The sequence below is a fragment of the Micromesistius poutassou genome (assembly GCF_964030765.1).
Source record: "Micromesistius poutassou genome assembly, chromosome: 23".
Lineage (NCBI taxonomy): Eukaryota > Metazoa > Chordata > Actinopteri > Gadiformes > Gadidae > Micromesistius > Micromesistius poutassou.
The window spans coordinates 11,126,356-11,198,444 of NC_140293.1; the positions used below are offsets into that span (position 1 = coordinate 11,126,356).

At 40.2% G+C, this 72,089-nt stretch overlaps 2 protein-coding genes and 1 pseudogene across 3 annotated transcripts; all 3 read right to left on the bottom strand.

The window, feature by feature from the left end:
• Positions 1 to 11,977: 11,977 nt before the first annotated feature.
• On the bottom strand, positions 11,978 to 41,097 carry LOC311368291 (up-regulator of cell proliferation-like; annotated as a pseudogene). The gene is made up of 5 exons: positions 40,954 to 41,097; positions 40,676 to 40,748; positions 40,493 to 40,552; positions 15,093 to 15,353; positions 11,978 to 14,746 (listed from the first exon to the last, which is right to left on the bottom strand). The product of its transcript is annotated as an up-regulator of cell proliferation-like (transcript).
• Positions 41,098 to 44,542: 3,445 nt separating this feature from the next.
• LOC311368292 (up-regulator of cell proliferation-like) lies at positions 44,543 to 47,306 on the bottom strand (the record flags this gene model as incomplete). Its single annotated transcript, XM_084487083.1, is given in 2 exon segments — positions 44,543 to 44,572; positions 44,574 to 47,306. Coding segments are annotated over 2 exon segments (2,763 nt in total).
• A 332-nt stretch (positions 47,307 to 47,638) lies between these two features.
• On the bottom strand, positions 47,639 to 51,692 carry LOC311368293 (fibronectin-like; the record flags this gene model as incomplete). The annotated part of the gene is made up of 3 exons (XM_084487084.1): positions 47,639 to 47,898; positions 50,178 to 50,429; positions 51,398 to 51,692. 3 exons carry the CDS (start codon positions 51,690 to 51,692, stop codon positions 47,639 to 47,641), a joined length of 807 nt encoding a protein of 268 aa, XP_084343210.1.
• Positions 51,693 to 72,089: the final 20,397 nt, after the last annotated feature.

Genomic DNA, 72,089 nt, shown 5'->3' on the forward strand with positions numbered 1-72,089 from the left:
ACGTCATCGCCACATCTGCTCGCTGATTGGTCCGTCCGCTCTGGCGGACAGAGCAAACCGAAACGCATTGCTAGTTCCCTGACTATATGGTTGAGGCAAATTAAATTTGCCGGAACCAGTAGGCGGCGCTAGCCTGGCTAACGGAATTCTGCGACCCACCGAAAATTGTGACCCCAGGGGGCGGGTCTTTCTTTTCTTGATATAAACGTTAATTCTAAACAGCATTTTACACAGTAGCCTATAACAGGAAATGCGCAAAGGTAAATCAACGTCATTAAACACTGACTGTAGATTTTTATGGGGAAAGAAGCAACGGTGATGGACCGTACTAAACGCCCTATCCATTGTATGGGTCTGTAAAATGCTAATCAAATAAAATCTATTCATTAAGCAAATTTAATAACAAGGTGAGGGGGTGGGGGGAGATCTTATGTTTTATTTATTTATTTGTTCTAATGCACACCGTTTTCTCGACTTCATGCCTGTCTACTTTAAACTCGTGCTGCGTGCATGTTGCATAAAATGTGAAACAGCGCCCCCTGGCAGTGGCGCCCACAGGTAGACCCAAGCTGGTGCTATAGCACTGGCCCTCTGCCCCCTGGCCCAATCACGTGCCCTTTTGAAAAAGAAAAAAATATCTGAAAGTTCGTTGTTCTTTAAACAGAGTATGTGGCCCATGCCGACATTATCATCTATAAATACTCGACGATTAAAAACGTGTGATAATAATGCCCCAATAAATATGCCCCCCTCCTCCTCCTCCGCACACACCTCTCTTCCTTTGTCAACGTGAACGCGCAGAGCGGACACAAACGGAGGCGCGTTGCAGCAGCAGTTCACAGCTGCTGCCCACACACACACCTACTCCCCTGCCCAACCAGCGAGGTAACACATAAATGAATTGAGTCTAGAGTGTATTGTTTGCCCCCTAAGCCTCAGTTGCCATTGCCAAGCTATTGCATTTATTTGTCTCTGTTGTGAAGTAGCCTCTCTCATGCAGCGCCACACAGCGGAGCATACATTAGCCGACTGACCTGCAAGCTAGCCCACATCAATAATAGATATGACGTGATGACCACCACACAACTAATGTCGGCAGAGTTTGTCATTGGTACAGCATGTGAATCTATCAGTATGCTGAATATTTAGTGTTGTGTAGGTTTACATTAGGCTACATAATTAACACTTGCAGTCATTTATTTGCTAAATGACAAACAGAAAAGCAGTCGTATTCATATGGTTGGTCTCTTTTTATTCACCAATTGCAGTATAATGAAAGGAGAGGTTAAAAAAGGAAAAAGAAAGGGAGCTACAGCAGGCAGCCCAGGGGAGAAGCTCCCTGCTCTCCTGGATGAAAGCATCCACCAGCAGCAAGGAGGAAGACGAAAGGTCAGAGTCAAGACCACTCATGTTAACTGTTCAGGGCCTTTTAAAGCTCCGATTTTAATGGTGAACTGTTCCTCAAATTTTATTGAAATATCTTAAAAGCTGTCCAAACATTTTATTTTAACTACGCAAAGTGGGTTGGTGGTACTGAATCAGTCATGAAGCTATATAAGCTAATTATATTATTTTGTTATTATTAAGTTATTTCTATGTTACAAGACTTGCAGTAATCTTGCATTTACCTTAATAGGATATTATTAAAACAATTAAAACAACAAGGGAGAATTAGAACTTGTACTTTTCTTTAATTTAGAAAGTTGTCTTTTGTTTCTAGTCAGGGATAGGCTACGTTTAGTTAGTTATTTTTGCCCGTGGATCTCCCTGAAGACGCTTGAGTTTGGCGATAAACACCCCTAACGTGGACTACATGACTCCTACTATGTTACTGTGACATACTGTGACATGGTACTATGTTACTCCCCTTACCCCTAGCCCACTTAGGGGACGTAACACCGCACAAAGTGCCCTTATTTTTCACTGAGCACCTGCCCCCCAAAATGTCTATGCACGCCACAACCAGAGCTGTTAAAAAGGGGGCGGTCACTGTTGTGCTCTATACATTGACAGCCAAACTGAAGGCAGGGGATACGACTTACAGACAAACTGTCAACAGTTCATAACTTGCCTCAGTGAAATCGCAGTTTGCCTCACTATTTCCTTACACAACACTGAATAACGTCATGAACGTTGTAGATCGCTAACGCACTAAATCCGAGATTGGCATCAGTAGCCTAGTTAATTCTAACTATTTGTAAAGATAGAATACATATGAAACCATTGGATTTTGTTACGTTACCCAGTTTGTATCCCACCCACTGGGTGTGTCTGGATACATATCATTGTAATCATATGAATGATCATGAAAAGCGCAAAACGCGTGGGAGGTTTTCATGATCTTGTTGGGGAAATGTCTGGAAATATTAAAAGTTAAAAAATTCTGTGGAAACTAATCCTCAAGGTCAATGCTGAAATTGTCTAGGACTAGGTCATTGTTAAGCAGTGAGAATTGCTTAACAATAATTCTTTTTTTTTGGTTGATTCGTTGTAAACGTCCACACTGTATCTCAACACATCTCTCCATTATTGTTTAATGTCTTTGAGCGTCTGTCTGTTTGTTCCACTTTTCCTTTATGATCTGCTGCCCCCTAGTGGTAGGTCTACAGTGGTATCATTGCCATCCGGGAATTGCTTCAATGAGGAATTTCAGAAGACGATAAGGTTTATACAATGTTTTGATTGATTGATTTAATTACTGAATTTTAGAAATAACGGGCATTGGTAACAGAAAAGAGAACACTTTAAAGGCCGTAGTACAATTTAAAACAATACGAGATAAAACGTTTAGCCTATTATATTGAGTCCTTGAAGAAATACAGAAAATGACCACCAGACGCGCGTTTTGACAGATATCCTCCCACTAGTCATATCTTATGCCGCTTTTCCACCGACAGTACCAGCTCGACTGGCCCCGCCTTTTTTGCGTTTCCATTTTAGTACTACCTCCGTCGAGGTTCCAAGCGAGCGGAGTAGGTACTTTTGTGTGACGTAAACAGGCTGCTGGCAACTGATTGGCCAGCGGCTGTAAATGGGAATATTCACTCAAAGTTAAGTTGTGTCCGCCGTGGTTGGAGTCCACGAACCCGCTCCCGAGGGGGACACTGATCAGCGTTTCGCCGTGTGTGTCGCTCCTTTCCCGGGGCTAGAGTTAGGCTGCGCGTGGTTGTGTGTGTCGGGCGTGGTTGTGTGTGTCCGGCGTGGCTGGAGTCCACGGACCGGCTCCGGAGGATCAGCGTTTCGCTGTTTCGTTTTAGTGTCGTTCCTTTCCCAGGGCTCGAGTTTCGCCTCCATCAACGTTACCGTATGACAACAATAGACGCGCAGTCATTGCGCTTTTTATTTTATTTTATTTCCCATCATAACCTTTCCCGGGAATCAGGAAATACTCTTGATCAGATTCAGATTTCCCGGGAATCGCGTCTCCCGTGATTAAAACCTAATGACGACCCGCCCATGGTGGAGAGGTTCTTTTCTACGACCCGCCCACATTGAAGAGGTACTTTTTCAGATGGAAACGCGACGTGCCTGGAACCAAACCAAGTCGAGTCGAGGCGAGTTGAGTCGAGTCGAGCTGATACTGTCGGTGGAAAAGCGACATAAGAGTATAATAGGACTATAAAGCATATTCTTTAATTATTTATTTTTTACACCTTTTCTAATCTATATAAGAAATACTGTGGACAGAAATATTTATATTTGTGGACAACTGTTTTGTGCATGGCATCCCTGAGATTAAGTCTTGATGTGATTCTAAATCAGCTATTTAAAATCCCCACCAAATTATGGTTAGAGCTTTGGGGACGGTGCTTGTAGCGCTGAACATCTCTGATTAGTTGCGTACTGAAGCATTTTATTTCTACATCTTTCAACATCTGCAGCCGCAAACACTCTTTTTTTGTTCACTTCGATATGCAGTAAATCACGCAAAGTCCTCTTATTGCATCCATAGCGGTTAACACCATTCTTAACTACATATAATTATCACTTTCTGATGTTTTGATCATTCATCTTGATAGCAGTCAGTGCTACAAAACCGATGTTGACTTGCACTGCGGTACGTGAATATAAGTTGTTCTGATAACATGACGGTGCAGTTGTATCAAAACAATTTAATTTTGGATACCAACTTCCTCCGAAAGAGGGAAAGCCTACTTTTAGTTATCGAACAGGGAAACAGCCTTAAATATGAATGTCTCAAAAATGTGTATTATCATATATGGGTGGGCTGGACCTAGTCCAGCTAACCTCTAGGTCCAGCCCTACCCCGGCTCAGGTCCAGCCCCTCCCCAACACACTCATACAACTTGGTAGCACAAGGTCAAGTAGCATCTAGCTACGGCCCCGGAGAGAGACCTCTGTCAGACAGCGGTTGTCTACGGCGTCTGAGAGAGGATAAGCTTCTCAGACCAATCACAACCATTCATCTAATACGAGATAAATACAATGACGGTGCAGAGGATCGACGTAGAGGCATTTTCAACCACAACAAAGATAGCTGCCGGTGATGTAGACCCGTCTGTTTATTCTGCTATCGAGACAGTGTTAAACAAACTGGACAGTATATTTTCACTAAAAGAAGAACAAACTACTGCTCTTAAAGCTTTGTTGAGAAGAAGGATGTATTTTATTTTTCTCTCAGTGCTGCATCACCCGTTTCGTTGCTATGATTGGTTGTTGATGTCCAGAGACATTTTGCTCTGCGCCCGTTGGTGACGCCCAATGGAAATCAAAAACAAATGGAGAGGCTCCAGACTTCTTAGCTGAGTGCTGCAAGCAGCGCTCAACTATTTCTTTCTTTTTTTCCTTCTTTCTTTCTTTCTACAAATTTTGGGACCCTACTCCTTCGACAATTTTTCACCTATAGGCTCCACTCTACTATTAAAATGTTCATATTAGCTTGGAATCGCCCACTACCATTCAAACTTTTTAAATGTTTCAAACTTTTTAAAGTATTCAACCCTTAACATATATTTTTTTACAATGGAAGTCAATGAGAGGGCGGCAAAGCTGTCGACCCATTCTCTGACACTTCAACTAGTTCCGACTTCGCAACTTGGTCAATTTCTAACCTTTAACCTTTGTTCAAATCAACACACTTTTATCTTTAAATATATCCCAACAGATTTTCGATATAATTTATACTTTTTTCCGAATTAACAGTTTAATGTTAAACCCGCTTTATGTATTTTCAGTTGGTCTCACTGACTTTCATTGAGGCTAGAGCGTGAGAATTCAAACAACTCTAGCCGAAGATGGCTATCACAACAGCTAACCATTTTGGATGTCGCGGAGCCTAATAACTTCAATATTTAACCTAAAAACACAATGTTGAGCTTAAACAGTTTTGGTATTTCTTGTTTCACTGGACTTAAATGATTAATCGATTGTAGATATGATTGTTATATATGGCGATCCCTGTTTACATGGCTAGAGGCTAGGTGCTTCCTACATATCCGGTAGATGCTAAATACTAACATGCTTAAAACAATCTTTTTACATCATGCTATCTACACAATCCTACACGATATATCATATGAAAGCTGAGACTTAAAAGAGTCCAACGGTACGAGCCTTATCATTTTGAGAGCTTAACTCGATGAACTAGATGTGAAAGAAGGTCAATAACACACTTTTCCTGGTTACTACAAAATGTTTGTAGCTGATGGTGGATCAACCAGGCAGCTGTTTCTTAATTTGTCCACTACTGACTATCATGCAGTTGTCTCTAGTGTGAGAAGACTTAGTTTAATATCTAGTTAGATTAGTTTATTTAGGACAAGGGACAGTGCCATTTAATAAATACATATGTATGTGGGTGAAAATCTTGAGATGGGCCAGATCTTCGACAGGCACAGTTCTTACAAATGATAACTTGTTTTAAAATAAGGAATAAACTCAAAATACTAAATAATCACAAACAAAGAGATTTCACAGAAGTTAGGTTTACTGAAGATTCAACAAATAACAATAAACCGAGATGGTCCCTGGAGCACCTAAAGCAGAGCAAGAAAACAGCGTCTTTTATCCTATCTTAAACTCCTCCTACAGGATGAATCATTTGGGCGTAGCGTCAACGTATGGCAGCGTCTGCCGGCCATCAGAAGGTTGCTGCCTTTGTGAGCTCCACTCTCCACAGGTTGCTTGAAGCTGGAAAGCCCCCAGCAGCAGGTGCATTCCCCAACAATCTCATTGTTTGTTACTACTTTATACCAAATACACACATTTGAACAATTTAGGGCACTTTTAGACTGAAACTAATCATTTGAATAAAAAGAGATTACAATGTCTTTGGAAAATGTATTACATATTCATATCTAATATATATCTAATATATATATCATTCATATTCAAGAGTAATACATTTGTATTACATATACGTACTTCCGATGCCTTTGGTATTCTCATTGGTGGTGACTGCACACCAGCTCCTCCAAACATGCCTATAGACAAATATTTGCAGACAAATCTGCATATACAACAACATTGCAAACGGAGGAGATGCAAAGTCATGGGTGGATTTGTATACCAAGCACAAGTTAGCATTTTTATATTAGGTCACACCATTTTAAATGTCATATTATTTTTAGAATTTGGCAGCAATGAAAGTGCTTTTATATATCTGGTATTCTGAATGCTTGTCTGCATAGTGATTTGAGTTGTTTCAGCTTTGGTGGGCGTGTGACCAGCTTGTTAAACAGTAGTTAAGATCGGTGAAAATCGTAGGATTTAGAAACATCTTGGCAGCCTCGGTAGACTGTATAAAGTATAATCAGTCTAATCATCATAAGGTTGGATATGATATCACAAATGATTAATCATAACAGTATTAAAAGGTAAATTACACTGATTAACATATCATATCATATTAACATATATAACGTATCCTCAATTGGTGTCGTTATTCTTCTCATTATAAGCAAACTAATAGGACACATTCATAGCCGTTATATCTTTGTCTTCAAATGGGCCAGATTATGTCTCTCGGACACAAAATGTGACCACTACAGAAAGTACTAGTACTTCATATTCAAAATATGATATTATATGTTGTTATGCCTCGCCGACCCAGAAGACACTGTTCCTCCCTTGTTCGATTTTCTTTAAATAATTTGGCAAACTCTCTGGCTACACAATCAACTGGGGTAAGAGTGAGTTCATGCCTCTATCGGACAGTTTAGATTCAGCTTTCCTTAATGCTCTACCATTTAAAGTCGCATATGATCACTTTATATACCAAGGATTCAAAATACCCCAAAATGCAAAACTCTTATTTAAACTCAACTATGCTGAATTGGTCAGAAAGCTCAAACTGAACATAGAGAAATGGAGGATTTTGCCCTTATCTATGGTGGGGTGTATCAACGCAATGAAGATAGTGTCTCTTCCTAGATTTTTGTATCTATTCCAGAATCTGCCAATCTTCCTCAATGCATCATTTTTTAAGAAACTGGACTGCATTATCTTTACATTTGTTTGGGGATACAAAGCCCATCGCATATCAAAAGCACAAGCCAAAAAATGAAGGAGGCTTAGGCCTTCCTGTATTTAGGAACTATTATTGGGCAGTAAATGCTAGGGCTTTGACCTATTGTCAAAGGGGGTTTCCAGGAGAGACACCACTTAACAATCCTCCCTTGTGGCTAAAGATTAAAACCACAGCTGTAAAAAGTTCATCCCTTTGTACTTTGCTTTTTTCCAAGACAGAATCCCTGAATAAGTTGATTGGTAATCATTTTATTTTAAGAAACTCTCTTAGGATTCTGAATCAGATTCATCAGAAATTTTAGGAAACTGGCAAATGTTTCTATGTACACTCCTATATGTCATCATTCTTTATTTGGTATAGGTTTTGGTCTATTATCTATGAATCAAATGGAGAGGAATTGTATATTTCACGAGCGGAGCGACTCTTAGCTGGATATCTTATCGATACGCTGCCTGTAGAGTTTCTGATCTGATCTAGCGTATGCTCTCGCCCTAGTTTTTGGCAGGCGTGGCCTCTATGACATATAATGTGCTCTGATTGGCTATTGTGTTGAGTGCCCGCCTCCTAGTTCATTATGTGTGCTGGTGCTGACATCTTGTGGCTATGTGCGGTTATTATATGAGGATATTACTTCCTAGCTATTATATGTGTTGAAATGTGTCACATTGCCATCTCAGACAGATGGGGTGTTGACTTGCTACTATTGGAGATCTATATATAGACAAACAGTTTGCGTCATTTAATCAGCTGAAAACAAAATGTAATATCTCTAACTCCCACTTCTTTCGCTATCTCCAAATTAGGCACTATGTCAAAGACAGTATTCCACATTTTGAAACCATGCCAGAGAGTTGCTAATTTTACAAGCTCCTAAAGCTCTCTCCAGACTCCAAACACCTGATATCTCGCTTTGTGTGTCTATTTACTACCTCCGTGTCCACTAACCATCTAAAAGAAGCCTGGTCCACTGATCTAAATGTTGAGGTGTCTGACGACATTTGGAATGAAGGTTTGACTAGAATCTTCAAACTTGCTCAATTAATGTCAGGTACAAACTGATTCAATCAAAGTCATCCATAGACTCCACTATTCGAAGACCAAACTACACCAAATTTATCCATCTGTTTCTCCACTGTGTGACAGATGCAATAATGCACATCTTTGGCACATCTATTTTGGATCTGTCCTCATTTACAAACATTTTGGGGTAAAATATTCCACTGGTGGTCCGGGGTCTGTAGAAAGGTCATCCAGCCTGATCCAGAACTGGCACTCTTTAGATGCTCGGACACTGCCTTCACCTATCCATTTGAGGAACAATCGGCATTGATGCTTGGTATGGTAGCTGCCAAGAGAATTATCCAGCTTGGACATTTCCTAGACCCCCCTGCTTTCAAAAATGGCTGAACGAAATCATCATAATCATACAAATGGAGAGAATACACTTTTACAAATCAAATGCGCCCAACAGATTTTTTAACATATCGGGTCCATTCATTGATTATCTCAAAGATAAATAGTTGTTGAATACATTTTGTAATGATGGAACCATGTACTCTTTGTCCTTTACCTGTGTTCTTACATTACCTGACTAATTATGTAACATCTTGAAAATGTCTTTGAACTAAGTTGTACTATTTATTTGTCTGGCAGCTGCAATGTGTAACATAACTGAACTATAAGGTTTCTCAAGAATAAAACACGCCCATCCACAAGTCAATCCCTCCAGGGAAATTATTTTTGTTAAAGTAAATTTATGACGATATTTCGGTTAACTTTAGAAGTAAGTGCACAGGGTATACTCTGATTCTGATTAGAAAATACAATAAAAACATTCATAGACTCTTTTCTGTCCTTTTATTTTGTCAAACTTAACATAAATCACAAACACCAGCTTAACTTGACAGATATTTCTCAACTGGCTCACTCAAACAAGCAATTAAAAATTATATTTAAAATATTTCTGGATGCAGTAACAATATAATAATGAAAAAAACACCTTAGCAATGCAAGAGATATCATCTCCTAATGCCTGAGAGATTGTCCAACAAAGCCACTTTAACAAATTGAATAAAGAAATCCAAAAAAGAGTGAACATGAATGAAAAAGGAATAAAACAAAATAAAATACACAATCTAAACCTAGGCAAAGATATTGACACTAATAATATATTTCAAGTATTGCACAATACCATCCAATATTTTTCCAGACAAAAGTAAGGCAAAAATAATTAAATAAAATAGCTTTTATGCTTAGTTTATAACGTTAATGTTAAAGGTCAAATCATCAAACAAAAATGTGAAGCATCAGGATCAAACTTTTAAAAGTTCCAATGGAACACTACGAACCGCAAAATTAAAGAGCCAAGTTAAGTTCAGAGCTGGGTTTGTAATCAACTGGTTTGAACTAAAAGTAAAGACACACATCCTTATAAAACTAATACATCAATTAAGCCTTTCTTGGCTCACATATGTTGGATAACTTGTGCACCATAACATAACTAGTGATTTTCATAATGCTCCCATTAGATGAAATATATATTATTCTAAGAGGCTGCTCTTCCGCATGGTCAGAGAAGAAACTCTCACTATCATCTTCTCCACAAATCCTATTGGCCAAAGGCCTCATTAAGGCTTTTATCAGCATCTTCCTTGCTAATTGCTGTCCATTCAATGGGAATATCTGCAGGCTTTACATGATAACATTTAGCAAAGTCATTGTTGAACTTGACCAGCACATATTTCCAGTAATCAGATGCTGTATAGCTGTTATCTGCAGGAATTTCCCAATCCGGATAAAATGTTTTGTATTCTTTGTATGGATACAACTCCTGCTTAGTATCAACATTATGGAATTGGCCTTCACCAAAGACAGAGGATGTGCAAATAGGAGTACAAAGTTTCTTTGAGTCGTCATATCTGTATGTTCCAAATGCCTGTGGCCTATGTATTTCAACATGATGAGCCTTGTGAGACCCTGCCCCTGCCTCACATGGTGCTTTGCAGAATGGGCACTGTTTACCACATCCACCTAACTTAGCTGTAAGGTTATCTAGTGGCTTTGACTCGAGTCCGTCTAGTTTCGCTTTGACTTCAGTTTCTTTTAGTTTTTTCTGCAGAGTTTGTTCCATTTCCTTCACAGATTTTTTAAGAAAGTCTGCAAACCTTTCTGCTTTGGCTTCTTTCAAAAGCGCCATGCAAGCACTGAGAGCATCCTGGGATATTACCAATTTATCACCAAGTTCCTTGCAAATATCTTGAACAAACTCTTTTTGGGTCGCTTGTTTGTTCACTTTGGCCTTTTGAATAGCATTGTCAATACATCTGATACATTGTTTTAGATATGTATCCTCCAACTTCAAAAGTTTAGTCCCATCTGAAAAGCGTTTCTCAATTTGCTCCTGAATCCATTCCCTTATGAATTTCTCATATGAACTGGTGTACTCTTTGAAGTGGCAAAACTCGTCCTTTGAAAGCAGGTCTTTTAAGACAGAATATTGGAAAGACATGCGCGTGCTGAAATTCACTGAATCTCTGCCTGACACCATTTCATCAACAACTTCTGGAACCAAGGAAACTCTAATGTAGGTCTCCACTGCAGGCTGGAGGCAACGATAAGCAAATTCCTCAGCTTTCTTCTGATCCTGTTCCCTTGTGTGATGCAGGTCTTTAAAATCCTCCAAAAATGTATCTTTGTGTCGATTGACACACTTTAAGGGGTCGTTTTCTGTAATGAAATCCTGGTGCAATTTTTCTAAGTGTCTGGTTGCATAACTACAAATGTATAATTTTAATGCCACTTCAAAATAGTTGTTGTTTATTTTTGCATTTGCAAGTTTATCCTCAATGTGCTTCAAAATCTCCTCAATGTGATTGTCATGGTAATTTGTTTTCTTTTTCGCTATAAGTATTTGGCAACTTGCAATTATTTCATTAGCCTTTCCTTGTAAATAGTTTGTATTATATAAATAAATACGATTTTTCACATAATTATTTAGGATAGATTTCACTTTGAATTCCCCTTGTCCATGATGTTTTAATGATGTGCTGTTAACTATCTCATTGAAACAACTAGCCTTTGAGTCTAAATTCTTTCTCAGTAGAGAATGAACCCTACCAGGGATATCAATTTTGTGCATTACTTTGTTATGGAGAGGTTCTATAGCTTTCTCCCATATCTGGTCAAAATCATTTCTCAGCTCTTTATCCGATTGCTTGCTTTTACTTTTACGGCTTTCCTCTAGCAATCTAAGCACTTCTTTCTCCAAACGTTTTGTGATGTTCTTCTTGACTTCCTCATCTTTTGCCATTCCCTCTTTATTTTCAGCCACTATATTTACTTCTGCTTGAAACAACCTCTCCAATTTGTTTCTTAGGACTTTTGCAGTTTGTATAAAGTCTTCTCTGTATTTCTCCACTAGGTGAACATGACTGTCTGTTCTTTTGAAATATTGTTCTACGTTGACAATAATTTTTTTTTCCCATTCATCTAGTCGTAAGTTGGCTTCAGTATTGAATTTACATTCAAGTTCTCTGATGTTGGATGCCTCAGATATGCCAGCAGCTGTTCCAAAATTTGAAATCTGTGCTTTTGCACGTTTTTCCAATGAGTACATGCTCTTTTTGAATTCCCATTCCCATTTGTTGAATTCTGTGCATATTTTCATGTAAGCATCAGCCACCAGGCTATTTCTAAAGCTGAATATGAAATTTTCATGTTTTATGGATTTCCATAGGCTTGCTGTCCACTTCAGAAATTCATCCATGTTGTAAGCAGATGACTTGCAATCTTTCAACATATGGATAATGTTTGTTTTCAGTTCATAAACTGCTTCACTGTAACCTGAATTGACTGGTGCCATTGGTGGGGTTCCACGCCATAGTCCAGGAATGTACATGTTGCCACTGTCTGGATCATATTCCATTACATCACTGAAGCTTTTGTTTTCCTCTTTTTTCTCAACTTTGGCAGCTACCTGTGTCATCTCGTTCAACTGTTGTAACAGCCGGGTTCTGTCCCTTAAGTTATTGTCATGGGCTGACACATCCGATACGTTCTGATGAACAAACTGACATTTTGGTTTTTTGCCGACTTCTTTCATCCTGAGAAAGGCATGTACTACAATTTGTAGGATGTCTTTCATGTCTGTCATGTTCTCCATTGCAATGTTTACTATTGTGATGTCACTTAACCCCACAACAAGAGTTGCAAGCTCATTGTCATGCTCATAGCTATCTACTAATTGTGCTAGCTCTAGCGATTTCAGGCCTTCAGTGTCAACGATGATCAAAAAATCACAATTCATTTCTTTTGAGAACTCTTTGTTCACTCTGATGAGCAACATGAAAGCCCCTCTTGTGCATCGGCCATTGCTGACTGCAAAATGCAGTCCAAACATGGTGTTGAGAAGAGTGGACTTTCCTGTGCCCTGAATCCCAAGAACTGTGACAATTCTTATCTTGCTCTCTGGATCTACCATTTTTCTCAGCTCAGAAAAGATGTCCTTCACCCATGCCAAAGGAATGCTTGATGCTTCTCCTTCCACAAGCTCCAGTGGAAATCCATCAAAGAGTAATTGGGCACACAACTTGGGCAAATGCATGAATTGTTGACGAATCATATTAGATTCAGGAAGGGAGACTGTAGATTCATAGATTTGACACATCTCTCGAAAGTAGTTCTCAATGCCTAAAGAGCTGCTAGAAATTTGTTGATCAATGACTTCAAGTTCTTCTTTGCTCGAATTGTTACTTTTGAGTTTATACTGCTTCCCGAGTTGTGATAGATGTTCTCTAGTCAAGTTGTCAAGTTGAATTTGCATCCACTTTAAAAAATAAGCCTGTTCAACAGCTGGACATGAGATTGCTTCCATGAAGCGGATCATATCTTTTGAAATGGCCAAATCCCTCTGCTGTTCCCGGAGTTGTATTTTCTGTTGGTTTAGGCCACATTTGTATTTTTCTATGTCTTCATCCCCAGCTTTTTTAAGCCTACATTCCTCCTTCTCTAAACGGGTCAGTTCTTTCCATATTGAGCCCTGCCGAGGAAGTTCTCTCTCTTTGTACTGTGCAGTGTTTGTTATATTTGAGGTGATAGCTTTTGCTTTTTTCTCAGCATTCTGACAGTCTGGGGCGTGCTCATCAACCATTATTCCAAGCTCAATAGCAATGTCAGCCATTTGCTCTATGCTATTTCTTTTCTCTGTGTTTTTAGCAACATTTGTTACAATTTCTTGTAGGGTTTTGGAAAAGTCGTCATTGTTTACGTTGTTTTTCTTTACAATTATGTTGTCTCTCTTAAATTTCAATTCTTCCAATACTTCTTTGAACCTTTTTGGCTTGAAGTTCTTGCTATCCACATTGACTATCAAGAAAATCTCTGTTTCGTGTTGGTTTTTGAGTAGTTTGTATCGGTTGTCAAAATCGTTAAGAAACACAAAAACTGCAGCAGACGTTTTGCATAAAAATGAATATTGCAATTCACAGAGAGAAATATCTCCTCTGAGATTAGCTACAGCTACTGGTTCATTGAAATTATCAATGTTTTTTTTACCACAGGGAAGATACCAACTAGCTTCCACCAGTCCATCTGCAACTTCTCTTGGAACATTACCACATTCCATGTCATAGTAAACAAAAGTTTTCTGGTATTGTTGGGGATCACTCAGGAGTCTATTCAGAATCTCTGACTTTGATGATAAACTTTCACCAAGTCTCACAAAGGACACCATCGGAAGTTTTTCGACAACAATTGATTTTTCAATATAGCTTTTGGTGTCCGAGAGTTCCTCAGGTCTGTACTTTTTAACAATGCCTCTCAAAGCCCAAAGCATGAGCGTGTGCTTCTGTGTGCCACAATCAGGAAGCAGTAGAGGCAACCCAAACTGACACATGGACATTTTGATTGCCATTTCCTGCTGAAGGAGGCCATTTGAGCACAGAAAGAGAGCAGTGATTAGGTCTAATGGGTTCAGCGCATCACCTGACTCTTTATGGTCCAACATGGTGTCAAAATCAAAATCAGCATTGCCATCATCATCCTCCACTGACTCACTGCCTGCAGAACATTTCACTTTCCTAGCAGTCGCATTGACCATCATTAACTTCTTGAGAAAGCACCAAGGGAGATCTGAAAGACATTTAGCCGCCTCCTCTGTGACGGCCTTCTTGTCAATCTGTAGGACACTGCTCAGTGAGAGCTTCTCCTTGTAGTACTTTGTTAAGCCAAGCTTTTCTAGAAAACCCTCCAGTTCAGTTTCTGTGGATATCAAAGTTCTTACCATTATTGTAGATTCATTTTTATTATTAATAATAATAATAATAATAACAATAATCTTTAAACATTTGCACAGTGTTATTTTTGGTGGAATTTGTGGCATGTCATTAATATCTTTTATGTGGTTTATCTTTGATTATTTACTATTATGAATGTTTTTTATTAAGGCCCCCAGTAATAGTACTAGTGTGTGTAGCTATCTTATATTGCCAGTAAATAGGAATATAATAGCAGCTTAAAGTAGAGGGGAGAGTCTGATAACAATAAGCAAAAAGAGTAGTATGAAACTTGTATGAAAAGGTTTTAGTAGGTTATAAGAATAACTCACCTGTGTGGACAGATGTCAAGGAAGGCTGGCTGAGTCCTCCGCTTTTCAGCTGTGTTTTAATTTGGAAGTCGTACTTGAGCCCTGGCTTCAGATCGGAGAATGTCACACTGTCTGAATCTGTTGTCTGCTCTCCATGTGTCTCTGAATCACAGAAACAGGTCACAACATAGCCCCCCACCTCACCAGCAGGTGTGTCCCATGTAAGAGACACCGTACTACTGCTGACATGGGAAACTTGGACATTTCCTGGAGGAATGGCCTCTGTAAAAGATGAAAAACAAACAAGACTATTCATGTAGCATGCTACCTTCTGGTTGTATCAGTGTTTGACTTTACGAGGGGGATTGATCTCATGTTATGAAGCATGTTTACTCGTGCTGCGGAATGACAGGCCTATAGATGCTGCTTTGCTATGTTTTATATCATCAATCATAATGAGAATACAAGTTTACTGTCGATGGAAGGAACATGTGTTATCAGTAAAACAAAACTTAAAAGTAAGGCTTGTGTCTATACACTGTGGCAACCCGAGGCCGCAGGAAACGAGGCTGCGGGAGACGAGGCCGCGGAGATGAGGCAGGCCGGCAGCCGAAACAGCTACGCTAGGCGATGCGCAGGACCGCCGCACCTCCGAGAGGCCACCCGAGGCTTCGGCAAAGGGTGGAGGAATGTGGCAACCCGGCCCGGTCCCAATCAACGTGATGCAGAGCACCTGAGGAAGCCTGCTCTAAAGGCTTCCACACCCATTGGGGGCTCTCTGGTGGCTGGGTGGACAGAGAGTCCAGCCGTTGTGGCTGCGCCACGCGATCATCTTTTAGTTCTTTTATAAGAAAGACTTATTGTTTAATTAAACGTGCCGTTGTGGCTAACACCCAACCGAACTGCGTGCTGATTCGAGCGAGGCGGGTTCACTCCCCGAGGCGGGTTGCCACAATACATAGCATATTATGTGCTTTTAACCTTACCATTAAGAGGATCATTGGGTTGATGTTTTCTACTGGAATGGCCTGATCCCTCAGAGCGTGAATCAGAAGCATCGGGGAGGTCCTTCAGTTTAAACAAGAGCGAACAAAATTAATACATTCAGTACAATTACTTTGTGCGGCATATGAACATAAAAAAAGAACTGACCGTGACCCTACCTTTTAGGGCCAGGCACATATTGTCCAAATATCTATCATATAAAAAAAAATGCTTCCAGAGTCTTATCAGTTCAGTCTTACTTTTTTTTTTATGTCCAGTCTTATGTATGTATGAAATGAACAACTGAGAATATCTGATAAGCATATTTGATCATATGAGTAGCAAAGCCATGTTAAATTGACTGCGCGTGGATGTCACATTAGAACATGTGTGCCTGTGTGCACTAGGATGCTATAGTGAGCATGCTCAGAATAAACGGTCAGTGAGTTCCCAGACCAAAGAGACGATGGAGGTCATTTTTCTCCCGTGAATATTAGCCGCTAGAAGGTGCTAGCAAACCACTTTGGTGACAGTGATAATGATAGACTGCTGCAGAAATATCTAACACTACAATATCAGTGATCATTCAGACAAATTGATGAAAACGGCCTTCTGAATAAACTGGTCTGTAAATGTTGCTTTAACATGAACAAATGTTGTGTTAAGACATAGATTTTGTATGGAAGGCCATTAGTGCAAATAAAGTTGAACAAATGTTGGGTTAACACGACCAAATTTTGCGATAACGGCAAACACAAAAAGAATTCCATTCTTATCTTACAGGGGTGTTAGAAACATTACAGCTTAAAGCTAGCTAGCTTTCCTTGCCAAATCTGCTTGGAATGTTTCCTCATTGTCCAATGTTGCTCATATAATGCATTCCCTAAATGTACGGTTTCATAAGACTGAAAGTTCTAGAGCTCTTCAACAAGTTTCTGTAACCTTCACCGTACTCCGCTATAAGTTTAAATTGTCTTTGAAATGTAAACCACCACTCTGGTTTCCATTTCATACACATAATTCCCTTTACGGTAGACCTAGGTGCTTGAAACGAGTGCGTAGTACGTGTGTAGACGCCCACATCAGTAATTAATGCACAAGTGCTACCTTGCGTTGTTGTTTGACATCATTGACAGAACCTCATCAAGAATATGTAAGACATATCATTGGCAACAACCAGAAAATGCACGTTAACGTGTCAATTTTCCCAATATTACATCTAAATGTGGTCGTGTTAACGTGACATTTCTAAGACATTATTTGCCCTAATGGCCTTCCATACCATTATGCCTTGTTAAGGTGTATTTTCCCAGACCTTTTTGTCCCCAATGGCTTTCCATACGAGACATTTCAATACACGATTCCAGTTTGGACGTGTTAACCAGTATAACTTGGTTATGTTATGTGTTATGTATGTATTTCAGTTGTAAAGTAAAATAAACACACCAAACATTTTAGTCAGGTCAAGAAACAGGCGTTAAATGGACGTCACATTAGGACACAACCTATGTTCTACCCGCAATCGGCTAAACGTTAAATACAACACAATTATCAATATTTGGACTTTGTAGTTGGCGAAATAGTTTAGTTTAATAAATATTTGACTTCTGACAATTGCCCTTTGTTGAATAATTTACCAATGTAATACTTTTTAGGCCAATTTTATATTTACTTGGACTATTTTATCTTTACAAACAGTCAAATGGCGTAGGCCTACTGTATGGGTTAACATTGCATTACAGTCAGTCAGGGGTGTAATGGGCGTTGGATACATGGTAACGTCGTTCCCCTACTTCTTCGAGCATGACTTTATTTTAATTTTAAAAGGTTTCAATTAAATGTTGTTGTTTTTTTTACAATTTTAACATTAAGACGTTATTGCCAATGGTAAAAAAAAAAAAAAAAGTAGGCCTACACACATCAAGCAAACCTCTCCAATAGTGTCTTCTTTGTCATAAAAAGGCCAATAGAGCGTAACAGTGACTGACTGTTTTAAGACTGGAACCAAGCCAATTATCCGTCAAGTTAGTTGTGACTAGGGGTGTAAATATTAATCGATTTGTATCGATTATACAGCCGACCATTCAATGCATCGATTCGTCCACAAGAGTATAGATTATAAAAAAATAAAATAATAATTATATATTTATTTTTTACTGTGAATAGGCTAATTGCCGTACTAGACCTGCACATTAAGCACTTAAATGTGTATAGAATACTGTTTCTGTATTCTCAATAAAAGGCAAATTATTATAATTATTTTTGATTTATTTGATTAATATTATATTAATATAATGTAAAAAATATTGAGCATTGAATTATATCGAATCGAATCGTATCGTGGGGAATTCTTAAGTATCGAAAATAATCGAATCATTGGCTTAAGTAATCAATATCGAATCGTCATGAAGGCTCCAATTTACACCCCTAGTTGTGAACATGAAAATATTGATTCGGGGCAAAAAGAAATCTGGAAAATAGAAAGAAAGGCAAAGATACAAGACTGGACATTATCATGTGAACGAGTGAAGGGACTAACCATAAACCATTGCAAAGTTTTTTCCGACAGCTTCTAACCCAATAGTTCAGCCGTTTCTTGCATCTTACAACCGTTGTCATTATTGTAGTGTTTATATTGTTAATACAAGTTTTGTCATATAGTGAGCGTTTCATAAAGTGTATATATTGTTGACATGGTCAATCCTTCGTTCCTGACTGCAATCACCGCCCGCACGTCCATCGTAGAGTGTAGTTGCTAATGGCACGTTCACATCACTGGGAATTATGGGGGAAACATTTTCGCGACCTCGGAAAGTTCTCGTGAACGACACCTTATGACGCTCTGATGATTCTACTTCCTTCGGCAACTAGGGCCAGATTATAGGCACGTTCATGGTCCTGGTGATAACGAGACGGCTCGCCAGTGATGACGCTCACACTTACGCGTGTTCCCGACCGTTCATGTGCACTGCGTTGGGAATCTTCACAGCAGGGTTTTTTTATCGGATAAAAAACTGTCAGAACTAAAGAGAACTTAGTAGGATCAGTTTCAAGTTTGCACGCCTTTATTTCCTTGTAGCTGTATCACCTACTATCCTTTTGCTTTTATTCATGAGAAGCAGATTGTATTGCCACTGTATGGAAGGCTACACTTGCCCTTATCTAGAGCTGGTTTACCAGTACACAACGTTAAAAACTGATATGATGGTTGATTATTTTATATTGAGTAAAACTTTCATGTTCCGCCATGTTCATGTGTCACTAGTAAACCATACTGGGCAACTCTGTTCACAAAATCTGGCCCCAGTTGCCGAACGGAAGTAGAATCATCAGAGAGTCATGAGGTGTCGTTCACGAGAACTTTCCGACATCGCGAAAATGTTTTCCCCATAATTCCCAGTGATGTGAAAGCACCATATGATAACAGAGTTGCCCAGTTGGTGACGTATTGTTTACTAGTGACGCACATGAACATGGCGGACCACAAGGCAAAGGTTTTGACCCGTCAGAATCAACCATCATATCACATATTTTTTGCCATGTATACACTTTACTATTGATTGACGTAACCGTCTGTTGGCATCGACTTTGCTCAGTTCATGATCACCAACAAACACAGAACCTATGTTCCACGCCCAACAGATGGTGGCGGTAATCCTGTTTGTGTGATATATACTGCTGATAAATTAGAACTTTTAGATTCCGAACGCAGTGCACATGAACAGTCGCTGTCGGGAAGTGTGAGCGTCATCACTGACGAGGCGTCTCGTTATTACCAGACCCATGAACGCGGACGTGTCCTGACATGATGTCCATCTGAACTGGATATTGTTTGGTGGGATATAATTCTATGCGACAAAAAGGCTGGATAAAATGCAGTCCATTTAACATTGAAATTATATATCAAGGTTACTCTACCTCCTTGTTCATGCTGTCAATTCCAGCTGACTCTTCAGCCATTTTCCGACCGAAAAGGAAACTAAAGTGATCAAAATACAAAATACAAAATCACTAATATACTCACACACAGAATCAGTCCAACATAAGTATTGCCTATTTGCCTAGTTTTCTGGTGGTCAAATATTAGTATTCACCAAAGAAGGTGAGGAACTTTTTTTTCAAAATACAGAAGGTCATTTTATTGTCAAACTAAAAGGGGAAATCCAGTGTAAAATGGATCTGGGATATGTTTAGTACGATAACGAGTTAGAATGTTCGTTTGGGAGCAAAAAAGCGCCTATAGACGGCGCATTCTTTAGTTGGCTGTTTTTAGCCGATTCTACCAAAACGCTATATAGTTAGACTGATAAGGGCATGTCTCATGGTAAAAAATAAATCACTATTTTAAACCACTTACAAGGCTAGAAGTAGCCCGACACTTCTTTAGTAGTATAATAAGGGTCTTAACATATAAAACGAGGCATTTATAACTTTGTGTACAGATAGTTTATTAAAAAGGACATTTTATACACCCCATACCATCAGTAGTTAACCCATCGACACCATCTTGTCTTTAAGACTAAGTAGATTGGCAAACACAGAGCTACACAGACCGTCAACAACACGCAAGCTCTGTGTTCGCCAATCTACTTATCGAGTCTTAAAGACAAGATGGCGTCGACGGGTGAACTACTGATGGTATTGTGTGTATAAGATGTCCTTTTTAATAAACTTTATGTTAAGACCCTTATTATACTACTAAAAAAGTGTCGGGCTACTTCTAGCCTTGTAAGTGGTTTAAAATAGTGATTTATTTTTTTACCATGTGACATGCCCTTATCAGTCTATATGGCGTTTTGGTAGAATCGGCTAAAAACAGCCAACTAAAGAATGCGTCTTTTTCGCTCCCAAACGAACATTCAAAACTCGTTATCGTACTAAACATATCCCAGATCCATTTTACACCGGATTTCCCCTTTAAGCGTAACCAGTTGTCCTCATACTTTAATCCTTCACACTAAGGCTGTGCTATATGACTTACATATTGCTTGATTCTATAAAAATATATATATATTCAATTTACATATCAAGTTTGAACGAATGCATAGCTGGTGCAAAGCATTGGCCAGCTTTCAATATATTCTATATTTCGTTCTTCCTTCATCGTACACACGGCTGTCTTTTCAAACATTTTTAAACTTCCGACCAAACTCACGTGATTGAAGGATGAGATGCTGTTTGGAGATGAAAATGTTCGTAGACTTCTACTGTGCAGCACCAAGAGAGCGTCAAGAGATTCTGAGAAGTGAATTATGTTTGAGGTTATTTATACAAGTCATCGCTGTGTGATTATGGATCCCGCCCACCATTATTAACAGATCCGCCCACGCTACCAAGAATCACCCTGTGATTGACTGGCGATGCGTCCAACCAAGCACACAACCTAACATAAACGTAAATTAGTTATTAAGCAATAACGCATTAGGGCTAGTGTTGTAATCTGCAACCAAATTAAGTGCCACTAGGTAATCACCTTGTTTCCGCGAGTAAACTCTTCCAGATCGCTCAGTCAAACTCGCACGAGTAACCAAGGGGAAGATTAAATTATAACCACCGCTTTTGAAAGTAAGTAAAAGAACAATAGCAAACCAGATATGGAGAAGTGTATTCCGGGGCATCCGTGGCCTACTGGTTAAGGCGTTGGACCGGTATCCGGAGGGTGGACGGTTCGAATCCTGACCGCTAGGCAAAAATGTGGATAGGGGGAATAGTTGTGCAGCACTCCTACGTCCTCATCCACAGATGAGGTGCCTTTGAGCAAGAAACCCCCACCTGCTCCCCGGGCGCTGCACTTCGGCTGCCCACAGCTCCGGGTGTGCCCCCATGTGTGTGGACAAGTCTGACAAGATTACTCCTATGTGTTTATGTGCTCACCAGCTCCCGGATGGGTCAAAGGCAGAGAAAGAAGTTCCCCCAAAAAGGGCCAATAAAGGTTAAGTTAACCTAACTTATTCAACAGTGTTTCAATCTCTGAACCTCATGGGGACATTTCACACCATATCATCAAGCAATGAAAGAAGCATCATATAATACGGATATTGTGACATCAAGCACTCTGTCCAAGCAAACTGGTAAGAGATTAAAAACAAGATTGGGCTCCATCTAATCAAATTAATTTGGTTGCACTCTGCAACCTCACTGTTACATGCTACTAAAGTCTACACATTGGACCTTAAGAGTACTGTTATCAGGAATATTTTGAAGGCCTCTGGGTTATTGCCATCATCAAAGTGGATTTAATTGTATTGTTACAATGTAAGGTTTCCTTTGATGAAAGTTTAGAGCTGCACCACACGCAGCACTCTGGATGTAATGTGAACTAAACCCTACAAAGCGGTTGGTTTGGTTAGAGACGAATAGTTTGAATATGCTCCGCAGTTGGACAACTGCAATTGTCCGAGTATACATGGCGGTGAGTAAACCGATTCATTGGCTGAAGCACGTCATGCCCCGGTACGATAGGTGGCGCTGTAACCATTTCAACTAGTGGTAGTAGAGCCACCGGCTGACCTCTTTACGTCACCAGCAACAACAAACTCAGGCAGCATTCGAGAAAGATGTTTTCAGTAGACAGCTGTCAGTTCACTTCGGGTCCATATCATTTCTCCGACGCTCGAACGATTGTTCCGACCTCTCGGTCGTATGCGTATGAGTCCAACCGGAGGAGCTGGCTCTGCTGGCGGAGGAGTCCGCCTACGACGAGAGGTCGGAACAATGGAGCGTCGGAGAAAGTATATGGATCCGAAGTGAACTGACAGCTGTCTACTGAAAACATCGCTTTCTCCTCAATGTCGCGTTTCATAATATCAGATAATATTTGTCAGTTTGGCCGCGGCGCAATGAATGAATAAAGATCGTAGTTACTACTTTACAACCTCATTGATGAGAAACATTTAGAAAAACATGTACTTTTAATTCAGCATTGGGTGAAATCGAAGCGTAGTGTGTACTGAATGCATGCATGTTGATGATGATACACTTCTTATAGGGGGTAACTACATTGGCATGACAACGGCTTCCTCCATCTTCTGCACCAGCTTTTTAAATAAATCGCCGACCCCAAGTGAGTTGACAGCTGTCTGCTGAAAACATCTCTCTCCCGCCGGAGCAGCCCCTCCGCCGCCCGTCCGTATACGGCATTCCCCCAATTCCTTCTCCCCCATGGCCGAGATAACCCACACTACGAGTCTTTACTTGTTGTGGAAGTACCCGAGAGTCTGAGAACCCGACGCGGTCTTTAAGATTCATAATTTCAGAGAATATCCCCGTCAGTTCGGTCGTGGCGCAATGAATAAATAAAGATCGTAAAGACATTGGAAGAAAAAAACGTTTATTTTGACAGATGTGCCCGAAGTTACTACTTTACAACCTCGTTGATGACCCACATTTAGAAAAACATGTACTTTTAATTCAGTCTTGGGTGAAATCGAAGCGTAGCGTCCATGTGCTTCCACCTTCACTGAATGCATGCCATGCGCGCCCCCGCAGCCGGGGACACAATTCTTATAGAGGGTAACTACATTCACTGGCTTCCTCTATCTTCTGTGCCACCTTTTTAAATAAATCGCTGTGGCCGTGTCCCAATTCAGGGGTTGCATCCTTCGAAGGACGCAATTGTTATGAATTTTAGTCCAGGAAAGGCCGCCGAGACAGGATCGCTTTTAACTCACTTTATTTGGTTAAGGTTATTGGTCTATTGTCTATCGTCTATGAAACAAAAGGAGAGGGATCGTATATAACACACGTGGAGCGTCTCTAAGCTTTACATCCAATCGATACGCCGCCCAAGAGATTCTGACCTAAAATGGCGGAGTCCGAGTTAAATAAGAAGGTAGAGGTGGGCGTGTTCTGTGGCTTTAAAAAGCCCGCCCCCTTTCATGATCAGCTGTTGCCTGGTTGTGCAGCAGTCTTAAGGCTTATGTTATGTTTACTCAGTATTGTGGCTATGGGAGAATATTATGGCTGAAATATGTTACACATTTGAAGACCGCATACGTCACAGCGGCGCGTCAAGTGCTGTCCCATTTCGAAGGGTCCTTCGAATGCGGCCGAGATGTGCAGCCTTCGTTTCCCGGATTTGAAGGATGCATCGGATGCATCCTTCACGGCCCAACGTATCCCAACATTCATTCATTCATTCGCGTGTTGGATATTTTTTCAGAAATGGCGCGGAGAGAGTGGAAGCAGCAGCTGCAGCGAATACATATTTAATGACAAAACTTTTTTTTTTATATAAAAGTAAGGTTGGGACCATTTTAAATATGTAACTTTATTGTCAAAGTTCAATGACATTAACGCTAGACATATAACGTTAAACTAATTAACGTTAAGCCAACATCCTCTCTTCCTCTTCCCCCGGCGGTGAATCTTCTCCCACTCCTCCAATAAAATATAAAACATAACCAATACAATTATGATTTCTGGCTCCATATTTCTCCTCCGCTGTCCGGTTTGAACGGCAGCTGTCAGGGTTGCTAGGAGACAGGAGGGGCGCGTGGTCACGCAAGGTAAAGGACGTTAAGGGCTGGTTACGCAATCCTGAAATGCTCCGTAGGCCAGACCGTCCCATTCCACAACGCTCGTTCGGCCTTCGGTTCAGCCTTCGCGGTCTACGAAGGCTGCATCCTTCGAAGGACGCGTCCTTCGAAGGATGCAACCCCTGAATTGGGACACGGCCTGTGTCTCGTTTTCCAACGGCGACAACAACACGTATACCGTCTCCTTCTACTTCCGGCTCACGGCCCCCGGAAAAGATCTGGAGCATGTGCAGAACGTGAACTCTGAAACGATGCTGTGTACATGCAGGTAGAGACCAGACTATGAACGACTTATCTAGGCATTCTTATCCGATTTAGCTTGCCCGTTCACATGCCGATTTTTGTGCAAAGTAGATTGGATAAAGGTGTTTACATGCATTTTACAAGTCCTGTTGAGGTCTTATTCGTTTAGTTACCCGATTATGACTCTGCATGTAAACGTGCTGACAGAGACAGATGGGGTGTCAAAATTAGATCACAATAAAAAATATTGGGGGGGAAAACATTACAGCAGAAACAAATATGGACCTGCAACACACCTTTGAGAAGCACTTACTCTGTAGGCTAACCTGGAATATTCTCTTTACCTAAGGAGATGACCCGGAAGTACTTGGAGGAAAGGTGGTTCGAATTCTAAAAATGCTTAGGAAAGGAGCCTCGATGCATCCTTTAAGCCTCCTTTAGCATAGGATACTCCTGACCAACCTTTACGAAAGGAAAGGAGATATTGGTATCCCATAATACTTTACGGCGGCAATATTTAAAGAAACAGGCCACTGACGAAGTTTACCGACTCTACACGACTCTTACCGACTCTACACTAACCCTAACCCTAACCTCTAACACGAAGACGCATGAGAGACAGTAAAGCAGAAGAAGAGAAGAGAATAATAATACAATAATACAATAATAATGGATACCAACTCCAGAAACATATTATTTGAATCGAAATGAATTAATTTATTGATGGTTAGTAAGCACACAATATACACCATAAGAAAATAAAATGCTGACTTCACATTTAAGAAAGACTACTGGGGGCAGTTAATTTAAACATCAACATAAGTTGAGCCTCTTTTTTTCCACATGTGAATTGGGATTCAAGTGGCTCAAATATTCCCTTTTGCCAAATCCGACCTAAGTGATTCTCACTGTTGGCGATAACCTGATTGAAATCAATACGAGAAGAACGCATGGATCAAAGAGCGCTTGTTGTAGTCCATCTTTGGAAAATTGTAGTTTCGCGCTAGAGACGCTAGAGCAATACCCGCCGTCGCGCAATGACGTCGGTTAGGAAAGTGGAGTCTAATTCATTTTAAACTGCAGTCTTTTCCTATGTTCGAAAGGAAGCACGTTTCCATCTCTCCTTGACCTGATGACGTTTTCCACAAGGGTTAAGGAAAGGAGGCATAAAGGTAAGGAGATTTGACTATTTGTAGAGGCCCCAAGTCTCAGATTTTTTAACTTTGACCGTGAATTATAACGCCCCCTATGGGAACTTTGGCACAAAACGTTTTCGAGACTTGCTTACCGGGGATATGTATACCCCATACTTTTGACGATTCCACCATGGAGATATAGGCATTACCAATCCGGAATATTAACACTCACACAGACCAAGGCACACACACATTTGATAGGATAATGTTTACTAATGAGAACATTGAAGAGCGGTTGGCTTGGTTAGAGACAGGATTCAGAGACAGAATGGGTGAGGTCTACCCTAATGGAATTTAAAAGAAAACTAGAGTTTATTGGGCTCCATCTTCCTCGTCTAATCAAATTAATTTGCGTGGGTAAACTCTTGCCGATCGCGTGGTCAAACTCACATGAGTCTACACCAAGACAAAGATCAAATTATAATCACCAGAACTTTTGAAAGTAAGTAAGAGAACAATAGCAAACCAGATATGGAGAAGTGTATTCAACAGTGTTTCAATCTCTGAACCCCATGGGGACATTTCACCACATCATCAAGCAATAAAAGAAGCATCATATAATACAGATATTGTGACATCAGGCCTTCTGTCCAATCTTTGCACCTGGGCAAGCAAACTGGTAAGAGATAACAAGATCAGATTAAAAAACTGATTGGGCTTCATCTTCCTCATCTAATCAAATACATTTGGTTGCACTCAGCAACCTCACTGTTAGGTGCTACTAAAGTCTACACATTGGACCTTAAGATTTCTGTTATCAGGAACGTTTTGAAGGCCTCTGGGTTATTGCGATCATCAAAGTGGATTTAATAGCAATGTAAGGTTTCCTTTGATGAAAGTTTAGAGCTGCACCACACGCAGCACTTTGGTTGTCACGTGAACTAAACCCTACAAAGTGGTTGGTTAGGTTAGAGATGGGATACAGAGACAGATGGGGTGTCAAAATTAGATCACAATAAGAAATATTGGGGGGGAAACATTACAGCAGAAACAAATACGAACCTGCAACACACCTTTGAGAAGCACTTACTCTGTAGGCTAACCTGGTCCTTCAACTGCCTTGTTTAATTACGAACATTGTCCAAGTCCAATTTATAATATGTACCATGTTACCATGAATCTAAAAGCTAATATCTAAGTGAGAAGCTGCCAATGGAACATCTGTGATATCTTGAATTGAAAATGTGTAATATTCTGTATTCTTCTGGTGAAAGACATTAATATCAGATCAAAGTTTCTGCTTAAGAGCTTTATAAATGTGCGAGGGACAGCAAATACGAATCCTAGCATGTATGGGTAAGTCCTTTATTGATCACCAGGAGAAATTTGTCTATGCATGCAGGCTATTGTAATCTATAATCAATATTGTAATCTTTAATGAATAATACGGCCACAGGTAAAAGGACAGGAAGAGCAAGCAGTGCGGCAAGAGGAAGACCAGTGGGTAGAGGAAGAGGGACGGCATCAGCAGGCAGCACGGCTGGAGTGAGCAGGATACGTGACCAATACCCAGACCCCAATGGCCAGCACACTGGCTTCATGGCAGCACTGTTATATAGCGTTGTAGAGTTGAATGGTTAGTCCTGTTTTGGTTCATTTTATAATTTATTCTTGTTATAATATATATAATATGGTTCAATACTGCCTTCTTTATAAGGCATTGCCTATTCAAATAGCAGTAAGAGTATGAGTTTAAATACAGAAGTAATGTTTTTATACACAGTGCAAGACATTTATTAATATCTACAGGAAATATATTTGTTTTCAAAATAAAAGGGTTGCTTTGAGATGAATGTATTTACATTAAATTAATTAAATTAATAAAAAAGATGTGTGCAGCTCTTTCAGGTTGATTTTGGGACACCAGGGTTGGAAAAACTAGGTTGTAGTTTACGTTCAGCTCTTGTCACTTGTAGTGCAGATCTTGCCCCTGTGAGGTCAAAGAGATTACATTCAGATGAGTCGGAATAACCATCATTTACCATTTCAGAAAAATGTAGACCACGGCCATCCCACTTTTCAATCAGACAGAACCGTAGCATATCCAAGTTCTGCTATAACAGTCTGCTGATAAATGTATAGTCCTCATCAAAATGAATATCTTCTTCATTCATCACCTTCTGATGAATACTAAAGGACTTTAGTGTATGGCCTAGTGTTCATTTAAAACAACCAACACAAAATACCCTTTATATAACGTCACATTTCATGTAGGACCTGTGGTTCTATTTCTGACATGGAAAAGTCTTAAATTCTATACTCCAGAAAACAGTGGAGAAGTGTTATTCTAATAATGCAGTGTTCCTAACTTATCTAATGGTAAGTCACTGGATGGTGCTACAGTGGAGGCTAGGTAGAAAGGACTTGAACAGGCTTTCGAGGTCTCTTGCTAGAAGACGACTTGGATGCTCCCCGTTTGGTAACTACAACAGGCGCGTTCCGACTGAGGGACTTCTTGGAAAGCGACTCAGTGTTTTGGCTACACCCACTCACTTAGTTCCCCTCGGCGTCTGTTCCTGTGGTATCTTAAGTATTAATAATTATGGTACTGCCTGTGAGTTATTGTGTGCAGCAATTAGTAGTGTGTTGTTTATAAGTTAGCCACTAGATGGCGCTCACTATGCCAGATATAGGAGTGCCATCTAGTGGCTAAAAAATAATGTACACAGTCTTGTACCTTCACCTTTTCTTCCGATTCCCAAATCGTTTTTTGGCCTGAATAAAATGACTACCTTGGCGAACGATTGCCTTGGTTCCAGACATAAAAACTACAGGTGACACCGAATTCTGCGACCCACCGAAAATTGTGACCCCCCCCAGGGGGCGGGTCTTTCTTTTCTTGATATAAACGTTAAATCTAAAAAGCATTTTACACAGTAGGAAATGCTCAAAGGTAAACCAACGTCATTAAACACTGACTGTAGATTTTTATGTTGAAAGAAGCAACGGTGATGGACCATACCAAACCCCCCCCCATTGTGTGGGTCTGTAAAATGCTAATCAAATCAAATCTATTCATTAAGCAAATTTAATAGCAAGGTGAGGGGGTGGGGGGAGATCTTATGTTTTTTTTCTTTTTTTGTTCTAATGCACACCGCTTTTTCGACTTCATGCCTGTCTACTTTAAACTCGTGCTGCGTATGTTGCAGAAAATGTGCAACAGCGCCCCCTGGCAGTGGCGCCCACAGGTAGACCCAAGCTGGTGCTATAGCACCGGCCCTTTGCCCCATGGCCCAATCACGTGCCCTTTTGAAAAAGAAAAAAAAATCTGAAAGTTCGTTGTTGTTTTTTTAAACAGTGTATGTGGCCCATGCCGACATTATCATCTATAAATGCTCGACGATTAAAAACGTGTGATAATAATGCCCCAATAAATATGCCGCCCCCCCCCCCTCCTCCTCCGCACACACCTCTCTTCCTTTGTCAACGTGAACGCGCAGAGCGGACACAAACGGAGGCGCGTCCCACACACACACCTACTCCCCTGCCCAACCAGCGAGGTAACACATAAATGAATTGAGTCTAGAGTGTATTGTTTGCCCCCTAAGCCTCAGTTGCCATTGCCAAGCTATTACTTGCATTTATTTGTCTCTGTTGTGAAGTAGCCTCTCTCATGCAGCGCCACACAGCGGAGCATACATTAGCCGACTGACCTGCAAGCTAGCCCACATCAATAATAGATAAGACGTGATGACCACCACACAACTAATGTCGGCAGAGTTTGTCATTGGTACAGCATGTGAATCTATCAGTATGCTGAATATTTAGTGTTGTGTAGGTTTACATTAGGCTACATAATTAACACTTGCAGTCATTTATTTGCTAAATGACAAACAGAAAAGCAGTCGTATTCATATGGTTGGTCTCTTTTTATTTACCAATTGCAGCATAATGAAAGGAGAGGTTAAAAAAGGAAAAAGAAAGGGAGCTACAGCAGGCAGCCCAGGGGAGAAGCTCTCTGCTCTCCTGGATGAAAGCATCCACCAGCAGCAAGGAGGAAGACGAAAGGTCAGAGTCAAGACCACTCATGTTAACTGTTCAGGGCCTTTTAAAGCTCAGATTTTAATGGTGAACTGTTCCTCAAATTTTATTGAAATATCTTAAAAGCTGTCCAAACATTTTATTTTAACTACGCAAAGTGGGTTGGTGGTACTGAATCAGTCATGAAGCTATATAAGCTAATTATATTATTTTGTTATTATTAAGTTATTTCTATGTTACAAGACTTGCAGTAATCTTGTATTTACCTTAATAGGATATTATTAAAACAATTAAAACAACAAGGGAGGATTAGAACTTGTACTTTTCTTTAATTTAGAAAGTTGTCTTTTGTTTCTAGTCAGGGATAGGCTACGTTTTGTTAGTTGTTTTTGCCCGTGGATCTCCCTGAAGACAAGCGCTTGAGTTTGGCGATAAACACCCCTAACGTGGACTACATGACTCCTACTATGTTACTGTGACATACTGTGACATGGTACTATGTTACTCCCCTTACCCCTAGCCCACTTAGGGGACGTAACACCGCACAAAGTGCCCTTATTTTTCACTGAGCACCTGCCCCCCAAAATGTCTGTGCACGCCACAACCAGAGCTGTTAAAAAGGGGGCGGTCACTGTTGCGCTCTATACATTGACAGCCAAACTGAAGGCAGGGACAGACTTACAGACAAACTGTCAACAGTTCATAACTTGCCTCAGTGAAATCGCATTTTGCCTCACTATTTCCTTACACAAAACACTGAATAACGTCATGAACGTTGTAGATCGCTAACGCACTAAATCCGAGATTGGCATCAGTAGCCTAGTTAATTCTAACTATTTGTAAAGATAGAATACATATGAAACCATTGGATTTTGTTATGTTACCCAGTTTGTATCCCACCCACTGGGTGTGTCTGGATAGCCTACATATGATTGAAATCATATGAATGATCATGAAAAGCGCAAAACGCGTGTTTATTTACTTACTATGTATCGATTCGAGTGCGAGGGGAGGTTTTCATGATCTTGTTGGGGAAATGTCTGGAAATATTAAAAGTTAAAAAATTCTGTGGAAACTAATCCTCAAGGTCAATGCTGAAATTGTCTAGGACTAGGTCATTGTTAAGCAGTGAGAATTGCTTAACAATGGTTGATTCGTCGTAAACGTCCACACTGTATCTCAACACATCTCTCCATTATTGTTTAATGTCTTTGAGCGTCTGTCTGTTTGTTCCACTTTTCCTTTATGATCTGCTGCCCCCTAGTGGTAGGTCTACAGTGGTATCATTGCCATCCAGGAATTGCTTCAATGAGGAATTTCAGAAGACAATAAGCTTTATACAACGTTTTGATTGATTGATTTAATTACTGCATTCTAGAAATAACGGGCATTGGTAACAGAAAAGAGAACACTTCATAGGCCGTAGTACAATTTAAAACAATACGAGATAAAACGTTTAGCCTATTATATTGAGTCCTTGAAGAAATACAGAAAATGACCACCAGACGCGCGTTTTGACAGATATCCTCCCACTAGTCATATCTTATGCCGCTTTTCCACCGACAGTACCAGCTCGACTGGCCCTGCCTTTTTTGCGTTTCCATTTTAGTACTACCTCCGTCGAGGTTCCAAGCGAGCGGAGTAGGTACTTTTGTGTGACGTAAACAGGCTGCTGGCAACTGATTGGCCAGCGGCTGTAAATGGGAATAATCACTCAAAGTTAAGTTGTGTCCGGCGTGGTTGGAGTCCACGAACCCGCTCCCGAGGGGGACACTGATCAGCGTTTCGCCGTGTGTGTCGCTCCTTTCCCGTGGCTAGAGTTAGGCTGCGCGTGGTTGTGTGTGTCGTGCGTGGTTGTGTGTGTCCGGCGTGGCTGGAGTCCACGGACCGGCTCCGGAGGATCAGCGTTTCGCTGTTTAGTTTCAGTGTCGTTCCTTTCCCAGGGCTCGAGTTTCGCCTCTATCAACGTTACCGTATGACAACAATAGATGCGCAGTCATTGCGCTTTTTATTTTATTTTATTTCCCATCATAACCTTTCCCGGGAATCAGGAAATACTCTTGATCAGATTCAGATTTCCCGGGAATCGCGTCTCCCGTGATTAAAACCTAATGACGACCCGCCCATGGTGGAGAGGTTCTTTTCTACGACCCGCCCACATTGAAGAGGTACTTTTTCAGATGGAAACGCGACGTGCCTGGAACCAAACCAAGTCGAGTTGAGGCGAGTTGAGTCGAGTCGAGCTGATACTGTCGGTGGAAAAGCGACATAAGAGTATAATAGGACTATAAAGCATATTCTTTAATTATTTATTTTTTACACCTTTTCTAATCTATATAAGAAATACTGTGGACAGAAATATATATATTTGTGGACAACTGTTTTGTGCATGGCATCTTTCACGAATGTGTGAGATTAAGTCTTGATGTGATTCTAAATCAGCTATTTAAAATCCCCACCAAATTATGGTTAGAACTTTGGGGCCGGGGCTTGTAGCGCTGAACATCTCTGAATAGTTGTGTACTGAAGCATTTTATTTTTTACATCTTTCAACATCTGCAGCCGCAAACACTTTTTTTGTTCACTTCGATATGCAGTAAATCACACAAAGTCCTCTTATTGCATCCATAGCGGTTAATGCCATTCTGAACTACATATAATTATCACTTTCTGATGTTTTGATCATTCATCTTGATAGCAGTCAGTGCTACAAAACCGATGTTGACTTGCACTGCGGTACGTGAATATAAGTTGTTCTGATAACATGACGGTGCAGTTCTATCGAAACAATTTAATTTTGGATACCAACTTCCTCCGAAAGAGTGAAAGCCTACTTTAAGTTATCGAACAGGGAAACAGCCTTAAATACGAATGTCTCAAAAATGTGTATTATCATATATGGGTGGGCTGGGCCTAGTCCAGCTAACCTCTAGGTCCAGCCCTACCCCGGCTCAGGTCCAGCCCCTCCCCAACACACTCATACAACTTGGTAGCACAAGGTCAAGTAGCATCTAGCTACGGCCCCGGAGAGAGACCTCTGTCAGACAGCGGTTGTCTACGGCGTCTGAGAGAGGATAAGCTTCTTGGACCAATCACAACCGTTCATCTAATACGAGATAAATACAATGACGGTGCAGAGGATCGACGTAGAGGCATTTTCATCCACAACAAAGATTGCTGCCGGTGATGTAGAACCGTCTGTTTATTCTGCTATCGAGACAGTGTTAAACAAACTGGACAGTATATTTTCACTAAAAGAAGAACAAACTACCGCTCTTAAAGCTTTGTTGAGAAGAAGGATGTATTTTATTTTTCTCTCAGTGCAGGGTCACCCGTTTCGTTGCTATGATTGGTTGTTGATGTCCAGAGACATTTTGCTCTGCGCCCGTTGGTGACGCCCAATGGAAATCAAACATGAATGGAGAGGCTCCAGACTTCTTAGGTGAGTGCTGCAAGCAGCGCTCAGCTATTGTTATTCTTAGGCTTTGTTCTTTCTTTCTTTCTTTCTTTCTTTTATTTATTTCTTAAAGATAACCCCCACTACGAGTCTTTACTTGTTGTGGAAGTACAAGAGACGTCAGACGCAGTCTTCATGATTCATAATATCATCCGGAGGCGTACACACGGCGTACACACGCTATCTCGGGATATTGGGCAATATCCCATGATTGAGATCTCATACTCGGGATATTGTTTTCATCGCAATGTCTCGTCATGCTAATGTAACGGGTGTGGCCTCACTGCTACTCTTCTTATAAGAATGGGCGCACATCCGTTATCTGATAGTGGTCTGCGTTGTGTTCTGGATGAATGCGCAGGAGAAGGACTGCTGGACCACAACGGAGGCTGGCTGTTGACATTTATTGCGATCTGCACAAGTCAAAAGAAACTCTCTGAGCACATTGTAGACGGGTCCGCATTCCCCTCCTCCACCCAATTAGGATAGCGCCGACTCAATGTATTCATCACAACGTACTAAAATAATAAAATAAATAAAACAGATAAAATATTCATACCTGCACAAGTCAAAAGAAGAAGAAAGTAGAAAAGAAACTCTCTGAGCACATTGCAGACGGGTCCGCATTCCCCTCCTGACAAACGAACACACGGGGAAACCTTGTAGCACTAGGACGCACGTGTATACAATAAAACTGGAAAAGTGCTCCTACAAAGTGTGAGTTGAACTAACAACGCTATAACATGTTCAGAGCCCTGACTCCAACACATTAAGTTGCACATTTTACATTTTCATTGTCCACAAAACAACTTTCATGCTCCAACATGACGACAATTACAACAACGTACCTCCACTCAATTAGGATAGCGCAGACTGAGCTGCGCGCTGCATTGATGTCACTAGGCAGACTTTTCTTAAAGCGACAGTACAGGTATGATAAACACCTTTAACAGGTTAGAAAATGTACCTTGAACATAACTTACAACACATGAATCAGAATTTGGTGAAGTTTCAACACAATTAAAATAAAATAATTATAATAAGAAGAAGAAGAAGAAAATTTAATAAAATTAAAACATGTCATTTCACCTTGGTTACACTAATAAAAAAATAAACAATAAAAACAAATAAATCCCGGCAAAAAGTGTTATCTCTTCATAATATGTCACTTATAATAGTATATTAATAATATTATTTTTTACAATGGAAGTCAATGGGAGGAGGGCAAAGTCATCCACCCATTCTCTAACACTTCAACTACTTCCAACTTCGCAACTTGGTCAATTTTAAACCGTTAACCTTTGTTCAAACATATAACAAATCAACACACTTTGATCTTCAAATACATCCAATCAGATTTTCGATATAATTAATACTTTTTTCCGAATCAACAGTTTAATGTTAAACCTGCTTTGTGTATTTTCAGTTGGTTTCGCTGACTTTCTTTGAGGCTAGAGTGTGAGAATTCCCCCCACTCTAGCCCAAGATGGCTATCACAACAGCTAAATATTTCGGATGTTGCAGAGCCTAACAACGTCAATATTTTACCTAAAAACACAATGTTGAGCTTAAACGGTTACGGTATTTTTTGTTTCACTGGCACTGGATCGAATAATTATTCTCAGCCATTTTATTTATCACCTCTGCTTTTAAGATCACATCAAGAAGTGCTTAGGGTCATCCTGACCTATCAGGCACCCTGCAGAGGGCTCTTGTATGTCTTATGAGTAAATTAATTATCGTCAACACGATTACTCTAACACTATTCATCGGATTAACTACTTATTTAAAAAGACAGTATTTGGCCTTAATTTGCATCATATTTCGTATAAATAATGGTAATACAGAAAATAATGACACAGAGTAGGTAAACCACGAGGTCAATGGAAAATGCATCTGTGTGTTAATATAGTGAGAGGTACATCTGTCTGTTAATATAGTGAGAGGTGCATCTGTGTGTTTATATAGAGGTGCATCTGTGTGTTAATATAGTGAGAGGTGCATCTGTGTGTTAATATAGTGAGAGGTGCATCTGTGTGTTAATATAGTGAGAGGTGCATCTGTGTGTTAATATAGTGAGAGGTGCATCTGTGTGTAAATATAGTGAGAGGTGCATCTGTGTGTAAATATAGTGAGAGGTGCATCTGTGTGTTAATATAGTGAGAGGTGCATCTGTGTGTTAATATAGTGAGAGGTGCATCTGTGTGTTAATATAGTGAGAGGTGCATCTGTGTGTTAATATAGTGAGAGGTGCATCTGTGTGTTAATATAGTGAGAGGTGCATCGGTGTGTTAATATAGTGAGTGGTGCATCTGTGTGTTAATAGAGAGGTGCATCTGTGTGTTAATATAGTGAGAGCTGCATCTGTGTGTTAATATAGTGAGAGGTACATCTGTGTGTTAATATAGTGAGAGGTGCATCTGTGTGTTAATATAGTGAGAGGTGCATCTGTGTGTTAATATAGTGAGAGGTGCATCTGTGTGTTAATATAGTGAGAGGTACATCTGTGTGTTAATATAGTGAGAGGTACATCTGTGTGTTAATATAGTGAGAGGTACATCTGTGTGTTAATATAGTGAGAGGTGCATCTGTGTGTAGGAACATTGTGAGAGGCTGGAAAAGAGAAAGGCTCTTTTCCTATTTTGCTTTGGTTTATCAATTTGTTGACTCTCGGCATGGGTCCAAGAGGCTTTTCTGTAGGTATTGGAACGTTGTACGTGCCTACCGAGTTTCATACATATTGGTGAAACGTGGCGCAGGGGCTGCTTTTTAAAGATCCTGTAGGGGGCGCTACAAACATGACAAACACTATTTTTGGTATGTGAGCTACAGGCACCAGTATACAAGTGTCCTGTGAATTTCATATTCATAACTATTACGGTCTCCGCAGAGTGATTTACCCTCCTCTGGCGGCCTTGTTGTTTTTCCAATCGACTTCATTTTACTAGAGCAGTTGGAACTTTGGTCCCCAAAGTTCGCTCAAATCAAACATTGCGTCTATGAACTGTGGCGATTTTAGTGTCAGGCCACGCCCATTCCGATGCCACGCCCCATTTAAAAATATGTAGACTTTATCTTGTTCAAAATTTGATTCTGAACTTTTGTATCTGGGTCAACATCATAGGAGTCCAACTTGATGTTGATATGAGCAATTTTCTTTTTTGTCATTTTAAACCACACCCATTTTAGAACTCAATGGCTCATGGGAGCTTTAAACTTGATTGTACAGACTAATCCTTATGTCAGATTGAAGACAATGTGCCATAGATGATATGTGCCAAAGGATTTTAGTCAAAGTCGAAAAAGGGATCCTGGATGGGATCCTTAGGCAATTTACTGTTTTTAACTAAATTCAAAATGGCGGAAAATCTGGCTACCGAAAGTGATAGGAGGGTTCTAGAGGCAAATTTGTTCATCATGAGGATTTGCATATGAGAGTAAAGGTTCATGAGTGTAGGTCAAACCAGTGACGAGTTATGCCTGTTTCTGTTTGAATTTTTGGACAGTTAGTATAGTGCCACCTTTGGGCCAATGTGAATTTGATGCATGGAATATCTAAGTTACAGCAGTCCCCACAAATGTGCCAAATAAAAATGAGTTTTCGTATATGTTCAGGGTGGGGAAAATGCAGGCGAATTGGACTAAAAATAATAAAACGGACCAATTACAATAGGGACCTTGCCGGTTTCGGCTCGGTCCCTAATAAAAAGAAAGGGAGGAGGTGGGGGTCCATCAATCAGGAGGCATAGACTGAAGAGAGTGAAAGAATGTTAAAAAGGGAAGCCACTTGTTATAAAATTTATCAGAATTACCTTTCACTGAATATCTGATCTTCTCCAGCTTTAGAAAAGACATGGTGTCATTGAGCCACTGAGTGCTAGAGGGTGCTTTAGTTGACTTCCAGTGAAGAAGAAGATGGCGTCTTGCCAGTAAGGAAGTAAAAGCTAAAATATCTAATTGGTTAGAGGTAAACCGGTTGTGGTCTTCTGGGAGCCCGAATATGGCGACATGAGGGGAGACTTTAATGGTAATTAAAAGTATTTTTGACATGGTATCAAAATAATTCTGCCAGAAGCAAGAAAGTAACGAACAAGAGTAAAACATATGAGTTAAATTGCAAAATGAAGCATGGCATTTGTCGCAATTGTCAGTGATAGTGGAATACATCTGTGACAGTCGAGTTTTGGAATAATGGACTCTAAACAATACTTTAAATTGTATAAGTGTGAGACGAGCGCAGGTTGAGCTAGTGTAAATTTTCTTAAGAGCAGTGTCCCACCAGTCATCTCCCAGATGTAGACCCAGTTCTTGTTCCCAAGTAGCCTTGACTTTGGTAACTGGTGAGCAATCAAAAGACAGGATTTCCTTATAACCTTTAGAGATGAGTGACTTCTGAAGTGGGTCGTGGCTTAGAAGCTCCTCCCACTGTAGACTTGGTGGTAATGAGGGAAAAACGATGAGTGGAAAATGAGTGGAAATAAAGCGTTAGCGCAGTGTCTAATTTGAAAGTAACAGAAAAGATGAGAGGGTGGGAGATTAAATTCTCCTGAGAGATCTGTAAAGCTACGAAAAATACCATCCTTGTAATGGTCTTTGAAACATTTCAGGCCCTTATTATGCCATGCAAAAAAGGTTAAATCTGTAAGTGCAGGTCGAAATAAATGATTCCTCAATAAAGGAGCTAATGTAGATGATGACTTAAATTTGAAGTGCCTCCTAAATTGATACCAAATTTTAAGTGTGGAGCGAACCACTTGGTTATTTGTAAAGCCAGAGAGGTTGGATGGAATAGAAGAGGTAAGTAAAGCAGTTAGGGAAGATGAAACACATGACTGCGCCTCTAAATCACACCATGGCAGATCAACTGAGTTGAACCAAAATGAAATCTTGTGGATATGTGCTGCCCAATAATACAATTGAAAATTTGAAAGTGACAATCCACCATTGAATTTACATCTCTGAAGTGTGGATTTGCAGATCCTGGGTGCCTTTCCACACCATAGGAAGTGAGAAATGGTTTGATCAATTGTTTTAAAGAACTGCTTTGGGAGGAAAAGTGGGAGACAGTGGAACAAAAATAGAAATTTGGGCAAAATGTTCATTTTGACTGCATTAATTCTTCCAATTAACGAGAGAGGTAAGCGTGCCCATCTTTGGAGGTCAGATTCTCTGACCTCTGACCTCCTCTTTGGAGGTCAGACTTTGGAGGTCAGAAACTGGATTGAATGTTATTGGTGGGGATACTAGCTTGTGGAGAAGTATAGAGGAGACGTATCCACAAATGAACACATTTCCCAGCCAAATTTCTTTAGTTCAGTGAATAAAGTCCTTTTTCAGCGTCAACCGAGATCACTACTTCAGGTGTTGCTGTGTTAGTTTTAGAGTAGATAATATTTAGGAGAGTACGGACATTAAAGAACAGCTGCCACCCCTTAACAAATCCAGTTTGCTCAGGTGAAACAATAGTTGGTACAATATTTTCTAGGCGATAGGCCAAAGCTTTCGCAAGGATCTTAGCATCCACATTTATTAATGAGCGAGGTCCGTAGGAGCCGCAAAGAACCGGATCCTTATCTTTTTTTAAGAGGAGACTTATGGAGGCCTGTCTTGAAGTGGGAGGGAGAGTACCATGTTGTAGCGATTCCTTATATACAGCATGCAGTAATGGGGAGTTTATCCTGAAATCTTAAAAAAAAAACTCAACTGGGAATCTGTCTGGGCCAGGAGCTTTGTTATTTTGCATGTTTCTCATAGCGAGAATAATTTCTTCTACCGTTAATGGTGAGTCAAGGTCTTTAGCAGAATCTGGGTTTATCACTGGGAAATTTAGGCTATCTAGGAACGAGTTCATTTCAGTAGTGTCAGGTGGAGATTCAGACTTACAGTATATAAAGAGGAATAGAATGAGTGAAAAACAGAATTAATGGTGGTGGGATCGCTATGCAATGTACCTGAAGAATCTTTTATCTGGGGAATCATACGTGAGGCTGCCTGGCGACATAGCTGATAAGCTAGAAGCTGGCTTGCCTTATCACCATGTTCATAATATGTGGCTGCAATGAATTTGTTAAATTTATCATCCGAAAGAACTAATGCATTAAACCTCCAAGGTGTTGGGTAGCGGGGTTGTGAGGAAAACTGAATGTCTAAGGAAAGAGGGGCATGGTCAGAAATAACAATAGGGTGGTAATTAACAGTAAGTACTTTAGGAATTAGCTTAGAATCAATAAAGTAGTAATCAATCCGAGAGAAAGACATCTGGCATCTGTGAAAAGAAGGAATATTCCTTGGTGTGAGGGTTGTAAAATCTCCAAGGATCAATGCAAGCATTTTTGGACATGAAATCAGAAAGAGACCTCGACATTAATGATGGGGTCAGAGTTTGCGGGTTAGAGTGATCTAAATTAGGATTGACACAATTCATGTCCCCACCAACTATAAGGATATTGTTATTCAAAGAGGGAAGACATTCAAAAAGCTTAATAATAATAATAATAAAATGGGGACATGGAAGTGTACCTGTAACAATTAAGTATCTGCCATTTTTGTCTGATATAACATTAGAAGCTGAAAACTGAATTGACTTACTAAATAAAATAGCAACCCCCTGGCTTTAGAATTGAAATTGGAGTGAAATACCCCAGAAACCCAAGGACATTTAAGTCTGACCTGATCTTTGGTGCGCATGTGGGTTTCCTGTAGAAACACTGGGTCAGCTTTAAGACGTTTCAGATGCGCAAATATCCTAGATCTCTTAATTGGACTCCCCATGCCTTTAATATTCCAGCTCAAAAATCTCACAGAAGACCCAATATGTGGGATATCAGAAGTACTAGGATTTGAGGGCATTTCTTAAGTTCTTAGACATAGAAATAGACTGAATGTGGACCCCCCCAGAGAAGAAAAGAGAGAAGAAAAAGACATTTAAAAAAAGAACACGATAGCACTTGCAGAGCATAGCCCCCCCCCCCTCCCGGAGTCGCGCGGGGTAGAGCAGCCCAAAACATATCCCCGGTATCTCACGGAGCTGGCGCTGGACATCATTAAAGGCGGCTTGGGCACGAGCCGTCCTCGGAGTGTAGTCTGGGAAGATAGAGAAAGTCATGTCTCCAATCTTGATCCGTTGCTGAGCCCTGGCTCGGCGTAATATGTCCACACAGTCCATATGATAATGTAGACGAGCGACTATGGGGCGGGGGCGCTCACCGGGTTTCGGCTTCGGCTGGAGAGTGCGATGAGCACGGTCCACGAGAGGCTCCTTCTCGAGCTTCAGTGCCTCCTTGAGCAGAGAGGAAATAGCCGTAGCAGCAGAAGAGGTGGAAAAATCCTCAGGAATTCCCACCAACCGTATGTTATTACGCCGAGATCTCGCCTCCAAATCCTCGCATTTATTGTCCAATCTTATCAGTTCTGTTGACAGATGCTCCACTTTAGCTTGTAAGGTAGTCAGTGCAGGAGGAAAGCGATGTTTCCATTTCACCAACGGTGCCCTTCAGAGTGCGCACGTCGGACTGGATGTTTGTAATGCTGTCAGATAACTCCGACTTCACTGCCCGTAGCTCAGTCTTGATGTTTGACAAATTCTCGGTCAAGGCCGCTTGAAGCTCGGTTTTGTAAATAGCCGCCATCTCGACGCGGAGTGACGAGAGCAGCTCGGCCTTAAAGTCGGGGCAAGGAGTGTCGCCTGCGGCTCCGTACGAGCAGGAGGGGAGGGGGAGCCACCACGAGGCGGGGATGCGGCGGGCTGAGTAGGCCGCGGTGGTTGTATGGGTGGTTTAGGTTTTGGAGGCATTTTGATCGGTAAGAGGTCGGCGTTGAGTTGAGATTATGGTGGTGGGGAAAACACAGACCGGAACAAAGATACAAAAGTGTGCCTAAAATACAATTTGTGACGGTTGTTGCAGGAGCTCAGAGAGGAGCGTCCTACTCCATCAGTCGCTACACCGGAAGTCGAATATGTAATATTAATATATAAATAATAATGATCTATATAACAAAATAATAATGATCTATATAATAAAATAATTCACTGTGAATGCCAACATATAAGTTTAACAGCTGCTCTACAAATGTCTGCTTCATCTTTGTTGTTGGTTTGACATTTTCATGCCACCATCAAAATGCTTTATCAAAAGCACTTGCCTATATAAAATGTTTAAACCTGTAATATGTAACATATCTGAACTAGAAGGTTTCTCAAGAATTCCCTCCATGGAACTTTTCTCTATCAATTATTTTAGTCTGTTCCACTTGAAAAAGGTAAAGAAGTAAATCTATGAAAAGTAAGATGATATTTCGGCCAGACCAGAAAATACAATAAAAACATTCATAGACACTTTTCTGTCCTTTATTTTGTGTCAAACTTACCAAGAAATCCCACAGACCAGCTTAATTCATTTTGACAGATATTTCTCAACTGGCTCAATCAAATAAATAATTAAAAATTACATTTTAAATTACTGGATTCAGTAAAAAAAAAGAAATACAAGAAAAATACACTGTAGCAATGCAAGCAATATCTTTCTGAATTGTTACAATGCGTGAGAGATTGTCCAACGAAGCCACTTGAATGAATTTAATAAAGAAATCAAAAAAAGAGTGAACATTGAATGAAAGAGGAATAAAACAAAATAAAATACACCATTGAAATCCAGGCAAAAATTTAAACCCACCCAAATAATATGTTTTAAGTATTGTACAATGCCGATTTTTCCAGACAAAAGTAAGGCGAAACAATTCAACAAATAAAATGCATGAGCAGGATAGCCTTTATGCTTTGTTTACTACGTTAATGTCAAATGTCAAATCATCGAACAAAAATATAAAGCATCAGGCTCAAACTTTTAAAAAATCCAATGGAACATTAACAACAACTGCAAAATTAAAGAGGCAAGTTAAGTTCAGAGCTGGGTTTGTAATGAACTGGTTTGTACTACAAGTAAATACACACATCCTTATATCACTACTTATATCTCGTCAGTTCAGCCTTTCCTGCCTCACATGTAGTAGGATAACTTGTGCACCATAACATATTGCATGATAAAATTGTGGTGATTTTCATAATGCTCTGATTAGATCAAATATATATTATTCTAAAAGAGGCTGCTCTTCCTCATAGTCAGAAAATAAACTCTTACTCTCATCATCTCCACAAATACTATTGCATGCCAAAGGCCTCTTGGAGGCTTTTATCAGCATCTTCCTTGCTAATTGCTTTCCATGAAGTGGGAATATCTGCAGGCTCTGCATCATAATAGTCAGCAAACTCCTTGTTGAACCTGACCATCACATATTTCCAGTAATCAGATGCTGTATAGCTATCATCTGCAGGAATTTCCCAATCTTCGTAAATGGCTTTGTAATTTTTGCAAGGATGCAACACCCAGTTAGTAGCAACACTCTTGAATGATTGGTCACTACAGACAGAGGATGTGCAAATATCAGTAACAAGTTTATTTGAGGCATCATTGCTGTATCCTCCTAACCCCTGTGGCCTATGTATTTTAACATGATGAACCTTGTGAACCACTGCCCCTGCCTCACATGGTGCTCTGCAGAATGGGCACTGTTTACCACATCCACCCAATTTAGCTGAAAGGGTATCTAGTGGCTTTGACCCGAGTCCATCTAGTTTAGCGCTGACATCAGTTTCTTTTTGTTTTTTCTGCAGAGCTTGTTCCATTTCCATCACTGACTTTTTAAGAAAGTCTGCAAACTTTTCTGCTGTGGCTTCTTTCAAAAGCCCGATGCAAGCGCTAAGAGCATCCTGGGAAATTACAAATTTTTGACCAAGTTCCTTGCAAATATCTTGAACAAACTTTCTTTGGGTCGCTTGTTTGTTCACTTGGGCCTTTTGAATAGCCTTGTCAATCCATCCGATACATTGTCTTAGAGATGTATCCTCTAACTCTAACAAAAGTTTAGCGTCATCTGAAAAGTGTTTCTCAATTTGCTCCTGAATCCAATCCCTTATGCAATTCTCATATGAACTGGTGTACTCATGAAAGTGGTGAAATGTGTTTTTTGAAAGCAAGTCTTTCAAGACAGAATATTGAAAAGAAATGCGCGAGCTGAATTTCAATGAATCTTGGCCTGACAAGACTTCATCGACAACTCCTGGAAACAAGGAACCTCTGATGTAGGTCGCCACTGCAGGCTGGAGGCATCGATTAGCAAATTCCTCAGCTTTCTTCTCATCCTGCTCCCTTAGGTGGTACAGGTCTTTAAAATCATCAAAAAAACTTTCTTTGTATCGATTGACACACTTGAATGGGTCATTTTCTGCAATGAAATCCTGGTGCATTTTTTCATAGTTTCTGGCTGCATAACTACAAATGTGTAATTTTAATTCCACTTCAAATTGGTGGTCTGTTTTCATATTTACAAGTTTCCCCTCAATGTGTTGCAAAATCTCCTGAATGTAATGGTCATGGTAATCTGTTTTCTCCTGCATTTTAACAGATACAAGTCTTTTGCAATTTGCTATAATTTCATCAGCCGTTGCTTGCAACCGCTTTGTTTGAAAAATAAAGTTTTGAATAACTTTTAATATGGTAACTTTCACTATGAAATCCCCTTGTCCATGATGTTTAAATGCTACGTTAATTATCTCATTGGCAAAACTACCCATTGAGCCTACATTCTTCCTCAGTTGTAAATGAACCCTTCCATAGATATCCGTTTTTTGCATTACTTTGTCACGGAGAGGTTCTGTAGCTTTCTCCCATATCTGGTCAAAATCCTTTCCCAGCTCTTCATCCGATTGCTTGATTTTACTTTTACGACCTGTCTCTAGCAATCTAAGCACTTCTTCCTCCAAATGTTTTGTGGTGTTTTTCTTGACTTCCTCAACTTGTGCCATTCCCTTTTTAATTTCAGCCGCAATTAATACTTCCCTTTGAAACAACCTTTCCAATTCTTTTCTTAGGAATTTTGCACTGTTTATAAATTCTTCTCTGTATCTCTCGACTAGGTGGACATGACCTTCTTTTTTTTTTAAATATTCTTTTAGATTGTCAATAAGCATTTCTTCCAATTTAGTTAGTTCTGACAAGGCTTCATTATTCAATTCATTTACAAGTGCTCCGATGTCGGATGCTTCAGATTTGTCAGCATCTGTTCCAAAATTAGAAATCTGTGTTTTTGCACTTGTTACCAACTTGTACATGTCCTTTTTGAATTCCCATTCCCATTTGTTGAATTCTGTGCATATTTGCATGTAAGCATCAGCCACCAGGCTATTTCTAAAGTTGAATATGAAATTTTCATGTTTTATGGCTTTCCATAGACTTGTTGTCCACTTCAGAAATTCATCCATGTTGTAAGCAGATGACTCGCAATCTTTCAACATATGGATAATGTTTGTTTTCAGTTCATAAACTGCTTCACTGTAACCTGAATTGACTGGTGCCATTGGTGGGTTTCCACGCCATAGTCCAGGAATGTACCCGTTGCCAGTGTCTGGATCATATTCCATTACATCCATGAAGCTTTTGTTTTCCTCTTTTTTCTCCATTTTGGCAGCTGCCTGTGTCATCTCGTTCAACTGTTGTAACAGCAGGGTTCTATCCCTTAAGGTATTGTCATGGGCTGACACATCCGATATGTTCTGATGAACAAACAGACATTTTGGTTTTTTGCCGACTTCTTTCATCCTGAGAAAGGCATGTACTACAATTTGTAGGATGTCTTTCATCTCTGTCATGTTCTCCATTGAAATGTTTACTATTGTGATGTCACTTAACCCCACAACAATAGTTGCAAGCTCATTGTCATGTTCATAGCTATCTTCTAATTGGGCTAGCTCTAGTGATTTCAGGCCTTCTGTGTCAATGATGATCAGAAAATCACAGTTAATTTCTTTTGAGAACTCTTTGTTCACTCTGATGAGCAACATGAAAGCCCCTCTAGTGCATCGGCCACTGCTGACTGCAAACTGCACTCCAAACATGGTGTTGAGAAGAGTGGACTTTCCTGTGCTCTGAATCCCAAGAACTGTGACAACTCTTATCTTGCTCTCTGGATTTACCATTTTTCTCAGCTCAGAAAAGACGTCCTTCACCCATTCTAAAGGAATGCTTGATGCTTCTCCTTCCACAAGCTCCAGTGGAAATCCGTCAATGAGTAATTGGGCACACCACTTGGGCAGATGCATGAATTGTTGACGAAACACATCGGATTCAGGGAGGGAGACTGTAGATTCATAGATTTGACACATTTCTCGAAAGTAGTTTTCAATGCCTAAAGAGCTGTTAGAAAGTTGTTGATCAATGTCTTTAAGTTCTTCTTTGCTCAAATTCTTACTTTTGAGTTTATACTGCTCCCTGAGGTATGATAAATGTTCTCGGGACAAGTTGTCAAGTTTAACTTGCATCCATTTTAAAAAATAAGCCTGTTCAACAGCTGGACATGAGATTGCTTCTATGAAACTGATCATATCAATTGAGATGTCCAAATCCCTCTGCTGTTCCCGGAGTTGTATTTTCTGTTGGTTTAGGCCACATTTGTATTTTTCTATGTCTTCATCCCCAGCTTTTGTAAGCCTACATTCCTCCTTCTCTAAACGGGTCAGTTCTTTCCATATTGAGCCCTGCCGAGGAAGTTCTCCCTTTTTGTACTGTGCTGTGTTTGTTATTTTTGAGGTGATAGCTTCTGCTTTTTTCTCAGCGTTCTGACAGTCTGGGGCTTGCTCATCAACCATTATTCCAAGCTCAATAGCAATGTCAGCCATTTGCTCTATGCTCTTTTTTTTCTCTGTGTTTTTAACAACATTTGTTACAATTTCTTGTAGGATTTTGGTAAAGTCTGCGTTGTTGACTTTATTTAGCTTAAAAATGATTTTGGTATTTGGAAATTTTAATTCTTCCAGTACTTCTTTGTACCTTTTTTGGTTGAAGTTCTTGCTATGCACATTGACAATCAAGAAAATCTCTGTTCCGTGTTGTTTTTTGAGTAGTTCGTATCGGCTGTCAAAGTTGTCAAGAAACACAAAAACTGCAGCTGATGTTTTGCATAAAAATGAATATTGCAATTCACAGAGAGCAATATCTCCTCTGAGATTAGCTACAGCTACTGGTTCATTGAAAATATCAATGTTTTTGTTACCACAGGGAAAATACCAACTTGTTTCCACCAGTCCATCTGCAATTTCCCTTGGAACATCACCGCATTCCATGTTATGGTGAACAAAAGTGTCGTTGTAGTGTTGGGGATTGCTCAGGAGTGTATTCAGAATCTGTGACTTCGATAACGAACTTTCACCCAGTCTCACAAAGGACACCATCGGAAGTTCTTGGACAACAATTGATTTTTCAATAAAGCTTTTGGTGTCCGAGAGTGCCTCAGGTCTGTACTTTTTAACAATGCCTCTCAAAGCCCAAAGCATGAGTGTGTGCTTCTGTGTGCCACAATCAGGAAGCAGTAGAGGCAACCCAAACTGACACATGGACATTTTGACTGCCATTTTCTGCTGAAGGAGGCCATTTGAGCACAGAAAGAGAGCAGTGATTAGGTCTAATGGGTTCAGTGCTTCACCTGACTCTTCATCTTCCATCATGGTGTCAAAATCTAAATCGGCATTGCCATGAGGATGATCCTCCACTGACTCGCTGCCTGCAGAAAATTTCACATTTCTAGCAGTCGCATTGACCATCATTAACTTCTTGAGAAAGCACCAAGGGAGATCTGAAAGACATTTAGCCGCCTCCTCTGTGACGGCCTTCTTGTCAATCTGTAGGACACTGCTCAGTGAGAGCTTCTCCTTGTAGTTCTCTGTTAAGCCAAGCTTTTCTAGAAAACCCTCCAGGTCAGGTTCTGTGGATATCAACGTTCTAACCATTATTGTCCATAAATTTTTATTAATAATAATAATAATAATAATAATAATCTTTAAACATTTGCACAGTGTTATTTTGGTGGAATTTGTTAAGGCATCATGTCATTAATATCCTTTACGTCATTTCAGGTAATTTTATGTGGTTTATTTTTGTTTATTTACTATTAATGTTTTTTATTAAGGCCCCCAGTAATAGTACTAGTGTGTGTAGCTATCTTATATTGCCAGTAACTAGGAATATAATAGTAGCTTAAAGTAGAGGGGCGAGTCTGATAACAATAAGCAAAAAGAGTAGTATGAAACTTGTATGAAAAGCTTTTAATAGCTTATAAAAATTACTCACCTGTGTGGGCAGATGGCAAATCAGGCTGGCTGAGTCCTTCGCTTTCCAGCTGTGTTTTAATTTGGAAGTCATACTTGAGCCCTGGCTTCAGATCAGAGAATGTCACACTGTCTGAATCTGTTGTCTGCTCTCCGTGTGTCTCTGAATCACGGACAGAGGTCACACCATTGCCCCCCACCTCACCAGCAGGAGTTTCCCATGTGGGAGTCTCCGTATTACTGCTTGAATGGACGTTTCCTGGAGGAATGGCCTCTGTAAAAGATGAAAAACAAACAAGCATATTCATGTAGCATGCTACCTTCTGGTTGTATCAGCGTTTGACTTTAAGAGGGGGATTGATCTCATGCTATGAAGCATGTTTACCAGTGCAGACCGATACAGATGCTGATTTGTATGTTTTCCGTCAGTAATCCTAATGATACTAAAAGTGTATTGCATCCCAGGCCAAAGGTCCCACATGTCTAATTTTGTCTGACTTGATTTTGCAAGAGTATACAAGATGATAATGAGATTCCACTTGCTGTTCAGTTGGAGCCCAGCCAAGAGTAATGATGTTAGTGCCAGCATGATGAACCTCTATTGATCCAAAAGTCATTTTATATGGATTATTTCTGTTTATGTACTATTATGAATGTTGTTTATTAAGGCACATAGTAATTGTGCTAGTGTGTGTAGCTATCGTAAATTACCAGGCGATAGGAATGGAATTAGAGATGTTCCGATACCATTATTTTCTTCCAGATACCGATTACTGAACTCAAGTATCTGCCGATCTATATACCGATACAGCATCTAGCATTGTAACTACTAATAGCACTTGTTCTTATTGAAGGGTTCTCTTACGATAACAGCAATGTATAGTTGGTTCACTTACTGTCGACAAAACGTATTTTCGGAAATAGATCATTTGTTTTTATTTATTCATAATATGGGGTGGCATTAGCTCAGGAGGTAGAGCAGGTTGGTTGGTAACCGCAAGGTTGCTGGTTCTATCCCCTAGCTGAGAGTCAAGTCCCTGAGCGAGATGCCTCACCCTAATTGCTCCTGACGAGCTGGCTGTCGCCCTGCATGGTTGACTCTGCCGTCGGTGTGTGAATGTGTGCATGAATGGGTGAATGTCAGTCAACACTGTAAAGCGCTTTGGATAAAAGCGCTATTTAAATGAAATATATTTTTTTAATTTTAATTTTATTTTTAGGGGTCCTACGAAATCCGTAGGAACCCTTTTGTATTTGTTAGTATTATTTATTTATTATTTTTAACCTGATTTTTTAGCTCCAAAAGTAATAAAAATTGGCAGGCTTGTAGAACTCGTAAAGTTAGTAAGGGAATCAAAAGATGGGCCAGAATAACACATAGGTGGTGCTATAACAAGGCCTTGAAGTTCAGGAATTCAACAGGCTGCCATTACCACTAGGAAGGTGTAATTTGCATGAAACTTGTGATACATGCAGCATTTGTCATGATGAACAACTTTCAAATCACCACTCATACAGTTAGACCATTTGGATATAGTGCAGTGACCACAAGTTGACCAAACACCCAGACATTAACTCCTTTGGTGCCGAAAGTGGGAAAAGCTGCAAAGTTGGCACACATGTACCAGGTGACTGTGGGACTATATTGTGTTAAATTCATAGCAATAAGGCAAACGACGGCAGAGATACATTTTAAAGTAAAATATATGCATATCTCCGATGTTTAAACAGCTCTAACATTGCATCAAAAACATGTAGGCTCAGCTGTCAAATATGGCCACAAAGGGTAGATTCCATAGTATACCCATGCCAAATTTCAAGTTGATATCTGAAAATAAAAATTGGATTAATTTGTTTGAAGTTGCCTTTCTGAACCGCAGACTCTCTACAATGCAGGCTGGGCCTTAAAGGGGTACACACGTAATTTTGCAAACATCCGTTTGACAGTGGATTTTGACACAGTAGGCTTTAGAAACATGGTTGGTGATTGTTTTTGATATGTTAACTTCCGGTAAACCAGTTTTAAAGGTATACCAATGCCATATCACCATAAAGACCAAGCTCACCATACCTCCACGTACGAAAGACTATTTCTCCAAATATACTCCAATCTGCCCTTGGCAATCTACGGTCATACTGTCGGTCATATAGTCATACTGTCGGTCATACGGTCATACTGTCGGTCATACGGTCATACAGTAGGACCCCTTCATGGTTGCTTGCAACTATATTTATAATCTATAATTATAATAATTCATTTATATTCTTGTAGTTAAGCGTCCATCTTTTTTCCGACTCGGTAGCTTGAACGCACGTAGGTCGGCGATGACGCGTTTCCCCTTCCTACTTTCCACCTCCAACTTATGTAGTATTATGAATGTTGTTGATTAAGGCCCACAGTAATAGTACTAGTGTGTGTAGCTATCTTATATTGACAGTAAATAGGAATATAATAGTAGCTTAAAGTAGTGCGGAGAGTCTGATAACAATAAGCAAAAAGAGTAGTATGAAACTTGTATGAAAAGCTTTTAATAGCTTATAAAAATTACTCACCTGTGTGGGCAGATGGCAAATCAGGCTGGCTGAGTCCTTCGCTTTCCAGCTGTGTTTTAATTTGGAAGTCATACTTGAGCCCTGGCTTCAGATCAGAGAATGTCACACTGTCTGAATCTGTTGTCTGCTCTCCGTGTGTCTCTGAATCACGGACAGAGGTCACACCATTGCCCCCCACCTCACCAGCAGGAGTTTCCCATGTGGGAGTCTCCGTATTACTGCTTGAATGGACGTTTCCTGGAGGAATGGCCTCTGTAAAAGATGAAAAACAAACAAGCATATTCATGTAGCATGCTACCTTCTGGTTGTATCAGCGTTTGACTTTAAGAGGGGGATTGATCTCATGCTATGAAGCATGTTTACCAGTGCAGACCGATACAGATTCTGATTTGTATGTTTTCCGTCAGTAATCCTAATGATACTAAAAGTGTATTGCATCCCAGGCCAAAGGTCCCACATGTCTAATTTTGTCTGACTTGATTTTGCAAGAGTATACAAGATGATAATGAGATTCCACTTGCTGTTCAGTTGGAGCCCAGCCAAGAGTAATGATGTTAGTGCCAGCATGATGAACCTCTATTGATCCAAAAGTAAATATGGTTCATTATTATGAATGTTGTTTATTAATGCACCTAGTAATTGTGCTAGTGTGTGTAGCTATCTTAAATTGCCAGTAGATAGGAATAGAATTTGAGATGTTTTGATACCATTTTCTTCTTCCCGATACCAATTCCTGAACTTGAGTATCGGCCGATACTGAGGATATACCGATACAGCATCTAGCATTGTAACTACTAACAGCACTTGTTCTTATTGAAGGGTTCTCTTACGATGAGATGAGAGCAACGTATAGTCGGTTCACTGACTGTCGACAACATTTATTTTCAGAACTAGATAATTTACATTTATAATTATAATAATACATTTTGATTCTTGTAGTTAAGGGTCCATCCTTCTTCCGACTTGGTAGCTCGAACGCACGTAGGTCGGAGATGACGAGTTTCCCCTTCCTACTTTCCACCTCCAGTTTACGTACTATTATGAATGTTGTTTATTAAGGCCCCCAGTAATAGTACTAGTGTGTGTAGCTATCTTATATTGCCAGTAACTAGGAATATGATCGTTTCTTAAAGTAGAGGGGAGAGTCTGATAACAATAAGCAAAAAGAGTAGTATGAAACTTGTATGAAAAGGTTTTAGTAGCTTATAAGAATAACTCACCTGTGTGGGCAGATGTCAAGGCAGGCTGGCTGAGTCCTCCGCTTTTCAGCTGTGTTTTAATTTGGAAGTCATACTTGAGCCCTGGCTTCAGATCGGAGAATGTCACACTGTCTGAATCTGTTGTCTGCTCTCCATGTGTCTCTGAATCACAGAAACAGGTCACAACATAGCCCCCCACCTCACCAGCAGGTGTGTTCCATGTAAGAGACACCGTACTACTGCTGACATGGGAAACTTGGACATTTCCTGGAGGAACGGCCTCTGTAAAAGATGAAAAACAAACAAGCATATTCATGTAGCATGCTACCTTCTGGTTGAATCAGTGTTTAACTTTAACAGTGGGATTGATCTCATGCCCAGTGCAGACCGATACAGATGCTGATTTGTATGTTTTCCGTCAGCAATCCAAATGATACTGAAAGTGTATTACGTCCCAGGCAAAAGGTCCCCGTTGTCTACTTTGCAGGAATCTGTAATCTGGATAGTTGATAATGAGATTCCACTTGCTGTTCGGTTGGAGCCCAGCCAAAAGTAATGATAGCTGCTTTCAGACATACGTGTAAGTCCTGCTATTCTCCTGATGGGTCGTATGTCTGAATGACATATCCTGACATTTGTATCCTGACATTCTCCTGAAAAAAGACTACCCCTGAGGTAGTCTTTTTGAGTCGTAGAAAGTCGGCATTTCTATCACCCCGTGAGTGGGCGTGTTGATGACGTTTTGGCCTGCATTTGCATGTCATTGAGTGGCACCAGAAATTATAATCAGCCTGTTGCCTTTTTTTCGCTGAATGGTTAAAAAAATATATATATCACAGCTGTGCGCGTATATAGAAAATGATTTTTTTTATTATTATTTAATTAATTTATTATTTATTTAACAGTTAGCTGAACGTTATAGGGTTCCGGCCTTCCCAGATCTTTCCCTGCCGTCGCTGCAGGTTAAATGCTTTCTTTCTCCGGTAACACAGTCGGTTTCGACGCCTTTCTTCTTCGTGTCTCTAACTCATGCTCCAATCTTTCATCGATGCTTTGGATGTTGTGGATGCAAGAGAATATATGATGCATTATTGCAGCAACATTTAAGATGATCGCGATGAGTTCTGCCCGTTCTGCCTCCATGCTGTCAAACAAACTAGAGTGACAGCGGCCACACTTATCCCGCCTCTTGCGAACTTAGACCCTACGTCATACCCCGCCCCTTGCAAGCCCACCCCCCTAAAGCATCCCAAGATTCTACTGATGTCTGAACGACACAGATGTCCGCATATAAAGTCTAGTCTGAATCCCCCTCTGGTCGAATCTCCTGTGAAATAGCATGAGATCAATGTGAAAATGCTGTGAAAATGCGGAGGATATGTCTGAAAACATCTGATGTTAGTGCCAGCATGATGAACCTCTATTGATCCAAAAGATGGACCTTCTGCAAATGAAAGATGCATGACAATTAAACCAGTTAGTTTACTGAGTAAGTGAAATGTGTTTCACTTGAATGGCGGCCTTGCATTAAATGGCCAAAACTCATTAATGTTACATTTTCAAGCAACAGTCAAACAGGACCTCTCAAAATACATACTATGGAGATGAACAAGTGAGATGCTAAATGAAATCACACTTTCTCTCATTGACTTAGAATGGTGTCAGGTCTTTCTGCATCCAACCTCAATGGTTTTGGGGAACACTTTCCTATTAACTGTTGAGTCCCTAAGAGGTAGGTTGCTAAGGAAGTTAGCAACTATGCTTTTTGGAAACAAACCCCTGGTCGCCATGGCGGCGAGCATTGTTTAGCCTGGAATAAGGTGGATAGATTCTGCTTTGCTATGTTTTCTATCATCAATCCTTATGATACTAAAGGTTTACTCTGTCGATGGAAGGAGCATGTGTTATCAGTAAAACAAAACATAAAAGTAAGCTTGTGTCTATAGACACAAGCATATTATGTCCCTTTAACCTTACCGTTAAGAAGATCATTGGGTTGATGTTCTCTACTGGAATGGCCTGATCCCTCAGAAAGTGAATCAGAAGCATCGGGGGGGTCCTTCAGTTTAAACAAGAGTGAGCAAAAATAATCCATTCAGTACAATTACTTTGTGCGGCATATGAACATTAAAAAAATAACTGACTCTGACCCTACCTTTTAGGGCCAGGCTCATATTGTCCAAATATCTATAATATCGAAAAATGCTTACAGTCTTATCAGTTCAGTCTTACTTTTTTTATGTCAAAGGTTTATGAGTGTATAAAAATGAATATATCTATATATAACAAAGAATATATCAGTTATCAATCATACAAATTGATGAAAAAGGCTTTCTGAATATACTGGTGGGTAAATGTTGCGTTAACACAACCAACTTTTGTGTGTTAAGACAGAGTTTGTATGGAAGGCCATTAGTGCAAATAAAGTCGTACAAATGTTGCGTTGACACGACCAAATTTTGCTTTAATGCAACAAAAATTCACATGTGAAGACATCAGGTCTCATTTTGGCACGTTAACATGCAACTGGCCTGCCACAGCCAACGGGTTGTTCCATTCTTATCTAATAGGGGTGTTAGAAACATTACAGCTTAAAGCTAGTGATGTATCTTTCCTTTCCAAATCTGCTTGGAATGTTTCCTCATTGTCCGATGTTGCTCGTCCAATGCATTCCCTAAATGTGTGGTTTCATAAGACCGAAAGTTCTGGAGCGCTTCAACAAGTTTCTGTAACCTTCACCGTATATTATAAGGCATATTATAAGGACCTCAATATAAAGTGTTACCAAAAAATGCCCAAAATAGCATTTGGGCATCAATATTTTAGAGCTCCCCCAAAATTTCACAAACCATGTTTCCAGGGGAGCTCATGTCACCACTCTACCCCTTAATTTGCACACTGCTCCTCTGCTGGATTATGTTGAGGGTTTCTGGTGTTATCCATTCTTTGTGATTATCTTCTCCCCAGGGCCTCCTCGCATATTGAGCTCCAAGCAGCTTTTAGGTGTTCCCACTCTTCATTCTTCCTTCTTTCTGAGCTGTATCTCTGCACTTTTCTTTGAGAGAATATCCTTGAACTGTTTCGTAGAGCATTGCTGAGGTAGTCGGTGTTGTATTTTTCTCATTGACCCTTTGCTCCCTGATATCTCTTCAGCCTAAGCTTGAATTTCCCCACCAGGAGATGATGATCTGAGGCTGCGTCTGCCTCCCATCTTGTCCTGACATCTTCCATAGTTCTTCCAACTTTTTGTTGATGCAGATGTGGTCGATTTGGTTTTCCGTGACATGATCTGGTGGATTGTCTTGTGGGGAAATACATTCCCCCCAATCACCAGATTATTGTTCATTAAGGTCTCAGCAAACATCTCGCCATTTTTGTTCATGGTCCCCACTCAATGTTTACCCATCAACGCCTCATATCCCTCGTTTTGGCCTCCAATCTTTGCATTAAAGTCCCCCATCAGGATAATGATGGCCCCGGGTTCCAATATTACAGAGCAAGGCAAGGCAAGGCAACTTTATTTATATAGCACTTTTCATACACAAGGCAGACTCAAAGTGCCTCACATATAAACATTGTCATACAATAAAAGAAAATAATAGTTAAGTAAAAAAAGTAAAATAGATAGAAAATAAAGGCAAAGTTTAAAAAAGCATTTTAGAAAGTGCAATGTATTTAAGATCAACAGTCTCTGATACCCACGTCGGGACTCCGACCCGACTTAAAGGAACTTGGTCCTTACCCACGTCGGGACTCCAACCCGACCTAAAGGAACTTGGTCCTTACCCACGTCGGGACTCTAACCAGACCTAAAGGAACTTGGTCCTTACCCACGTCGGGACTCTGACCTAAAGGAACTTGGTCCTTACCCACGTCGGGACTCCGACCCGACCTAAAGGAACTTGGTCCTTACCCACGTCGGGACTCCGACCTAAAGGAACTTGGTCCTTACCCACGTCGGGACTCTAACCTGACCTAAAGGAACTTGGTCCTTACCCACGTCGGGACTCCGACCTAAAGGAACTTGGTCCTTACCCACGTCGGGACTCCGACCCGACCTAAAGGAACTTGGTCCTTACCCACATCGGGACTCCGACCCGACCTAAAGGAACTTGGTCCTTACCCACGTCGGGACTCCGACCTAAAGGAACTTGGTCCTTACCCACGTCGGGACTCTAACCTGACCTAAAGGAACTTGGTCCTTACCCACGTCGGGACTCCGACCTAAAGGAACTTGGTCCTTACCCACGTCGGGACTCCGACCCGACCTAAAGGAACTTGGTCCTTACCCACATCGGGACTCCAACCCGACCTAAAGGAACTTGGTCCTTACCCACGTCAGGACTCTAACCCGACCTAAAGGAACTTGGTCCTTACCCACATCAGGACTCTAACCCGACCTAAAGGAACTTGGTCCTTACCCACGTCAGGACTCTAACCCGACCTAAAGGAACTTGGTCCTCACCCACGTCGGGACTCCGACCAGACCTAAAGGAACTTGGTCCTTTCTCTGGGACTCCAACCCAGATTCTAGGACTCTAACCCAGTCTCTCTGGTATCAGATCATGTATCTCTCTGGTAAAAATAGAAAATAAAGGCAAAGTTAGTAATAAAATAAAAAATAGATAGAAAATAAAGGCAAAGTTGAAAAAGCATTGTAGATTTAAGATTTAGCAGAAAGCTAAAGCAAACATAAAAGTCTTCAGTCTTGTTTTAAAAGCTGTCAGAGTTGGGGCAAGTCTTAAATCCTCAGGGAGTTTATTCCAGCTATTTGTTGCATAGTAACTAAATCCTAGTTACTATGCGTGGTTTAAGCTGTCATAAAACCTGTCCTTGATCTCCTCATCTGCGTTGTTGGTGGGTGAGTAGCACTGGATTATATTGGCTTTCACTTTCCTGTTGCCGGTATTGAAGGTTGCTGAGATGATGCAAGAGTTGATGGATTTCCATGTGTTATGTTGTTTTTAATCCAGGAAAGGCCGCTGAGACAGGATCGCTTTTAACTCACTTTATTTGGTAAAGGTTTTGGTCTATTGTCTATTGTCTATGAAACAAAAGGAGAGGAATAGTATATAACACGCGCGGAGCGTCTCTAAGCTTTATATCTACGATACGCCGCCCAAGAGATTCTGCCTTCCAAAAGTCCAAGTCATGCTTATATAGATAGGTGGAGGTAGGCTTCTTCTACGTTTAAACCTGCTCACTTCATCTGTGTGTCCGTTGTTGCCCCCTCTTGACTATGTGCAAGTGTTGCAGCTTTACTGCATACCCCCTTGTGACTATGTGAGGATATTACCTCTTAACTATTATATGCGCTCGATGCTGCTCCCTGTGGCTATGTGAGAATATTACCTCTTAACTATTGTATGTGCTCGGTGCTGCTCCCTGTGGCTATGTGAGGATATTACGGCTGAAATATGTTACACATGCAGTTAGGGCCTTTCTAGTGCCTTTCGTCATCATGATGGCCACTCCCTGGATGGTTGGCTGCCTCCTCTTCGTGTCCAGAATAGATAATGGACTGGCCACTAGTCAATTTGACCTCACCCGACTGCGTCCATCTTGTTTCTGCCAGGCCCAGGACTGAGAGGCTGTAGCGCTCCATTTCCTTGGCAATGGTTACAGCCTTGCCAGCCTGGAATAGGTTCTGATTTTCCATGTCCCCACGGGGATGGGTGTCCTTGGCGTCAGAAGATGTATTGGCTTACCAGCGCCCTTACTGGTTTGGCTGGTAAGCCTCATAGTCCCCATTGCTGGGGCACCTTCTTCAGCCAGGTGTGTAATTTGGTTTTTATTCTTCAGCGTTTCAGTTTCTGTAACGAGCGTTTTTTACAGGATGGGGTAGTTAACCCCACGCCTAACCCCCAACCTGGAGGGCCAGTTGCTGCTTTTTCGTCTGGCCTCTACTCTAGAAACCTGCCCGGCATGGTTGAACTTGCTGAGGGTATAAACCCCCCGCCGATATAGCATTCAACCCCATGTGCTGCTACCTTGTCGTGGTGGGGCTGCTTGTGTGCCTCCGTGGACATCACGTTAATTTAGGATGCAACCTATGTTCTACCCGCAATCGGCTAAACATTAAACACAATTATCAATAATAAAGGTTTTTTTTAGTTTAATAAAGTTTAGTTTAATAAATATTTCACTTCTGACAATTGCCCTTTGTTAAATAATTTACCAATGTAATACTTTGCTAACACTTTATTTGAAGGTGTCTACATAAGAGTGTCATGACACTGTCATAACTATGACATGACACTGTCATGAAGTTGTGACATGTCATAAATGTTTATGACTTCGGTCATTAAGTTTCATTCGGTTGTTGTTATGACAAGTTGACATTGTTTGGGTTGTCTAAATGATGACAAGTTGACATTAATCAAAGTGACATTACCAGAAGTTGTCTTGGTCATGACAAGTTGACATTACATTTGTTTGGGATGTCTTTATAATGACAAATTTACATTAACCAGGATGGAATTACCAGAGGATATCTCTGTCATGACAACTTCACAGAAAATGCACCTCTTTTTGTATTCATGAAATGAAATAATAATTATTATACTTAGATGTGCAAGGTTACAGACCAATTCGTTGGTAATATAGTAATAAATTGATTGTAATAAATAATAAATTAATGGTAATAAATTGATCAATTCGACCAATTCAAAATGTCTATGGACTAAGTAATTTGGGTGACGTACAAGACAAATGTTGTGTGACGTACAAGGCATCACATTAAACTAAGGGAAATATAGAGATTTTGATCTACCTCTTTCTTTCCTGAATCTTTTATGTAAGGTAACTTTGAAGTTGACTAGGTGGACTAGGTCCATCTTTCATTTGTGCCAGATTGTGTCAGCGATATTATGTAAGCCTGACAAAACATCCTTTAATCATGATGTTGGTGAATTTCAGGAGGGGTGTATGAAACCAGGGCCCTGTTTCCCGATAACGATGGATCCATCGTACGATGGATCTCACGATGCATCGTTAATTTTAGGGGAGCGTTTCCTGAAACTCATCTTAACATGAACGCGCGTGCTCTGCTCTTACGACGTCGTAGGATTGTAGCTGTCTACTGACACGGTGCTGAAATGGGCTCGGTAGGAGGGGGAGACGCAGGAATGTTGTTGGATTAAACTAGATTTTGTGGCAGCAAAAAAATATCTCCCCATCAAGGCCAACAGCAGAGTAGCCTACGAAAAGAATAGACTAATATGAATGCTACAAATATTAAAACACAATTGATTTGGTCTAGGCCGACCTATGCTATATCAGTCCTAATCCCGAACGCACCGTGCGTACATTGTTTCACGGCATTTTCTCCCCTGAAATAATTCCATATTAAAAAAATAAAAAATAGCATGTGTCTGTGTGACAACTAGGCCTATAGCATTTATTCAAATGTGCTGATTTCTGAAACATGCTTTGCGCCGCAAAGAGGGCAGACTTTCTCTGATTCCTGCATTCCGTTTCATTCATTCATTCAGTGATTGACGCGCCGCGCACTCTCTAGAAACTTTGGTGTCAACATTAAAAATGCAACGTTCCATTCATTCATTATCATTCAAACGCAGAGGCATTGAAACGGCTATTGCTGTTGCTGGTCTAGATAGATTCCTGCCCATATTGTTGGGCAGGGGTATGATGATGCGGGCAATGTAAGCGGGAATGGCACGCATCGATTCGCAGCACAGTTTCCCGCAGCAGTCTACGTTCACTGCAGAAACCACGCTCTCAACTTGGCGATTGTGCACTCCACTAAGGTCAGGGATGTTCGTAACTGTCTAGACACGGTCCAATAAATAGTGAACTTCATCACAGCCTCACCGACGCGCCTACAGTGCTTTATGGCAAACAATCGGAACAAAAAACGCCTGCAGAAATTCTCCGACACCCGCTGGTCTCAGCATGATTCATATACAGTATGTCTTCTGTCATTGATCAATATGAGGACATTTTAACCACGATGGTTGAATTAAAATCAGACAGCAAGTGCCGCTCGCAAGCGACCTCCAACACGAGCAACGGAATCATTTGATTTTATTATATGCCTTGTGATAGGGTTGCCTTGTGACGTGGCGTTTGATCGCCTACATTTTGACTGCGCATGGATTTTTGGAATTTTAAATTGCTGCAATTTGTGTTGACTTCTAACATGTCTGTCTTTGCTGTTTAAATCTAACAGTAGTCTACGAATAATATATATGCGGGAACCACTGTTTTTGGGGTATTGCGAAATAGCGCCAGCTGGACATTCAGTGGTATTGGATGACGTGTTTTAATAAAACACATCCAATACACGGAATGTCCAGCTGGTGACTCCACTGAGGCTATAGTAACGATGCATCCTAGTGCTTAACGAGTACCCCTGTAGGCGTCGTTAGCTACGAGGGTTTTAACGACGTCGTTACGTAACGATGCTTTCGGGAAACGGTCCGAAAATTCTGCGATGATCGTACGACGGTGTTAACAACGTCGTTAGGCTAACGATGCTTTCGGGAAACGGGGCCCAGGGTGAAATTACATGTTTTTGTTTTATTGAAACTTCACCAAATACTGATTATCATGAAGCCAGTATATGTTTATGCTATGTTAGGGCTGAACGATTTTGGAAAATAATCGAATTGATTATTTCGACCAATATTGCGATTGCTATTTAGTGTGTGATTTTCCTTAAAAGTAAAGTTCCTTATGTTCTGTATTATTCACTAAACAAGCAACAAATTATTCTATAGTATGACCAACACAACATTGAAGCAGTCAACGTATAAACTGCTCTCTTTCCTTTAGGCCAGGCCTATGTGTTGAGATGAATTGATGCATTAATTGATATTATAACATCTTTATTTAACTATTGAATTGTAAAAGAAAAATAAATACGAATCTTACTGATCTCCAGTCAGTAACAGTAACAAATCACAAAAAAAAACCTCCAATGTTAATGTATTTACTATACCTGTCTTCAGCTTCTGCTTTAAGAAACGTCTGTGTTTTGCGACGTCTATCCCTCACTGAGGTGAGGGATGTTGTTGGTTTTGTCGTCATATTTGAGCATGTAATTTTTTTTGTAGACAATGAAAATGTGAAATGTGCAATTTAAGGTGTTAGAATTAAGGCTGTGAACAACATGCAGCAGCGCTGTCATTTCAACCTACACTTTGTAAAGGCACATTTTAAGAGTTTTATTGTATACACATGCATCCAAGTGCTACAGGGTTTCCCCGTGTGTTTGTTTGCTAGGAGGGGAATGCTGACCCGTGTACGGTGTTCTAGATGCTCAGTGACACGTTTCTTTTGGCTCATGCGGGTATGAATGTTTTATCTGTTCTATATGTAATATCAATGCTGGTCATATTTACGTTTGTGGGACTGCAGCAAATGGCATTAAGTATCTTGTTTTATTTATTTTCATATTATTTTGTTAAATATATATTTCTATATATTAGCGGTCTGCGCTAACCTAACTGAGAAGGGGAATGCTGACCCATGTATGGGGTACTAGATGCTCACAGACACTTTTCTTTTGGCTCATGCAGATCTAAATAAATGTGAACAGCCAGCCTCCATTGTGGTCCAGTTCTTCCACACAGCGCAGAACAATTTATTGGTTACACTGTCATCATGGTGTCTATCCTTCATGATATCTTAATGACTAATCAAAATGGTACCACTTTACTTGAGGTCAAATAATTCAAGTCATAATGGTGTCATGACAGCCATCTTTGTGAAATAACCCTATCCCATCTATCTGACCAGGTGCTGGAATTGGTGTGTAACCTTGCACATCTTATTATAATAATCATTATGTCAACATTTCATGAATACAAAAAGAGGTGCATTTTCTGTTTATGTCAAGTTGTCATGACAGAGACATCCTCTGGTAATTCCATCCTGGTTAATGTAAATTTGTCATTATAAAGACAACTTCTGGTAATGTCACTTTGATTAATGTCAACTTGTCATAATCAAGACAACCCAAACAATGTCAACTTGTCAAAACAACAACCGAATGACACTTAATGACCAAAGTCAAAAACGTTTAGAACATGTTCATAACGTTTATGACAAGTTCATGAGTGTCATGTCGTGGTTATGACATGTCGTAGTGACTTATGTAGACACCTTCAAATAAAGTGTTAACAATACTTTTTAGGCCTATTTGATATTTACGTTGACTATTTAATCTTTACAAATAGTCAAATGGCGTAGGCCTACTGTATGGGTTAACATTGCATTACAGTCAGTCAGGGGTGTAATGGGCGTTGGACGAGTGGTAACACCGTTCCCCCACTTCTTTGAGCATGACTTTATTTTAATTTTAAAAAGGTTTAAATTAAATGTTTTTTTTTGTTTGTTTTTTTACAATTTTAACATTAAGACATTATTGCCAATGGTAAAAACAAGTACATCTAGCAAACCTCCCCAATAGTGTCTTCTTTGTCATAAAAAAGGCCAATAGAGCATAACAGTGACTGACTGACAGTGACTTAAGACTGGAACCAAGCCAATTATCCGTCAAGTTAGTTGTGGCAAAAAAATATCTGGAAAACGGAAAGAAAGGCAAAGGTACAAGACTGTGGACATTATTATGTGAACGAGTGAAGGGACTAACCATAAACCATTGCAAACTTTTTTCTGATGGCATCCAACCCAATAGTTCAGCCGTTTCTTGCATATTATAACCTTTGTCATTATTGTAGTGTTTATATTGTTAATAAAAGTTTTTTTCATACAGTGTGTGTGTGTGTGTTTAATAAAGTGTATATATTGTTGTCATTGACAAGGTACGTTCCTGACTGCAATCACCGCCCGCTCGTCCATCAAGGCCGGTTCTACCGGTTCCCAACGAGTGTAGTTGCTAAGACACGGTGGATGGTTATATAAAGGTAATAGAGCGGAACAGTGACCGCACCCTTTTGGAACGGCTGTGGAAGTAAATTTCCTGTTCATTTTCTTCATTGACTTTTCAGAAAATCGTTAGATAAAGTTTTAAGATTAGAACCAAGCCGATTATGCCGTTCCACCACTTCTTCGAGCATGACTTTATTTTAATTTTAAAAAGATTTAAATTAAATGGTTTTTTTTGTTTGTTTTTTTACAATTTTAACATTAAGACATTATTGCCAATGGTAAAAACAAGTACATCTAGCAAACCTCCCCAATAGTGTCTTCTTTGTCATAAAAAAGGCCAATAGAGCATAACAGTGACTGACTGACAGTGACTTAAGACTGGAACCAAGCCAATTATCCGTCAAGTTAGTTGTGGCAAAAAAATATCTGGAAAACGGAAAGAAAGGCAAAGGTACAAGACTGTGGACATTATTATGTGAACGAGTGAAGGGACTAACCATAAACCATTGCAAACTTTTTTCTGATGGCATCCAACCCAATAGTTCAGCCGTTTCTTGCATATTATAACCTTTGTCATTATTGTAGTGTTTATATTGTTAATAAAAGTTTTTTTCATACAGTGTGTGTGTGTGTGTTTAATAAAGTGTATATATTGTTGTCATTGACAAGGTACGTTCCTGACTGCAATCACCGCCCGCTCGTCCATCAAGGCCGGTTCTACCGGTTCCCAACGAGTGTAGTTGCTAAGACACGGTGGATGGTTATATAAAGGTAATAGAGCGGAACAGTGACCGCACCCTTTTGGAACGGCTGTGGAAGTAAATTTCCTGTTCATTTTCTTCATTGACTTTTCAGAAAATCGTTAGATAAAGTTTTAAGATTAGAACCAAGCCGATTATGCCGTTCCACCACTTCTTCGAGCATGACTTTATTTTAATTTACAGTTGTAATATTAACACTTTATTGCCAATGGTAAAAACAAGTATAGACATCAAGCAAACCTCTCCAATAGTGTCTTCTTTGTCATAGAAAAGGCCAATCCCCCCCCCCCCCAGTTTATTTACCATAATTACCACCATTATTTACCTTAAAACTAACAGCAGCTCGTCCTCGATACAGTAAACCAAGGTAAGGGATGTTGAATGATCAGCAATGGCAAAGATATGAGGCCGCCTCCATCTTGGAGCTACTCCGGCCTGTAATTAGCTATACATACTCTACTTACTGTATGCGTTTGGTGTGAATTAGTTGGCGGATCCTGTGTTGTGCTATTGTTATGAATTGGCATGATTTGTGTGGTTATATGAAGCAATGCCGCACACATTATAAATGTTGTTGATAATTTGTATAATGTTTCAAGTAAGCAAGTAGTTGACCTTTTTTAATTTGTGTGTGTGGTGTGGGCGTGTGTGTGCATACGCGTCACTCCTTGTGATGAAGTCTTTAAAACAGCATTTCCCCCACTCAAAAAATCCCCACTGCAGTCAGATATATTTGTATCGCATTAAAACTTGTTGGGATTGTTTTGAGTTTTACTAAAGAAGTAAATTGTTTCCTACCTATTGCTGTTGTCATCTTATAGAATCTTATAGAAGTTGAATTGGCAGATTTTGTCTGTCAGATTTTTTTTTCGGTTGTATATATGACTAGTTTGCAAAACATCTGAAGAAATCAACGTCCTGTCAACCTCCCTGATCAACGTGTGCTGGTTTTAATATAATTATTATTTTGTGTTATTTATTTTGCAGGTTATTTTGTACGGTCATTAAACAAGCACTCCCTTTCCGTGTAGCTCTCATCTTTGTGTAAGAGGCACACACAAATTTTGCACAAAAATGTTGCACAACACTGACCACTAACAGCATGCAACTTGCTAGAAACAACGGAAAAGCGTACATGCAAACCGTACATGCAACAGCCATGTCATGACCGCAATGAGCATTGTTTGATCAATTACAGACGTTTACATTAGAAAGGAGCTGTTCTTGTTTCACCTGATCAGCAGTTCAGGAACAGAAAAGCGTCACGCTGCTGTTCCTGCAGTGGTGGCTGAAGACCAGTTTCTGTTTGCCCGGCCACGCCGTGTACCAAAGCACGTGCTTTGTGTTTCGGGCAATGCATGTGTTGATTTATCGTATGCATGTGTGTGTGTGCACTCACAATCTCATATTAAAACTAGAAAATGCATTTTCTTGTGTAGCAATTCAGTAGTAGCCTACCTCGTGTGTGTGTGTGTGTGTGTGTGTGTGTGTGTGTGTGCGCGCACTGCTCCACTGAGCATAAAAGTGGTGCTATTGGGAGGGTGGAGGAGGCTTTTACTCTGAAAGGTATGCGATCTTACCCCTCTTCTTGGCCAGGGCCACAATCTCCTCATACTGCTGCTGGTGCTTCTGGGCCTCCTCAGCTGGCTTGCAGGTTACTGTGTCTCACACACACACACACACACACGCACACACACACACACACACACACACGCACACATTGAAATTCAACCATTTCAAACTTCACCAGAGCTCAGTTATTCTATATTTTATCTCAAATGTATTCAAACTTCACTTTAGGTATTTCTTTAACTCTTAAACTGTATTTGTTTGCAACCATTTTAAACATAATTTATTCCACATTTCTTTAGACTTAAACAATGTGGCTTTATTAAAACATATTTTTAACCTCACTTTGCACTACAGCACTCACTAAATTTTCTGCAGGAAATGCAATTTCTAGTTTTAATATGAGATTGTGAGTGCTGAATTTAATCGCCATTTTGTTTTAAGTATATTTCCAATATGATTGTGTATTTTATATTTAAAAAGGGTTAGAAATCATAGCAAACACCTTTTTATTTTGGCTCCCACCATTGTTGGAAGGGAAGATGTTTTGAAGGGACTTTCTACCAATTTAAATAGACAAGAGAACTGTTTATCATATCTTTCAACAATGAGACCAACGCTAAAATGACGTGACCACAACCGGTCTGTGTGGGTCCAGCCCTCTCCGTAAACAGACTGGAGAGGGAGCTTCGGCTGTATGGAGAGGAGTTTGTACTACTGAAATGTATATAGTTTCCACATAACCAAGTTATATTGTTTCACTAAATACGGCCAAATTGGAGTTGGTCGACACTGGGTCTCATCCTAGAGGTGCCGCAACCGGTTCTTTAAAATGTTTGTTGGACATTAATTTTACAATACAGGTATAATATTACACAGATCAGGGTTAGGCTATAGGCCTATGTATTCCACATATAGCCTACAGCACGAATGGAGTTGGTTGAAATATGGGTCACGTCCTGACGTGACGTCTATCAGACAGCTGTGTTGCAACTAGTCTGTTCAAATGTTTGCTAGGTATAATATATATAATTTACACATCATTTATGTAGGCTATGTTAATTTAACATAGGGCCAAATTGGAGTTGGTGGCAAATGGGACACGTCCTGACGTGATGTCCGTCTGACCTGGATGTTGTTTGATATAACTCTAGGCAACAAAAGGGCTGGATAAAATGCAGTCCATTTAATATTGAAATTATATATTCTCAGCTCACTGACCGGTTCACAAACAGTTTATATATATATAGCTGTGCAGTTTGATGGCTGGTAGATGACCTGCAACAGTTTGTTTCTAGAATATATAATTTCAATGTTAAAGTATATATATATATATATATATATATATGTGTGTGTGTGTATATAAAAAAGGCAATGTACTAGGTAGACTATCGAAAATGAATTGGTTGGTTACTATACCTCCTTGTTCATGCTGTCAATTCGAGCTGATTCTTCAGCCCTTTTCCGACCGAAAAGGAAACTAAAGTGATCAAAATACGACAAAATACAAAATCAAAGATATACTCACACACAGAATCAGTCCCACATTAGTTTTGCCTATTTCCCTGGTTTTCTGGTGGTGAAATAAGTATTTACCAAAGAAGGTGAGGATTTTTTTTTTTTTTTTTCAAAATGCAGAGGGTAGGCCTAATTTTATTGTCAAATTTAAGCTTAATATTCATACTTTAATCCTTCACACTACGACTTTCGTATTGCTTGACTCTATATATAAAAAAAAGGTTAGCCTATTATAAAAAAACATTTTTCAATTTACATATCAAGTTTGAACTAATGCATAGCTGGTGCAAAGCATTGGCCAGCTTTCAATATATTCTATATTTCGTTCTTCCTTCATCGTAAATGGCTGTCTTTCAAACATTTTTAAACTTCCGTCCAAACTCACGTGATTGAAGGATGAGACGCGGTTGAACATCAAAATGTCCGTCGACTTCTACTGAGCAGCACCGTGTCAAGAGTTTCTGAGAAGTGAATTATGTTTGAGGCAAAGGTTCTTTTTAAGTCATCGCTGCGTGATTATGGATCCCGCCCTCTCATTATGAACAGATCCGCCCACGCTACAAAGATCCGAAGACTGCTCCTTCTCAAAATATAGTGTCATCTACCATTGGCAACATACATGTCCATGTAGGGTAGTGGTACAGATAGAAGAGTCTTAGGTTTCGATTTATTATAAATGGGTGCAGAGCTGGCAACTCTCACGCTTTTGCCTGTTTACACACGCACACGCCACACTGGTAATTGGTTGTGTGGCGTGTGTAAACAGGCAAAAGCGTATGTCCTAACCCTAACTGTGAGAGTTGGCAGCTCTGATAATAGTCAACACAAGTGAACTGTAACGACCAAAAATAAACTGATATAATATAAGTTTCGATTTATTATAAATGGGTGTCTGTCACTGTCTACAAAGGGCGGAAACCACCGCTGTAGTGCTTGGAGCGTTGCATGTGCAAAACTCTGGTGTCCTCAGGTGCTTCTGCTGGCATAGCAAGATCAAGGTACATTACCACAGAAGTGTGGCGAAGATGTTTAATCTTCCTTTTGATCCTGGATCCATCTTCATCGTTAGTTCAAAGTGCCGTGATCTTTTCAAGGATTCTGTTGAGTTTACCGTTTATTCAAGTAACTACAGTAGGTAGGCAGTAGTAGACTGTAGTAGGTCTATGATATGATGATGAGATCTTGGTGATGTTCTGCGTATTTTAGATGCCGTGCGAATGGTATTGTGGAATCCGGCCCTGTAACTGGCCTGTGGCCATGACGTGTGGTGCTCAGTTTCATAATCTTTTTGGCCCGTTGTCTAAGGTCACACCAACTCATAAGTGCAACTAGAAATGTGTGTGGAATATCTTCACAATTCCCTCCTTGGACACATAAGTGTCTATACCAACCTACTTGCCAACAGCACCATGCAATACCTCACAATCATCACCATAATACAAAAACAATCAAATATTAAATATTAAAATATAAAACATTCAGGGCTGTATCGTCTGGTGCAGCTGCAGGCTGTGGTGACCTGTGTCTGGAGGCTACAAGAGACATGGGTTAGTGAGAGAGAGAGAGAGAGTCAGGGTGAATCTGGTAGTGTCACGATAGTCCGGTCTGGGGCGGGGCTAATGCTACGGTTGTTGACAATCCTACTCTTCATAATGAGCCTAGCGCTTTAAGATGTTGAGTAACCCAGGTCCATTTGCTCTAGCCTAACCTTTAAACATAATCCTTGTTCGGGAAATCTTTCATCTGCTGACTTCAAGTTCAGCCATAAAATAGCCTGAGATGCTTACTGTGCTTTTTTTCTTCTCTATATGTATTGTCACAGCCTCCAACAGTAATAATAATTAACTATGGTTTGTAATGTCTTAATGATAATAATAATAATGTCTTAATGATTAGATATCGATACACATTTACTATGTCATTGTAACTTGTCTTATTAATCAATAAACAACAGAAATAATCATACAAATATTGCTTGATTCGAAAATGGTTACATCAGTAATCAGTAATGAGTAATAGTAAGTAAAGTGTGAATGAATGAATGAACCTTTCAAAAATAAAAAAGATGGCATGAATGTTGTTACTCTTCCTGTACTGTCTGGAGGGGGCGGGGAGGGGGCGCTTTCTATCAGGGTCTGGATCGTACAGTCAGGGGTTGGAGGGTTGGGGCGGGCCGTGGGGAGGGGGCTCAAACATAGCAATAATTCACAGGCAATATCATCAATACATGTTTTTTTTTCATGTCCATTATAACAGATTAAAAACTTTTCAACAATATACTTTCTAAATTTCAATTTTACCTTTCCCCGGGCCCGGTCTAATCCCAATTGTTTAAACCTTCTAGTCTCAACAACGATAACCCTGCTCTTTTGTGCTAAAAATAGCCACTGTCCACGGAGCTCGGTATGCCAACACCAGGTGATGGCTCACTTTTTTCCTCTCAGGTTGTCCAAGACAACCCACGGTCGCTCGTAAACCTTTTCGTTGTCCGAAACCACTAGTAAGCATTTACAGCTCCCACAACTTGATGATTCCACGCCTGAAATCAAAACAAAAACTCTAGTGATTCATGTAACCTCACCAGTGATTAAATACGAATACGGTTTCACTCCTTGACTAGCAAATCGTAAAACAAAACCTCTGGACAAAACAAACGTCTAAGTTCTATTCAGGGCGCGTATCAACATTGACTACTAGAAAAAATGAGTAAATCACTGAGTGACCCTGAGGCCTTATCTCAGGACTCTAGCGCAGACGGAGCTCGGGCCTCTTATACCATAGGGGCCAAAATGTATATTTAGTTTAGTTTTGTTTTGTTTACTGGGATATTTTGATAGGTTGCTCACACTGTTTAGGTTCATGTCACTTCTGTTTGATTGACACATGGGCAGGGTTTAATCTATATACCTGTGCACTGGGATCCACCAGAGAATGTCTAATATGAAGAGAACTGGCACCCTCTGGTGACTACCGGTTTCTGAACTGGTTGCGGTAACACATCTGTCCATGAGAGGGCGCTCGCGGGCGAGTGCAGAATGAATGGGAGTCGACGGGGATTCACCCTCAAATTCCAGGGTGTAATTTGAAAGTTGCATTCAAAAGGGGGTGCTAAGATAATACACTCAGCTGAATATTAGCTGAACACATGTAATATATATAATATATATGGCTGGGCAACGATTCAAAGTTTTAATCACGATTAATCGCATAGTATTGGTGAGTTAACCATACTTTTAATACTTTTAATTATACTTTTAAAATTCTATTTTAAATCCACTGCAATTTAAGTTAAATGTGATTATCAAATGAAATGACACATTATCATTCATACCAAATGTACTTAATAAGCAAAAACTAGACCAAGTGATCTTGAGGGAGTTTTATTGACTCACTCATTCAAATAAGTAGCGCCACAGATTGGGGAATTGTAAACAGGCTGTCACTTACTGCAAGTAATTGAATGTAAAGTAAGTGGAACTCCCTAGACGGGCTCTGGATCAGCAGGAGTTACGAAAGGGGGTTAGTTGCGCTCCTGATATTTTCTGTTTACCGTCGTCAACATCATCGCCTTTTATTTATTTGATTTAATCAGTTGTTAGTCCATCTTTTCAGTAAAATAAACTTTCAAACTATACTCACATCTGGACTTTTTGATTTGTTTGGAATGATGTGTAACTGCACGGAGTCCACGTAAGCCTCTTAGCGGCCTTTATTGGAAAGCCGTCACTACACTACCTCTTACGAAAAGAGTTACACAATTATTTTAAACAGTGTACACAATTATTATTTTTTTTTAATCTATAAAACACAGTGTCCTCGAGTACCTGCTCGGCTTAACCTTAAGGACCTCTACTTACTTTCTATGGTTCTTCACTACCCGCTCACCAGTTGGTACTTTTGGGTTTTGTATGATTTAGTTATAGTATAAAAACCTATAGTTTTTAGGTTTTAAGGGTTTAGGTTGCGTGACTATTTTACTGGTTTCAAAATAAGTCTTGATTCTCCTAACGCTTCAGTGCGTGGCTGGGGCTTCACCGCTCCAAACTCTCCCTCCTAATAGTCCTATATTCTAACTATGCTGATTTTTAGTTTAATCCCGTCAGAGAGTTTGAGAGCATTCGGCCACCCGCCCGGGCCTCTGCGTTGTCTTTGGGGAATCACGTCAGGGTCACCAAATTGCAGTGATCTTTTCAAGGATGAGGCTTCAGTTGAGTTTACTGTTCATTCAAGTAAGATAGAAAGCACAGTGTGGCAAGCGGCTACAGGAGGTCTAAGTATGTGCACAGGGAGATTCGAACCACTCTTCTAATGAGCCACTCCAATTGTCCACAGATCTAGGGTGTGTATTCATACAGGTGGCTCCTCCTAAGTGTTTTTCCACAGCTTGGACTGAGTGGTCTGCCATATCTTGGATGATATGATGATGATGATATCTTGGTGATGTTCTGCGTATTTTAGCTGGCCGGGCCTATGGTATCGTAGAATCCGGCCCTGTAGCTGTTTGACCTTTGGTTAAGGCGAAAGGTCACTCCTATCACTACAGGGGGGGGGGGGGGGGGTGCATAATGCATTGCACCCCCAATTAAATTGTGTGCACCCTCTATTGAAAAAAGGATCATGGATATCCGAAGATGGCTAAAAAAGAACACAGCAGAATCAACGTCACACATTAACCAGAGCAGGAAGGATGGAGACAATTTGGATCACGGAACAGTTGACGTTACTGCGGCTTCTGTCAACTTCAACGTTACTAGCGAGGCTAGCGCTAGCAACGCTAATTCACTCTAGCTTATTTTAGTAATTCATTAAAGCATTATGCACAGAAACAGAAGATTAACCCATATTTGCCAGTTGTGTCATGATTGTATTTATTTACAATCTTGTGAAAGGCACCATTTATTACTGATTACTTTTTGTGAAAGTAACATTACTAATTGGGTTTTATCTGTCAGCATTAAAAGTTTGGGTAGCAGGAGTTGGAAAACTAAACCTAAAAATGCAAGACAGAAAGGCAGTACAAGAAGCACTGACATTGACATTGAAGAGTATTGACATTTAGTGGTTCACTATATAAACACAGACAAATTCAAAGTTTGAAAGGGCTCTTTCCTTGTTCTTTCCTTGACTAATACAGCTTAAATGTGTTTTATTTTTAAGATACAATGTGAATGACAATGTAAAATTGTTTGCTATGTCAAATATCCTGCCACAATTTATTAAAAAGTGGGTTATTTTTGCATTGCAGTCACATGTGTTTTTTTTTTTCAGGGTAGAATTCTGTTCTTTTTTACACCTCACACATATCAAAAACCTTTCTCATATCAAAAGTTAGGATATCAATAAGCTAATGTTGCAGCTGAAATGTTCTCCACATCACAAAGACATGATGTGTACCAGCTTTTAAGCACATATTATTGTCCCAACATGTGAGTACAACTACCCAGAAGTGCTTGTCAATCTACTGGTAGAAAGGCCTAGTGTAAAAAGCGAAAAACTGAAGCTGGGTCGCTGGTTTGAGTATAGTACTGGTGCACCCCCTCTAATCTCAGATGCACCCCAAGTCATTTTGTTCTGGGCCTGTATCAGCCTGTGGGCCATGACGTGTGGTGCTCAGTTTCATAATCTTTTTGGCCCATTGTCTAAGGCCACGCCAACTCTGTATGTGCAACTAGAAATGTGTGTGGAATATCTTCACAAAAGTAATTGGCAATGTACACCAAGTTTCCAACTTTGAAGTTGTGTTCCGCTATTTGTCTTGTCAGCATAGTCTTCCATTTTGTCTGTGTATTCTTTGTGGTGTCTTCCTCCACCAGGTTTGGTAACTTAGTATGGATGTCTCGTCCAAACATGAGCCTGCTTGGCTGATATATATATTAGTTTCCAAAATTAGTCTGTGGGAACTAATCCTCAAGGTCAATGCTGAAATTGTCTAGAATTGCTTAACAATAATTCATTTTCTTTGGTGATTTGTTGTAAACCACATCCACACTGTATCGGAAGCCATTTCT